This window comes from Coptis chinensis, chromosome 1 (assembly GCF_015680905.1).
Source record: "Coptis chinensis isolate HL-2020 chromosome 1, ASM1568090v1, whole genome shotgun sequence".
Taxonomy (NCBI): Eukaryota; Viridiplantae; Streptophyta; class Magnoliopsida; order Ranunculales; family Ranunculaceae; genus Coptis; species Coptis chinensis.
The window spans coordinates 86,271,544-86,343,228 of record NC_141456.1 but is presented as its reverse complement, the minus strand read 5'-3'; the positions used below and the strand labels follow the sequence as shown (position 1 = coordinate 86,343,228).

Below are 71,685 nucleotides of genomic sequence, written 5' to 3'. Positions count from 1 at the left end.
ATTAAAAGATATAGTTTCTTTTAACAAAGGACTTGTAAGCAACTGCCAAAAAGAGGAGGGGCTACAAACTTAGTACATTTATATAAATTATATAATTACAAAATTGATTCTATATTTCCATAATCCCTTAAAACTGGGATGAAGGCTAAAAGTAAAGGAGGCAGAGGGTTGGGAGCCTAATCATTTGTATTACTTATGGTACAAAAACCATTTGGGACTTCTGCAGATGCACATCATCCCCCTCGCTCGATCGTGACCTCGAATTGCGGTTCATGAGATTGTTGCTATTGATACTGTATAGAGACAACATGTATTCCTCAATCCCAACGGTGTCAATGATCAGCCTCCCATTATTTATTGACTCATCTTAGACGACCATAAATATGGTGTCGAATAACAATATCCTCCTTGCTATTCTTTCTATGGCTTGTATAGTCTACTCTTTGACTTGTTACAAACTTCAGTACTTTGAGTTCGATAGGTTTCAATGTTTTATATAAGACTAAATTGAGGAAAAGAAATGATTTTCTTACTCTAACTTTGTATTGTTCTAGTTTACTTGAATATCTCATTACCTTAACCAACCTTATAAGGAATGAAGAATGAGAAATCTAAATTGCCAAAACGGTCCATTTAACCTCATTTTTATATATGTTAAAAATCTTCCAGTGATTAATTGAAGTCTTTTCTAACTTTTTCTCCTTTCCTCGTCTCTAGATCTGCCAAGTCTTGGGATTGGTCGGTATCGATCTCTCTCCCCCGTCGGATGTTGTTGAGAAACGATACTGCTGAAGAGTTTGTTTGTGTATTCGTTACCTCTCAAAGAAAGCCAGATCTAAAGATTTAAATGTAAGAACCTTTACAAAAAGTTCAGTGTGAAGTGGTAATTATGTATTCGATGATTAATTATGTATTCGATATGATTTCTGTTACCACTTTTACATGAAAACGCTCTAAGTTAAGGGAAATCTATTCTTTTGGTAGGTTCCAGATTTTGATGTTGTTACCTATACGGTAGTGATGCCCAAAGATATGGTTAAAGGCATTTGTAATAGCTCGGAGCAATCACAATGTAGATCTTCAAGAAAATTACCGGGCGTGTAGTACATACATTCTTTCAATACCAAAATATGGACAGGTTAGCTCTAAGTTGCACTCACTGGTTCAAGGAAAAAAGGAAGTAGGATACTTGCATAGATACATTGTGAAAATTTTATATCCAATATGCATTACTCGCTTTTAACTGTTCCTCCATATTTTTTTTATACTTTTATTTTGCTTTCTAACTGTGTAATTTGCACTTCTATTGCAGAGATACTGGGCTTTTGACAATGGAAGACATTATGATTCTTCCTCTGAAGAATCTGATAGCACAGATAGCAATTATCAGGTATTTGGATATTACATCCCAGCTTCAACTATTTCTTGTGGTGGTGCATCCCTGTATTCAGACGCAGAGAGTTCACCTCGAGGAAGTACCCTGGACACCGGACTGACACAGACCTTGAAATAGCTTATTTGGTTATTCTAGTCAAAACCAATCAGGTTTACCTTAAAACTTTCCAGGACAATATAAATAAGGTGTGTTTAAGTTAGAACTGCTCGTGCTCATAGAAGGATAGACGGGAGTATGATAGAGCAGAGAATAGTTGAGTACCCACTAATAACTGCAGAAGCAACAAAAAGAAAATTAGAGAATATGTCAACTCAATCTACTACATATATATATGAAAAGTAAAACTACAACCATTTTACAAAAAAAGAATGTTCTAATTAGTTACTTCAAGGCAAATATAAGACAATGCCACAGGGAAAGAATTAGAAGAAAAATCTTATAACCTCACAATTTGAAATTCTAACTAACGACATTTGAAAGGGAAAATTGTTTTCATTAGGAGCCACAATCTATGCAAGCTAGGAAGCTGACCTGATCAAAAGTGGCATAAGACCCATAATGAACCTCTTTGTGTGACAATGCTTTCAACGCAGTGAAAAAGGATTGGACCTGCCATGACAAATCAAACCTACTAAATTAGTATTTGGCTTTACCATAAAGTCCTACATGGGTCTTCAAAACAAAATAAATAATTGTACCTTTTGAACAACTGACGTAAGTTTGAAAGTGAGGTACAACCTTGTGGTTAGTGATGAAAAAAGGCTTATGTATTCTTTTTTAAGAAGAACCGATACCGCGGGGAGTTGGAAAAAATGCACGATCTGAAGCACCTTATATTCAACTAATGTTAGCATTTGACCCCGCAAAATGGAAGGAAGGAAGAACCGTGAGATCCATGAAACTTTACATGTCATTTTAATTTCACCAAGCATTACAAAAATATTTCTAGTGGGTAAATCGAGAAACACTCGACAATCATGCTGGTGAATACCAAAACTTATCTTGCAATGACTTGTCTCCCTTTCATTTGTTTAAATTTTAACTTGGTCAACGTACAGCTGTAAATGGCGTAGTTTACCTTAGGCTGGCGATAGCCTTCAAGTATGCGTCTGTATTGTTGGCGAGCATCAAGAGACTCAACCATATTGACTTTTAAAAAAGAAAATTTCATAAATTAGTATACAAAAGAAACAACACTTACACTGCATCTGAAAAATGAACAATGATATATACAACTCATATTAGCATATTCTTCCTAATAAACAACAGTTGTGCCTATCCAAAAGAATCTTGGATAGGGGAGGGGGGAATTTACTTCCTCTTTCAATTCTTTACTGATCTATAGAGTAACTTCAAAAAAAATAAACTTACCTGTATCTAATATGTAAAGATCATTGTAATAAACTTCATTTGAATTATCTGGAGATTTTCCGCAGCCACCAAATATAAATAGGTGTTTCCCAATAAGTGCAGCACTATGTGCTTCCCGTGCATCTGGTCCCTCACCACCCAAACTTGGAGATATCCATGTATTTGAAGCTAAAATCATGCCATGAACTGTTAGCATCTATTGCTTGCACTGGAGTTGATTAGCAAAACATAACATAATTTGGAAAGCAAATATCAGATAAAAGAAAAAGAGAATCAACATAGAGTACTCCTATCTTGTAATTGGCAAGGAAGTTCAAAGCAAAATCAATCATCTTCTTGATTAACAGCTCAATCAGTTCAAAGTTTTATAGATATATACATTTTGTTCTAATTCTTAGGTGGCAGGCCCTCTGCTGCAGTATTAAGTTGTTCTTTTTTTCTACTTATAACAGTAAAGTGAAAGATTTTCGTTAGAAAATGAAGAAGTAGGTCGAGAAAAGAAGTAGTGAAGGGATTTACAGGTACAAACTGTATTCCAAACATCCAACTATATATGTGCATATATGATATTCACGCATATATGCATGTATATATTTGTAAAGGATATAATTTAAATTGCACCGAATGTAACACAGCGGAAGAGTTAATGCAAGATAGAGCTTAGTGTCTACTTTTTGTTTCCTGGAAATCCCGGTGATGTCCTCATCTTCGTTTTCTTCAATGCATTCTGACTCTGGACGGTATCCTCGTAAACCCACTACTCTACGGCGCCATCACAATACAACCTTATCTAGAACACCAACAACCCATATAATTACCTTGTACTTTTTCCTAAACTGATAACCACGCACATCAGCCTGCAGCAACAGAGATGGATCTCAATGAGACGAAGAAGTACACAATCATGCTGGTCAATAGCAAAACTTATCTTGCAATGACTTGTCTCCCTTTCATTTGTTTATTTATTGTTTTGTTTATTTATTTTTTCTATCCAGGAAAAAGAAAATTGAACCGTATATATGACACATATCTTGGTTAAGTCGGAAATACCTCATCAGCTTACGTATTTCTATTTTCACATGATACATCAGTCTTCCTTTGTGCGGGTCGACTACTTCAAAAGTTTTTCATTGACAACCATGGTGCCAAATCTGTTGTAACAAAGTGATGCATTTTTTCGAGCATCAATCAATTGAATTAAGTGTCACCGCTAGCTAATAGCATAGGCGCTTATTGAAAAAAAAAAACTTGGTATGAGTAGAATTATACCTGAAGAATATATAAGTAGAATGACCAAGACAATTTCTTTTTATCCCAAAATTAGGAGTGGATACTGCATCAGGAACAAATTATAAAATTTCAAGTAGGACTGGATACTGTGACTTGAGATTGGAATTATAAGCAGATTCTCTTTAATCAAAAGTCTGCAATTGTACAAATCTTCTTGCATTGATGGGAGAAAAAAGGGGTTTTTGAGAACAACCCGGTAAAAGGAGCATCAAATAACTATTCTCACTTTGATATACGATTGACATTAATTAATAGATGGCGATTTAGGTTGGGTGGGAGAGAAGAGAGAGTGGGAGAGAGAGATCAGTTCATATGAGAGTCGTGGGTTTTGTTGGGTTTCCATTTTAAGTTTGAGTTGGAGCAGTTTTTCTATCGGCAAATTTTACTCCGGATTTATCGTAATTAGTCTGGACACGTGGACACTCTAGCTATGCTTCCTCAATTGAGGAGGGGAGAGCTATAATATATATATAGAGATTTATCAAAAATCTTTATAATCAGTTTCATCGAAAAGAAAAAAAAAAACAAAGTAATCACAAACTTAACGAAAATCCCAACTATAGCAGCTGTCCCTTGAGGCATGTTCAATTTATGGAAGCTAAAGGGCAGAATGATCCACCAAGTCTAGTAGGCTAGCATGGATTTCAAACTCATGATCATGGTAGGAATCTTCAAAAAGAAATTTCATTAAAAAGTTTCTAACTAATGAGCCCAAAACACGTAGAAGGTAAAAACAACATACTTGTTCACGAAACACAGCATCTTGAGCAGCCTTCTCAATATCAATTTATTTTGCTCCATGCAACCTCGAGTAGCCAGCTCTTCCTTTGCCTTTGACGTCGCTTCATGGGCTAATAAAGCCGATGACTTGATTTGTTCAGTCTCCTGAGCTGCATGCTGTAGTTGATTTGGCGCCTCCACCATCTTCTCTTTCCCTTCTTTCTCTCCTTTCCCCCCTTTCTCCATCTGAATTAGTGCTATTTCTGACAACACATTGTTAAGATCGGCTTCAAGAGATGCAACTGTTACTGATGCTATAGTTCCTTCTCAGTGTTTCAGGGTGGATATTGCGGATTTTTCTCTTTCAAGTTCTGAGTTGAGTGAACTCGTACCAAGCAACCAGATAAAAAAAGGCCTCGTAAGTTTCTAACTCTAGAAAGTGCAACATAAACCATACCATAACCGAAGGCTTTTGAAAGATCAGTACGAAGGTAATCAAGAGTCATTCCTTGGCACTTGTGAACCCTAATAGCCCATGCCAGTATAAGAGGAATCTGCTTTCGAGTTGCAAACACTTTTTCTCCCTCCATAACATGCCATTCTTCAGGCCCAATCATACGCACCAACCCTGAGTCAAATCGAACCTTGGGCAACAGACATTTAGCACATGCTCTCCGAGACTTGTTTCCAGTTTGCTCAACGAAATCCACAATGGTACCAGTCGCACCTTGATTTTGGTCGAGATGCTGGAGAATTGGATAATCAACAAACAGCCAAAGTTCAAGGTTATCGAGTTTGGGGTTTTTGGAGTGGAGGACGTGAAATTGAATCGTGGGTTTTTCCAGATATCTATCGCCCAGTTTTTTTAGAGTTTGGGCAGCCAAAGTTCAAGGTTATAGAGTTTGGGGTTTTCGGAGTGGATGGCGTGAAATTGAATCGTGGGTTTTAGCTCTCCCTATTTTATCGTAATTAGTTTTGCCCACGTGGACACTCTCAAAACTCTCCCTCAATTGATGAGGGGAGAGCTATAATATATATATATAGAGACAAATTAGGGAAGTGTCTCCATCCATCCTACGGTCGCAAACACCTTCTCACAGTTTCACCCTGCTTATGACATGGCGGGATATAAGGCTATTAAGTGGTATGTCTCTTTACTTGCCGCAGACCGGCCCATAGTATCGCAATTTTCTCCAAACAAACCCACGCCTCCCCCTTTTCTTTTCTCCAAACAAACCCCTCATCACTCCAATTCTGTTTTTTGTGTTTGTGGAACACTCCAAATTACTGAGATTGAAAGCAAAGTGCGCCTTCACTGAGATCAAATTACTGAGATTGAAAGCAACAACGACATTCAGCACTAAAGGTAAGAAAAAAATTCGGCCTTTCGACTACACTACAACTACGTTTGGTATATCCACATAAACATAACTCTTATTTCAATATACTTTGCTTAATTTGGGCGTTCAATATGTTCTTACTGATCTATATTGTCGTGTTTTATGATATGGGTTCGAGTAGTACTTACGCTTATAATACTAAGGAGTTTGGAAAGACGGTGTCTGCGAGGAATCAGTTTCAGGTATGTTTTTTATTTTATGTGGATTAGTATTTACTTGATTTGATGGTAATGAGTTTCACGTTTATAACACTTGCCTATGCAAATGTTATTGTTAGAAGCATAATAGTTTAATACCCAACCAATCCTATATTTCTGTTAAGGATGATTTTGTTGCATTGTCTGATATATATGAATTTGATTGATATTGTATATTGTAGTATAAACGTTGTTCCCAATTTTTTTTTCAAAGTATGTTCCATACATTGGTGAAAGACTCACGAGCTTAATATGTTCTTATTGATCTATGTATTACGTTTAAGGACTCAAGGTAGACTTTCTGTAAATTGTTAATACGAATCTTTTTTATGCAGCGTTATGTCTTTAGGATTGTTATCATATTTCTGATTAGTTTTGGTTTGGTACAAACCAAGCTCGTGAGAAGCATAGAGTTATGTTCCGAAAGGATTATAGGCTTATAGCTAGGGTTTTTCTCTCCCCAAGCTCCATTGTATGATTGTTGCATGGCAGTTTGCCTTCCATATAGGTTTGAAATATTTCAAAATTGTTAGAACATTGTTCCTGGGTTTCATCGTAGAGGTTGATCTATGAGTTTAAGGATACGGTGACAATGGTGTCTTATCAGTTAAATCTATCTATAGATTGTCTTCTCAAATGGATTATAGCTTATCAAATCTTGCATTCTCCATCTAGCATATAGAAGTCAAAATTCCCTGAATGTATATTTTATATGTGTGTCTGTGGTGTGTATGTGTGCTAACTTTGAGCGTCATTACTACGATAGCTAACCTTTGCAAGCGCAAGGGTACCATTTTAGATATGCATTCTGTTTTGGCACCGAAAAATTTGGGCTTTTATTTTTTTATGTGCTCACATTTATTTGCAGTTAATACCCTCTGAAATTTGCCTTGGAGCAAAAAATGCCTTTTACTCAAGCTAGACCGTCCTATGAGTCCATTATCTCAACTTAGAGGGTAAAAGTTTGGATATACTATTTTATTAGTAAATAAAAATCCTACTACTGCTAGCTCTTTTATATTTATAGCCACAAAAGCTTTGTTTAGGCTTTACTTAACAAAGCTGTGTGTGCAAATCTCCCTGATAATCTTGACGGAATCCCATTGTCTCCTATAAATTTTTTGGGTTTTTATAACAGTCCAGGGTCAGTCCATCACTTCTTGATTGCAAATGGTGGAAAAGACCTATCCGACACTGATGTTTACTCTATTCCTCCTCTTGCAATTGACTTTGAAGATGCTCCATATATTCGCGTAAGGCCTGTATGCTCCATATAAGTGGAAAAGACCTACCCGACACTGATGTTTACTCTATTCCTCCTCTTGCAATTGACTCTGAAGATGCTCCATATATTCACGTAAGACCTGTATGCTCCATATAAAAGTATAGATGGTTCTCTGGTTTTTCGCGGTTAGGATTATCAGTCATGCTCCTATAACTTCCCTTTTCATAATCGGCAACGACCCCTTTTCTCCTTTCTTTCTACCGATGGACCCTTTTTCTCTTTTATATAATGCCTTATTCCCTAGGCAACGTGTATTTGTAGTTTCTATAGTAAATAACATAAGAACGTTCTATGTTGAGGGCTTTAGGCAACGTGTATTTGTAGTTTCTATAGTAGATAACATAAGAACGTTCTATGTTGAGGGCGAACGTTCTAGATAACAGTAAAACCTTTCATTTTTTTTCGAGTTTTTAAAGGAGTGAATTAGATTTCCACCCCCAGCAACTTTGCCAATTAGATTTCCACCCCAGTTCTTTCAATATTAGACTTCCACCCCTAACTTCACACCAAAATACATTCCGTTTGTTTGCTGCATGTGCAAGTACACATCTACCTCACCAGGTAAAATGACAAATAAACCCTTTGACTCCCCCAAGACCAAAACTCATCCAATTGCCACGTGGCATCATCACACCCATCTAATCCAATGAACCTAAATTTTTTCCCTAAATGACGTCCACTACCCCTGCCCACCTAATATTCCCAAAATAACCTCACTCAAGTTTTCTCAATGGCCACGTGTCATCATCCTAACCAAATCTATTACCACCACGTGGCATCATCCTAACTAACTTGATCAGTCCGCACGTGGCAAAAATAGCCGTTTGGTTCTAAACCACCTTTGTTCACTTAGAACTGAACAATGGTTCTGAACTAGAAGAAACTCAAAGGGGAAGAAGAACTGGAAGAAAGAAAAACTGAAAAAATAGGAGGTGGTGGAGAATCAGTCGCATCAAAAGCAACGTTGGAGAAGGTATTTCCACTTTGTACCTATTACTTCTTGTTACTTAAAGTACTCTGTTACTTATTAGTTCTTGTTACTTAAATTTTATTAAGAGTACTCTTTTGTTAATTTTAGGATCGTGGTTGCTTTTCATGTGGAAAGCTTGATCATTGGATTCAGAATTGTCCCTGGAACGGCTCTCCTTGCAAGAGATGCGATGTTGGTCGTGTTGTGAGAACTTCACAACAACCTCATTCATTTGGTGAAAAGTTTTTGAGTTGCCCAAACCCAAAGTGCCGAGGCTTTCAATGGATGAAGGATGCTCTGAAGGAGTCAATCGAGCAACAAACTCAGCAACAACCTAGTAAGTTGTTATCTGTAGATGGGGGGAGCTCTTCTGTAGGGAGTTATAATGGGAAGTGGAGAGTTTCAATTGAAATAGAAATGGATAATTTGTGTGATGGGTTCGAGGCAAATGTGACTGTGAAAGGGAAAGAGAAGGGTTAAGTTTGTAGTTTGTTGAGTACTCTAGTTTGTTAGAGTACTCTTAGTTTTATCAGTATTGTTGTTTTGTTTTGGATGTTTCGTTATAATCTTGTAAGAGTCATCTTGTAATCCTGCCAAGTTTAAGGTTTTAGTTTTAGAGTTTGTTTTAAATGTTGAAGTGTAGTTTTAGTTTGGTAATGAAGTACTCATGAAGCTTTAGTTTGTTAATGAAGTTTGGTAATTAAGTTTTGGAGTTTTGAGTACTCTGAAGTTTTACTCAAGTTTTAGTTATGTTGTAAATGTTCATTCAATTTCAATCAAGAGTACTCTTCAATCAATCAGTTTTCTCAAATATGTTGAACTGTATGCAAAACAGTATTGCAGAGGAGAGTATGTTTGTCAGTCTTCAATCAATTAGTGTATGCTTGAAAACAGAGGAAAGTAGTAACAAAAAGAGTAAAACAGTATTGTAGAGAAAAGAGACTCGAGAAAACCGGAGAAAACTACTTAACCGACTCTAAACATTGAAACTAGAGTACTCTTGACTCTTGAAACTAACATAGCAACACTAAACATTGAAAATAATAGGACAAAACATTGGAACTACCATAGGAGAGTACTCACCATAGGACACTTGACACTGACTTGAACTCCTAACTTGACTCTAAACATAGATCTTCAAACATAGAATGCTTGAACTTCAACCATAGAGCACACCATGAAACAGGGACAAACTTGAGATTACTTCTTCTTGTATTTGGACTTCTTCTTGCTCATGCAGACTCTACTGCTTCTAGTGCCAAGACAATTTCTTTAGCTTGACGTGCAGGTGATTGTGATGGACCAGGTGATTGTGATGGTCCTAGACCACCTACTCTTGATGATCGCCTGAGAAAAAGAGGATGTGCTTTTGTTGGTGGTGGTGTTGGTTGTGGTGGTTCTGGTTGTGATGCAAATTTCAAATCAAAGCCCTTGGCTGGTGGTGGAGGAGCAAACCCTGGTTTTGGAGCAAAGCCAGGTGGAGGATATGATCCTAATTCATCTTCACATCGACCAAAATAAGAGTCCAACTGTAAATAGCACATGCAATTGCAGTGCTTACAGACTTTGAGACTTAACCTACCATCGTTCTCCATCATCTCCAAGAACACCCTCTGATCTTTCTTGTCTTTGAGCATTGACTTGATTTGCTCAAAAGATTGTTCAATTTGTTTACTATCTAACTCAAATTTATTCATTGTTCCTGCTTTCACCATTGTTTGTTGAGTTTGTTTTGTTTGCATTTTTTGTGTGAGGAGATGAGAGATGTGATTGGTGATGTGAGTTATGCTTGGGGGGTGGCTATGCCTTTATAGAACAGAGATGAACAATGTTTATTCACGAGGCATTGACTAGCCAGCCTAGAAAACAGATGTAAAATTATCACAATAACTCATCACAATATTTCTATTTCTATAGAGTACTCATTTCTATATAAGTCTCTTCCTATATAAGCAAACACAATATCACAACTTTCTTTCTTAATATGCTAACTTGCTAACTTAAGAGTATAAATCCATAACTGCCAATTTTAAAAGAGTTTTAAAACCCAAGATACGCCATTAATCCATCAGTCTGTAACCAAAATAAGTTATACATTGACACATACCAAAATGAGTTTTAAAACCCAAGATACACCATGTTTCTGTCCAAAATGAGTAAAAAACAACCAAAACAAATGCAAACATACTAACTTGCAAAAGTATCATTCATCCAACTATACATTGACTACATTGTTCCAAAAGTATCCCAAAAGTAACTCCAAAAGTAACAAGTCTAAACTGACCACCTTGAACTTTGGTCTAGGTTATACAGGCTTCACAGATAGCTTCTCCACTGGCTTAACAGGTGGTGCCTTGAAAGGATCCCTAACACTAGCAGCTACTCACAACTGTTGGTGCCTTGAAAGGAGCCCTAACACTAGCAGCTAACACTAGCAATATTCATTTTCTTTATGATCAGCATGTAAAACACTTGCACTATTCTTTTTCTTCTTTTTCCCCTCTCCTTGCTTCATGATCAAGTCACCCATAGCAGCATGTAAAACACTTACACTATTCCTTTGCCCCTCTCCTTGCTTCATGATCAAGTCACCCATAGTATGTCTGTGCTCTGGTGCTTTGAAAAAGGTATGTCCATTACTTTGGCTCTTCCTTGGGTATTCATGTCTTGGTGGTGCCACTCTAACTGGTGCATTGCTTGGTGGTTCTGCTATGGGGTCACTTGCAGGAGCATCACTTGCAGGAGCATCACTGCCATTTCTTAATGCCTTGTATTTTGACTTTTTAATACCACTCTGAGTCTTCCGCACAATTTTTCTACAAAACAAGACAAAAACAATTTAGATTTGGTATCATTTTAGTAACAATGACTAATCTAGTACAATCACAACTTACTTTTCCCTGTCCATGACGGTGGACTCTCCTCATCCTGATTCTAGACCTTGTCCAAGGTTTAGGTTTGATCTTGATGTTGTTTTCTTTGCATTGCTTCCATTACTTCCATTGCTTGATACGCCGATGCAGGGACCCTTTACATGACCTTGCATTATGCCCTTCTCCTTTACATTTGCTGCAAGTCATTTTCTTCTTTTTATAGACATGCCCATTTTCATTTTCATCCTTAGCCCTCATTCTCTCCTTTCTAGGCCTTCCAATACCCCTCACCAAAGGAGGTGGTTTCACATGTTTGGTTGGATCCTAAGAAAATAAAACACTTTACAAATTTGTTTAAAGAACATAAATTTGTTTGAAGAACATTAAACTTGGCAAATATATAAAACTCATATATAAATAAATACTTACAGGTTTAGGCCAATCTTTGACATCTTTCATGGGTTTGACATTACTTGTGTAAGCTAGCTTATACTCTGAGACCCAAAAGTAAGAGATGCAGTACTCAACCCACTCAACTCTCCTTGGTAAGAGCACTCTCACCGCATGAACACACACAATCCCAGTCATCTGCCATGCCCTACATTCACAAGTGTGGCCCACAATATTGACAGCCCACCTATCACCATGGTAATTTTTCACTACAAAAAGATGATCATCTGAACCTTCAAATGTGTAGTGGGGACATACTTCAATCATCTTGGATATATGTTTATTCACTCTAGGGACCAATCCATTTTGATCCCATTCTTTACAAGCCTGTTTTCTCTTGTACCTTAAACTCATCAACAAAATGTGATATTTGTCAAGTAAATAGGTAATTGGAAGGTCTCTCAGTTCCAAGATCCAACTATTGAAAGACTCTGAGAAATTACTACTTACTTGTTCAGCTTTAAGTTCCTCAGCAAAATGAGACCTAGCCCATGTTTCATATTCCTCCTTTTGCAACCACTTATGTACTTCAATGTTTTCTTTTTTTTATCACTTCCATCCACCTCTCAAAGTCTTCCTTTGTATATGCCTTTGAGGCAGCCCATACAAGTTGTTCCATCTACTCACCCTTGAACAACTTTTTGAAGTTCTTATACATGTGTTTGAAACTGAACATATGTTGTGCTCTAGGAAATATGCACTTAACAGCTTGAATCAAACCCTTTTGCCTGTCAGAAATAAAGGTAACAGACCAAGGGTGTAGTTCTAGCTTCTCAGCCATGATACTCAAAAACTCACTCCATGACTGCTTACACTCAGATCTACAAATGTATATAGCCAATGGAAATAAACCATTATTTCCATCTAAAGCAACCATGCTAAGCACCTTGCCTCCATATTTCCCTTTAAGTAAACAACCATCCAACCCCACTAATGGCCTACAACCAACTGAAAAACCCTGAATATAAGCATCAAATGAAATACACACTCCTTCAAACTGAAGTGTGTCAACATCTCTTGAGTATTTTGCAATAGTTAATAGACCATTACTCTCATGAATCTACAAGCAAGCAACAAACATGCAATTATTCAGTACAATCAATTTGACAGTTGAAATCACAAAGTGTAAACATTTATAAAGTGTATACCATGTTACATAGCACTGGGATCATGTTGTAGCTTTCCTCATAATCACCATAAATCTGTTGTAAAGACTTGAATCTTGCATTCCAAGCTGTCCAATAACTTATATTGACATGAAAAACCCTCATGACTTCTTCTTTTATGAAAACAGGAGTCATGGTTTTGAAATGAACCTTGGACAAAACAATAGAAGAGTTACTACATTAGTACAATGTAAAAAGACAAATATGAGATAATCAAACTCCACACACTTATAATTAACTAACCTTCATTTGATCTTGAATTTTTTTGACTACCCAATTTGCATTGGCCATTCTGTTCAACATATCACAATCAGCCTGACAAGTATGTATTGGCTTCAATGTATTCAGTCTCATTGTGAATCCATCTTCATCTCTCCTGAAATAAGCTACCCATGGACATTGTACCTTATTTTTGTCTTCCCCTAAACAAACCACTCTAATTCTTAATGGGTCATTCTTGATTAAGTCACTGATAAAAGTGAAATTGAATAGTCTACCTACGAAATGAACGATGAAAGTCAAAACGTAAGTAAACTAAAACTAAATTATGTGTCTTATATTTATCAAAGTTTCTCTACTCTCAATCCTATGAGATATAGTGGAGTAGGAAGTTCGTTCCACTCCTAGTGCTCTAGCATGAAATGTTTTCTAATCTAATTAGTCGGTCTTAAGTCAATGAGAGCTTTACGAAGGGGAATTATACTACGATGCAATATGAAAAGCAATATGTTGAATGTCACTACGAAATATATGGAAATACTAATGTTCTTGAATCTAGATAAAGAATTAGAGGGGAATTGAATCCACCTCGAATCCAACTTAATCACCTAGAATAGACTGTTGTAATCCAATTCTTACGTTCTTACGATAAGAATTGCTCGTTCTAATCCCTAATTAACATGGCATTTCTACCAATTATAACTAGCATGTGAGGTCGTCCACCCATTCTCATGGCGAAACACGACCTTCTAGAATGGAATAGACTCTACAACGCTTCTATACTATACAACTAAGTTTTCATCAAGGCTTCATCAACCCCTCTAATAGAGGTTTTAGCCTTGATTCATCAAACCATCATTTCCCATTGAAATTGAATACAACATATTACAAAGATTCTAACTTTATGAAATTTAACTAAACAATAATCGAAATCTAATTAATAACTAAGAATTGAATGATAACAAGAATTGAAATTAGATCTAATAAATTGTAAATGACAAAAATCGAAATTGACAAGAATAACTATTTTATTTATCTAATCAATAAAGAACAATGATTTAAAGTTTTAATCTAAAATAGGGAATGAAATTCTAAAACTAAGATCTAAAACTAATTAATGGAGGCTACTAATCTAATTTCTAATCTAGGTCTAACTATCTACCCTTAACAAAGAGTGAAGCTTTGGTTTTTATACATTCAGATCTAAAAATCGTGCATGGGCTTGGAGCCATGTTTTGGGCCGGAAAATTGGGTCCAAAACCCAATTTCTTTAGTCCAAAATGGCCTCTTCAGCTACAGTTGGCTTCAACAGACTTTTCGTTCACTTCTGCTCCTCTGATTGGGTTAAGGCTTGAACCATTGGAAAGCTCTTTCCGAGCCGGTCGTTTTGATATAAGGTAGGCCCCATTCCGAGGTCTGAGTTCAAAGATACAGCCTTTGGAAGTTCTGCTGACTTGTGTGCTGTTTCTGCCCGCGTCGACTTTTCAGCTTTTGACCGGGCTTTAGAAAGGCTTTATCTTCTTGAATCTTGGCCTTTAATCACGGAACTCCTTAGTAACCGACCTTTGCTCATTTATCTCGCTAAAGTGGCACATTTCTGCACATAATGGACTTTGAAGCTGAAATGCATAAAACACGTCGGTGTTAACTCTTAATTATTACTCACATAATTGGTCTAAAAGTATGACTGTTACAGGTTAAAACTACAGTTTTGGGCTCTTATCAAACCACCCTCAAACAGCATTTTGCTTGTCCTCAAGCAAAGATGAGAAATTAGAATAAGTGACCAAAATGGAGTTCTATCTACTGCGTTTATTTGAGTCGCGATTGCATTGACCATATGCAACAAGGCCTTAAACCACTAGGAATTCCCTAGTGGACGAAGTTATAGCCTCGTGAGAGTTTTCCAGTGAAGGTACTCACAAACTTCATCTATACTACAACGACTAAGAAATAAAACTATTGTTTCCTTATTCATGCTCTAAATTAACTATACCTCTCACTAGCAATGCATATAGAGTAATCAAGTCTAAAACCTAAGCTAATATATGCATAATAATCAATCATCTACAATAAACATATATACAATGAGTAATACTAGGAAATGCAATAGCAGGTCCGTTTTTGAAACTCGGAATAGCGTCCTTAAGTAGGTTCTCACAATAATAGTCAAGATACAACACTCGATTTTTCCACTCAAGTTTTCATACTCTACAGTCTTAGTGTGGGCACACTTTACCTTACAATCTCAATGACACACAAGGAAGCTGGAGTCGATCAAACACATCTGCCACTTACTATCACACTAACCTATTCCTAATTGAGCTAGAGGTCTTTATTAGGTGTTTCGGGGATTAGGAGATGGTTTAAGAAGGAAGAAAATGGATATTCAAAAAGGACAAGTCTGAGATAAAAGAGTCTTCATATTATGTAACTAGAGAAAACCTTGTTATTTACTTTTGCTTCTACACTTTGTTTCCATCCTTAGCCATATTTTTTTCTTTTTCTTTGGCTTTTGACTCATTTTATTCTATTTTTTTGGAGTTTTTATTTTATTTCTATTTTTATTTTTCTTTTCTTTGGATAGAAACTTCTTTTCTTTATTTTCTGAAGCAACTAACTAATTTTTGTTTACACATGTTTTTCTCTTCTTCTTTCTTCCTCATTCTATTCTCAGACTTATTCTAAATAGGGTAGGTTGTTGTTGTTGTTTTTTTAATTTTGTTTTGTTTTTGTAATAGGGTAAATGATTTGTGGTTTATGAAAGGCTAAAGAAAGGCTTAGAGGGGCTTAATTAGCGGAAAATAATTCATAGGTTTGAATTTCGGCTATATCGATCCAAAAGAGGGCCTAAATTCTCGCTTAGGATATGGTTTAGTGATCAAGCAAGTGGACGTGTGATTTCTCTATCCGGATTTTACTTCTCTCTTGTGTCATTTCTCAAATGTTTCACTCTTACAAGGCTTTAGGCTATATTCTCACAGGATTTGTAGAATAAGTACTTTAGCCTAGATTTCAGAAACTTACTGCTAACAATCATAGATACTCATGTAATATATTTATAGATAGATGCAAAGATTATTACCTACATATTAACCTAAGTTTCTAAAAATTATTCTAATGCAAAAGCTACGTGAGACTTCTAGATTGTTAAGAGCATAGAGAAAGAAAATAATACCAATATTCCTAAGTGTATAGCATAACTTATTTATTTATATTTTTGAATTTTTGAAATTTTAACTAGAAAACAAATGCATATTATACATATCTATATCCTAACAGATGCCTTAATTACACGTGTTTCTATGCCCCCCCCCCAAACAAGAATCATGCTTTGTCCTCAAAGCATTTAAATAAAGAGGGTAGGAAAAATAACATTGAAGCTGCGTGGAAATTCGTGAACATCCGCAAAAACAAGGTTAGAACGTACTAATATAGAAAATTAAAAACTGACGCAACTCTATAAGAGTTCCACCCATTATGGGGTTAACAAGAATCAAATTGCTTGGGACATAAGCAGACACTAACTAGAATTAAAACTTACCTTATCTCCCGGACATGCATTTTATCTACCCAATAGCATCATGGGTCTTGTATTTCAGCAGGCATGGGAAGTCCAAGAACAATTGCTAGCAAGAACCATAAGCGGTTCCCGGCCTACGTGTGTGATCACCTCGTGAAACCAAGCACCATAAGTAGTGCTTTGAAACAAATCTTTGAAAGACTGTTCCGGTATTAATGTAGGAGATGTCATCTCAAAATACGCTCTGGAACAAATTTGCAAATCACCCGAACAACCCAGAAAATTGGAATTTTTCGTGTTCATTAGGCGCAGAGCGCTGGTGCGCCAACTGGGCGCTGGTCGCGCCTCGATGATTTTGGGATTCCAGTGTTTGAGCGCGAGTCGCGCTCACCTTAGGCGCGAGTGCGCTCCTCTGGGTTTGTATTTTTTTTTTTTATTTTTTTTTTTTCAAGGGAGCGAGGTGGGGGTAAGAATAGGAAGTTTAGTGATCAAGCATGGAAAAACCAAACACCCCACCCCCAAACAAATTTTTGAAAACAGGTTTGTAAAAATTTGTTTTAAAATGTGGGTCTTTTAAAATCAGATTCCCGAGACTTGCTAGATTACTATTTTGATAGCTTTGAACTTTTTTTTTTTTTTTTTTTTTTTTACTTTTGAATTAGGTTTAATATAAAGGAAAACAATAAGCAGTAAAGACATAATTCACACTATAGAGAAACATGACTCAAAACCAAGAAAACATGCAAGAGTGGAAAACGTGAATTATGTGAACCGTGGACTTAGGATCCGTACTTACAAACCACACATTCCATAAGGAGGGCGGTTACTGAATGGTGCATTCACCAATATATGGAAATGAAAGGAAATGCACCAAACACAAAAATTGAGTCGTTTATAGTCGACTCGAGACTTTATCTAAATATATGTATGAATATGCAGTTTATCATATATCAACAACCGAAATAGTTGTGGATCGTTCCATAAATAAATATCACAGAAAGCATATCCAAACACAATCAAGCACCAAGATTTCCTACGACGCAGCCTAGTGGAATGAAAGCAAAGTCGGATAGACCTATAACATAACCGAGCATGCACCTTATGTTTCATCTTTGAACAAGAGGGTGTCCTAGTGAATAAGTGTGGAAAAGTTAATGGTTGTGGAAGATATGGTGGATTGGAGAAAAAACATGGAAAAAATGAGGATGTGAGTTTAGCACAAAACTCATTCATGGTGTAGTTAGGGACTGTCTCAAGTCTGAAAATGACGGTGTTAAGTGGTTTATCCTTGGGAAGTATTTGTTTACTAGGTGGATTTAAAAAATCATGAAGCACAGGAGAAACTAAAGGATCGAGTGCAAACTCGAGGTTCCTTTGAAAAGGTGGAGGGTGGGGAATATTGGTGATGGAAGGTGAATGATTCTCGCCTAGAGCTCTCAAGTCCATATCATCGAAATCTTGATATATGCAAGACATTCCTCAATAGGTGGGTCAAAAGGATCACTGGGATAGAGATTGAAAAATTCATCTTCCGGCCATAAATAGCAAGGGATGAATGGTTGTTGGCAAGGGGACTCGAAGTGGTAAAGAAGCGGTGCAAAAGAGTTGCAGGAATTCTTCTTCGATTTCGTCTACTACCAGGGAGTCATTGTTAAAGTCGGAATTTCCGAAGGAAAGGAATTTGTTAATCTGTTTCTCCGGAAACATGTTTTTGAAGTAATCTTGAGCTAAGCTCTCGATCATGCTAACCTCACCATTTGTAGATGAATCGGGATACTGTGTCCTCATTTTGAAAACATTTACCTCAACAGAAAGATGGCCAAAGGACAAGGACATCGAACCATCGCGGCAGTTTATGAGCGCGTTGGCAGTAGCCAAGAAGGGACGCCCTAAAATGATAGGTACAGAGTCGTTAGTGACTTCCTGGTCGAGGATAAACGAAGTCGGCTGGGTAATAAAAATTTTGGACTTTAACCAGCACGTTTTCAACCACACCCTTAGGATACTTAATAGACCGATCAGCTAATTGCAATGTCATTTTAGTAGGTTGCATCTCCTCTAGACCTATTTGTTTATACAAATAAAACGGGAGTAAGTTAACACTAGCCCCCAGGTCTAGTAAATGGTCGTCGTGTGAGAATCTCCTAAGGTGCATCAGACAAAGAGATCGACCGTGGTCCTTGTACTTAACAATTCCATTATTTTTGGATAAAGTTGGGGAACTGCTCAGTTAGAAAGGCGCCTTTAGGTATGTTGGTCTTACGCCTAGTAGTGCACAACTCCTTAAGAAACTTAGCGTGGTTAGGTAGTTTTTTTATAGCTTTGAGAAAAGGAAGGTTTATCGTTAGATTCTTGAAAACATTCCTAATCTCCTCAAAGTTTGTATCCCTGGTTAGCATGGCTAACTTCTGAGGGAATGGTGGTTTCGCTCTATATTTAGCGTATGGCTCGACTTGATGTGTAACCTTGGCTTTTTGTTTCTTAAGTTGTGGTTTAACTGGTACCTCTACAGTGGTAGGTTCTTCAGTTTCTATTTCGGTATCTAGTTCGATATCCGGTGTAGGGAGTACTGATGGGGTAACTATAGGCATAGTTACTTTGTTATCAATCACTCTTCTAGAACGGAGAGTGGTGATGGCATTTAGCTCACCTACGGTTGTAGTTTCCGAAATAGTATTACCGTTTACTTCAAAGGTCGCGGTTTGTGTTCTTTGGTCAGGGTTGGGTATCGCTTGGCCTGGAAACACGCCTTTTGGTTGGGCTTTCTCTTGGGCTAACTGTTGGTTTAAATTATTAACGGATTGTAGAATGTGTTGGTTAGATTGAGCCATGGTTTGGAAAAGTTGTTGGCTCACTTGTATGAAGGTGTCAAGACGATCCGGTTGTGTGGGTGTAGTAGTCACGGGTGGTGTGACTGGAACTATCTCGCGTTGATTATTTATGGGCGGATTGTGATAATTATTATTTACCGGAACGATACCTCTATTAGCATTATAATTATTATAACTACATTGACCTTGTGCTTGACCTTGTTGAGGTTGCGCTTGGTTGTTATAATTATTATAATTACCCTGACCCTGTCCTTGTTGTGGTGGAGCTTGGTTATAACTGTGCGTTGGCCTAACATATTGATTATTGTACCCGGTAGGTGTGACTTGTTGGTTATTTCTCCAACCGAAGTTGGGATTTTGTCTCCAAGGGGCGTTAGGTTCACTATTAATGGAACAAGAATGTTCATAGGCTATAGGACAGTGGGAGTCGGGATGCTCAGGACTCCAACATAAACTACATGAATTTGAATTTACATTCATGACGGGGATAGGCTTTTGTTGAATAGAAATAACCTCTACCTTTTTAGTTAGAGATTCGATTAAATTTTTAAGTTCTGGATCGGGTTTCATCTCAAACATACCGGCCTTTAACCGTTGAAGAAGAACTAGCAGCGAGGGGGGATATCATCACTTCCAATTATTATTGCGTTTAGTTTGTTCTTCTAAAAATTTGTAAGCCTCAGGCTCCTTTACTTAGGAAACTACCCCATTCATTATGTCAAGGACTTATTTATGGTGATGTTGAAGTCCTTTGAAAAAGGCACGCACTAACGTGTCTTTTTGCTAGATTATGGTGTGGACACTCTATAAGCAGATCGGTGAAACGATTCCAAGCCTCGAAAATGATTCATGAGGATTACGTTAAAGAAGTGAATCTTGGAAAGCATTTCATCCGTCTTTAGGGGTGGGTAAAAATGTTCCATAAACAATTTGAACAAGTTTGGCCCATGAGTCCGAGAAATAGGCGCTTGGGCGTTAACCAAGAGCTTTATCACTAAGGTGAAAGGGAATACCCTCAATTTAATTTGTTCCCACCAACCGTAGGATGGTGGAATGTTGTAAGGACTTGTTCAATCCTACGCATGTGCCGATAAGGTTTTTCATGGTCTAAACCATGAAAAACGGGTAACAAATTAAATATATTTGGGGGGATGCAGAATTCCCTGGCAGCGGCGCCATTTGATAAAAGTGAAATTGAATAGTCTACCTACGAAATGAACGATGAAAGTCAAAACGTAAGTAAACTAAAACTAAATTATGTGTCTTATATTTATCAAAGTTTCTCTACTCTCAATCCTATAAGATATAGTGGAGTAGGAAGTTCGTTCCACTCCTAGTGCTCTAGCATGGAATGTTTTCTAATCTAATTAGTCGGTCTTAAGTCAATGAGAGCTTTACGAAGGGGAATTATACTACGATGCAATATGAAAAGCAATATGTTGAATGTCACTACGAAATATATGGAAATACTAATGTTCTTGAATCTAGATAAAGAATTAGAGGGAAATTGAATCCACCTCGAATCCAACTTAATCACCTAGAATAGATTGTTGTAATCCAATTCTTACGTTCTTATGGTAAGAATTGCTCGTTCTAATCCCTAATTAACATGGCATTTCTACCAATTATAACTAGCATGTGAGGTCGTCCACCCATTCTCATGGTGAAACACGACCTTCTAGAATGGAATAGACTCTACAACGCTTCTACACTATACAACTAAGTTTTCATCAACGCTTCATCAACCCCTCTAATGGAGGTTTTAGCCTTGATTCATCAAACCATCATTTCCCATTGAAATTGAATACAACATATTACAAAGATTCTAACTTTATGAAATTTAACTAAACAATAATCGAAATCTAATTAATAACTAAGAATTGAATGATAACAAGAATTGAAATTAGATCTAATAAATTGTAAATGACAAAAATCGAAATTGACAAGAATAACTATTTTATTTATCTAATCAATAAAGAACAATGATTTAAAGTTTTAATCTAAAATAGGGAATGAAATTCTAAAACTAAGATCTAAAACTAATTAATGGAGGCTACTAATCTAATTTCTAATCTAGGTATAACTATCTACCCTTAACAAAGAGTGAAGCTTTGGTTTTTATACATTTAGATCCAAAAATCGTGCGTGGGCTTGGAGCCATGTTTTGGGCCGGAAAATCGGGCCCAAAACCCAATTTCTTTAGTCCAAAATGGCCTCTTCAGCTGCAGTTGGCTTCAACAGACTTTTCGTCCACTTCTACTCCTCTGATTGGGTCAAGTCTTGGACCATTGGAAAGCTCTTTCCGAGCCGGTCGTTTTGACATAAGGTAGGCCCCATTCCGAGGTCTGAGTCCAAAGATACGGCCTTCGGAAGTTTCTGCTGACTTGTGTGCTATTTCTGCCCGCGTCGACTTTTCAGCTTTTGACCGGGCTTTAGAAAGGCTTTATCTTCTTGAATCTTGGCCTTTAATCACGGAACTCCTTAGTAACTGACCTTTGCTCATTTATCTCGCTAAAGTGGCACATTTCTGCACATAATGGACTTTGAAGCCTGAAATGCATAAAAACACGTAATCAGTGTTAACTCTTAATTATTACTCACATAATTGGTCTAAAAGTATGACTGTTACAGGGTTAAAACTACAGTTTTGGGCTCTTATCAGTCACCAGCAAACTTATTTCCTATACAAAACTCTTTTATATCATCTCAAAACATCAATGTTAGGCCACTCCATTCTTACCTCCCAAATTAATGGTTTGTTCACAGACTGCTCACTTCCCTCATCTATATCAATAATACTGTCAGTCCCTGCAATGAAGTCAACAAAGTCTACTTTGTTTGCAATGACATGGTCCTCCTCATCCTCAGAAGAATGTGTACTCTTATACCCCTCATCATCCTTAATCTCATCTATGGGTCTTGGTGGTGGTGGTGGTGGTGGTGGTGGAGGTGAAAAAGGTGTTGGTGCATGTGAAATGGGTGTTGTAGAATCTGAAATAAATGATGGACCTGAAATATGTGGAGTAGATGCATTGGTTGTATGTGGTGGTGGAGGTAATATATCAGCTTGTCGAGCTAATATATCAACTTGTGGACCTGAACTTAGAGGTGCTATTGGTGGTAAATCCTCATTCCAGCCATCCTCTCCATCAGAATCATCTAATGCACCAATACACTTCTTTGAGTAAAAATCATCATTATCTTTAATGCTAGACTTATTCTTAGTGATACTTCTTCTCCTTGTACTCATTTTCTTTACATTTTTGGTAGGCTTCCTACACTTTGGAGTTGTAACTTGTGGAGTTTGCACAATCATAGTTTCAACTAGCTCTATAAGTTCTCCTTCAAGTTCAACAAATACATGACTCCACCCCCTTATATCTTCCTCCATTTTAGCCCACATTTGCATCAAATCATTGTATAACACCCCGTATTTTATTTAATATTTTCTTAATACAATAAATAAAATAAAATAAAAAGGATAATGATTAGAAAGAGATAGGGTAAAGAGGATAAACCCCTTTTTTCCTATTTTTCAGGGGTTTTCAAAAAAAAAAAGGGAAAAACAGGTAGAGTAGTTTACACGGAGAAGGGTAACACAGGGGGAGGAAAAACTTACTTTGAGGTTCGGGAATGAACCAGGGAATAGCACCACCGAGAGTTACATCATATCTCTCATCAAACAATGGTAGAGACATCTGCGTTATGTTTCTCAAATTTTTCTCCTTTCCTAAACAGTTCTCGCTCCTTCAAACAATTTAATAATAACAAAAAGAATCCATTCATTCCTTCTCTCTCTTTCACAAAACTAAAACTTGTTTTAACAAGTCGTTTCGTTTGGTCAAACGTGATGCTAAAGAATTTAATTACGATGGGTACCCATTTGGTGATGATGATTCTTCTTTTGGTTTTTAAGATAGAAGTTGTATATGAATATAGACTTTAGTATATGTGGATATGTTTTGGACATTTGTGTGTGTGGACTTGAATTTGGACTAATGAACTATTTGTTTACGATATTGTATATATGAGTGTGGTTATGTAAATTGTATTTGTTTGATTATAAGTCTATTTACATTTAATAATATTTAAGTGTTTGATTTGCCTTGTCGCGCGAAAATGACTCTCTGTATGTGTGGTCTATTTTGACACGAGTAATGTTAGTATAATTATAAGTGATAATAATGTTTTAATGTGTAAGCCCACATCTTTAGAACTCTCCGCCTCTCGATTTGGTAATGAAAAGAAATGTTTATGACTTGTGATGTCATGTGATAGATGGGTATTCATTGAATGTGCCATGAATGACCCAATCGTTTGGACTGCCCTAGAGAGGAACTAAGGTATTCGCCTTGCGGGTTGGTCGTATTCCTTGAATGTACGGGAATGTAGGTTTGGGTATTCCTTGAATGTGGCGGGAATGACTCAGGGCATTCATTGAATGTGCCATGAATGGCCCGTTAGTGTTATGATGGGTATTCCTTGAATGTGGCGGGAATGACCCAAGGTATTCATTGAATGTGCCATGAATGACCTGATGTTTTGTTATGCCCAAAGGAGGCTTTGTGATTTTGTGTATGGAAAGCCCAGAGATGGCTGTGACTCACAAGTTACGAGTTTACAAGATGAAAGTATGTTTCCTGGAGGCGATATCCCGCTTGGGACATATGTCTTGTAGTGGTACTCGGTGTGAGTGAGGCACACGGATATGTGTGATTTGGCAAATGTGTGTAGTGCAAATCGTGGAGTAGGAACTAAAGGTTGGGCTGTGTCTTTGAATAAATGAGTCAACGAGATAATTAATAAACAAAGTAAAATATTGATTTTTCGTGTGATGGAGTTATTGCATATGATGTATATGATTTCTTATGATAAATGCTTACGTGGTTTGTATGAGTTGATACTCACAAGGGATGAATGTACTCCTTGGGTGTGATATTTCCCCGTTCTCATAATTAGACGAGTGGTTTTTAAGTAAAAGTATATGAATTGTGTGATGTTATGGATGTGAAGTGTGACTGTGAATAGTATTAGTAAATGGTTGTGATTTCTATGTGACTATGAATTGACTATAACTTGATATGTTATTACGAAAATATTAATAACTTGTGATAGTCTGAGATCTATGGTTATGTATGCAGAAACTTTATGACGTAATGATGTCATATGAATGACTACCCTTGATGAAGGTATTATGATAAGTGGTATTTCCCGAATATGCGGGACGAACCAGGTTATATCAATTAGACTTAAATGTCTTAAATGAGGTTTGGTCATGAATGGAATTTTGACTGGCTGAGATAAATCAATTTATTGTGATGTCTAACTCTGTTTTGCAGGAGGGTAGGATCTATTAATCTTTTCTGCAGGGACGTAAATATCCTACCCTAAGACGACGTGTTGGCTTAAAGGTAAGGTATACCAAACTTATATTTAATTAGGTTATCATATGTGCATTTAATAAATGAAATGTAAGTGGTATTTATGTTGTGAGTTATTTTGGAAAGTGGGAATGGTGAGTACTGTTATATGAGATTCTTGGAATTTGTATATTTGGGGTGAAATCTTACTTGGGAAGAAACTACACGCCGTTTTGGAAAACGGAACTATATTGTCTTCCAAGTTGAAATGGTTAATTAGTTTCTTTGTAGTTTAATAATGTGATTTAAGGATTGTTCCTCTTAGTTTTCTTTGGAGTTCAGTTTTGTATATACCGTGGTTGATAACAGGGTTTAGGGTTTTGTTTCATCCCGGGGTTCCAGATAATTGAATATAATTGAATTAAATATTGTCTGGAAATTTGGGGTGTGACACATTGTCATTCTTAACATACACCTTCTCACCATTCAAAGTGTACAATATTTCAAATCCTACACTAATATCAAACAAATAGTTCTCCTTTATATCATCTACTAAATCCATAAAATTTATCCTATCCCTGTCCACATTCCTCATTTTCTCCATAACACCACCTCGATAATTATCTTGGGAATATAGTGAACCATCAGGTGCCTCTTGAAATGTCCCATGATAATGAAGGATCAAGTTTCTTTTAGCCAAACAGTCCCTTTCCATCTGATTATTATAACAACCAAACAAACAAAATATCCAACTTACAATACAAGCATGAATCAAACATATTTATAAAACAAAACATGCCACCATTATACACGTTTTCAACTATATAAACAATAACTCATGTTACAATGACAAAAACTTAAATAGATTGTACTCAAACATAGGTTTTTAACAATAACATTATCATGAAAGTTAAACATTGGACTAAAAGTTTTACATTTCTCACTTGACACACTTTAAACCACCTAAAAACATGTTAAAACTGATTAAAGGTGCGAAATTTAAGCAACTTACCTTGAAGTTTTTGTAAGATCACGTGTAAGTAAACCAGCTACCACCTACTTACTTGCTTCAGTGTACTTGCTTTGAGTTCTTGTTCATATGGATTTGTCTAGTAAACTAGATAAAGTTGGGTTTGTCAAGATGGAGTTTTACATCATGTTGGAGTTCACAATGAAAAAGATAACTTAGGATGATTCAACGATTTTTTTCTTTAGCTTAGCTTAGCTAAGAAGAGTAACATGTGCCACTGAAAATGTTCTCTGATGAGACGTGTTGTGCATGTTTTGTTCTCCACCGTTGATAGATTTGGTTAGGATGATGACACGTGGCCATTGAGAAAACTTGAGTGAGGTTATTTTGGGAATTTTAGGTGGGCAGGGGTAGTGGACGTCATTTAGGGAAAAAATTTAGGTTCATTGGATTAGATGGGTGTGATGATGCCACGTGGCAATTGGATGAGTTTTGGTCTTGGGGGAGTCAAAGGGTTTATTTGTCATTTTACCTGGTGAGGGGTAGATATGTACTTGCACATGCAGCAAACAGACGGAATGTATTTTGGTGTGAAGTTAGGGGTGGAAGTCTAATATTGAAAGAACTGGAGGTGGAAATCTAATTGGCAAAGTTGCTGGGGGTGGAAATCTAATTCACTCGTTTTTAAAGTGATAAATGTCTTTGGAACACTGGATTATGGCAATTATTTTTTATGTTGTTTTCATTTTGCTACTTTTTTTTTTTTGTTTACAAAAACTTGTTTAATACCAAAATCTGTTTTAGGAAAACCTTTATTATTTTATTTTCCATAAGTATCCAATGTCTCTGGGAACGCTGGATTATGACATTTGATTTATGTCCTTTTTACTTTGTTTTTACAATTACAAAACATTTTACTAACCAAGGCCCAAAATATCGATATCGATCAATATATCGGTGTACCTAAAAACCGATATATATCGGATATATCCATTATTTTGGTGACCATTCCAAACTATTTAAAATATCGGAAATATCGAATATATCAGACATATAATATCGGAAATATATCAGAAATATATTGGAAATATCGGATTTATATTAAAAAATGGTCAAAAAGTCAACCGATATATATCGTAAATATCGGATATATCGATTATATCGGTGATCTAAAGTTTTATATCGGAAATTCCGATATATATCGGGAAAAAAGGGTTCTATATTCGGTGGATATATATCGGAAATATCGATGTCAGTGTACTAAAATACCGATATATATCGGCGATATCGGCGATATTTTGGTCCATGTTACTAACTATATGATGAATGTCTATATGGGACTGCTAGATTATGACATTCCGTTTATGATATCTTCTTTATAGCAGCATTCCGTTTGCCCCCCTCAAAACTTGTTTTATTTGCAAGGTCTTTGTCTTAAAAAAACTCGAAATATTTTTGAAAACAGAGCCAACATCTTTTCAGGATTATTTCTCAGCATACAAATGGTGGCCAAGGTTTGCAGTTAAGAATATACTCACCATTTAGAATACACATAGGCAAAGGAACAAAAGATAAATGAGACTTTACATTGTTATGAAGACCATTTTCTAATTTCACTTGGTTCACGCAAAAACACAATATATCGCTTTATGGTTTGTATTTTACTGTACAGTATTTATAGTTTTTACTTTATAACAATTCTTTGGATCGTAAATAGAATTTTATAATTTTTTTTTTCGGTGGGCTGACAAATAAAATGCTATAGTCACATAGAATTATTTTCCGGTGGTTCGGCTACTATATATTATTAGGATGTGGTTCAAGTGTTTGATTGTTGTGATGTCTCTTGAATGGCGGTATGCTTGTTTCTCTCCCAAGTTTAACGCCTTTGATCGAGATTGAAAGCAAAGACTACAAGGATATTCAAAGATCGCACAAGAAGGATATTCAAACAAATTCGGCAAAGACTACAAGGTCAGACAAAATTCGACTACTATATTGCAAGTTGATTGTATCTAAATACAGCGGCATAATGTAAAGTGTTAGTTCCTTTGGATTTTTTGGTATTTTTTAAACTTGGAGTACTTTAATACATGCATTTGTTAAACTTCGTTTGGTTTTTATTAATGGGGAAAGATTTGGAGTTATGTAGTTTGAGTAGGAGAGTAGGGTTTCAATTGTTTTAGGGTGAAATGGACTTGCAAAGTGTTTGAGCAAATGGGGTTGTTGCCATATTATTTTTAAAAGTTGGTTGGGTTCATCATTTTGGCGGATGACAAGTAACACTTTTGGCAGTTGCATGGTTAATTTGTTTTTGCCGTATATTGCTTTGTGCAGCAAACACAAGGTATTCTTTATTAAAAGGCGAAGGAATAGTTCCCTCTGTGTTCATTGGGCAGTTGCATGGTTTATTTGCTTTGGTTTTTATAAGTCCCCATTTCAGGAAAGACAAAGACGATAGTAAGAGTGCTGAATTGGATAATGTTTTCACCCTATATTCTCAGGTATGAAATAGGATACCATGTTGGTGTTTATGCTGAAAATAGTATTGAGTATGAGGAGGAGCCAAAAAGTTTGCTAGGCTACTCGCCAGATACTTACTTTTCAATCCATGTTGGTAATGAATATGGAACACCACATGTTAGAAGCTCCTTGCACTTTGAGAACATCACTGATTCGATATGCTGATATGCTGATCTTTTCAATTCTCCTACAAAGGTTATTTTTCTTTCAGTTTTCGTTTTCATGCTACCTTTTTCATATTTATTTCTAAAAGTTTTATTGTAGAGATTCTTTACTTGTAATAACAATCTTTTTTTGTTCAGTCCGCTCTCTTGGCTCTAGCTACCCATGCATCCGATTCAAGTGAAGCTTATCGATTAAGAAATCTTGCATCTCCTGCTGGGAAGGTTTGCATTTTGATACTTGACAACCAATTGGTGAGATAGTTTACTTTTACACATTGAAGCTAACTTACCGTTCTTTGTGCGGGATGAATATGTACATTGGATAGTTGCAAGTCAGAGAAGTCTCCTTGAGGTCATGGATGAGTTTCCATCAAAGAAAGTCTCCTCTTGGAGTTTTCTTTTCTGTTATAGCTCCTCGGTTGCAACCAAGATACTATTCGATCTCATCATCATCAAGGTGAATAAGCTACTCCTTATATCTTCTGTGCCAATAATTAATAGTGTGATGACGGAAAAAAATCCAGCAGAATGAAATGTAATGTTTTCCGAAGGTCTTCGGCATCATTATAACTGCATAAGATGGTGTCGTCAATATTGAATCTCTATGACACCTATAACTAACACACCTATAACCTGATAAAGATGTTTTGATGCCTAGGGGAAAGTTTTATCATGAGAACTTGGGAAAGAGTGGGTGGAATATATGGAAGCAAAAGGTGAGAACCATGTGTTCTTTCTCTCAAATCCTACTGGTGATAACGTTGTCTATTTTCATAAATGCATAAGAATGGGCGAGTATTCAATCTCCTCTTCAATATAATGTAATTTCTATCAAGTGAAAAGTTGCACTTGATTGCCTAGCTAGAAATAAATACATTATATTGTTCTGTTCCAATTGTTTTTCGACTGTCAACATTAGGTTTATGTTAACATGTAAGGTTAACATTAAGGTTAATGTAAGGTTAATGTTAGCATGTGTATGTGATTGTTGGTTCTTTGCATGAGAAACTCTCTACAGTCAAGTCTTTGTTATAAGTTTAGGGATCTTAGTAGCTTTTATTAACACGTTCCATCATTTTGAAGTTATGAAGAAGTCTTGTATCACATGGGATTTAAAGCAGTATGTGTAAAAGATAATGAACTACCCGTTGGTGGGCGCAAGGTTTACTCGGTATTTATTTGCGCCTGTTTCATATTATAGCGTACTGCTTACGCATATAGTATGACACACTCAAAGCTGAAACAAATGGTTCTAAATTGCAAATCAAGAGGAGTAATTTGTTAGATGAACATAATTTATTAATTCTCGTATGTATGACCAATATTCTCTGGTAGCCCCTTTGAGAGCTATACTTTTCCATTAGTGATGGTCACCAAGTTCTAAACACTTATCAAGCTTCTTAATCTTTTGGGGGAATAGAGCCGCTTGGAAAATGGAAAATGTCTTTGGGACAATCTCAATTGTGATGAAGATCTTTCCATTTGTTTCATTGTAAATCAATGTTGTTATTTTCGTGTCGAATAATGTACTATTGTTTGAAAGTTTGGTACATCGAAGTTTTCTATGTGACGGGAATGTTTTGTTTTTTTTAGAAAAAATGTTGCTGCAATTTTTTTTTTCATTAATTGTGGCTTAACTTTGCCTGCTACTATTTAACTCTTTTCATGGCAACACACATATTATGAATGAGACCTTCATGGTCTCTTTTTGTGTTTTTTAATGTCTCTATTTCATTTTTCTTTTTCTTGTGCGTATTTTTGGAGTTCTGCAGGTTTACGACAGGAGTCAATATTCAAGAAACACAGGTAGGCTATGCCCAAATACAAAAACCAAAAACATACATTTAGCCTTATTTAGCTTTAGCTCCTCTTATATTTTTGTCAACGTCAAACTCTATATGATTTTTTCTTCGTGATCTAACCGCAGCTAAAAATAATTTCATTGTTTTTGAATGTTGACTTTAGCTTGGTGTTGATATGTTTTGTTGCTTAAAAAGGTACCTTTGCGCCAAAGGCGCTCATATCTGTGCCGTACGGCACGGGCAAACCCTAGTAACAAACAAAGAACCCTCTAGAATTACTAAAAACATTGATTCAACAAATGGGCGAATCAAGTAATCTAGGGTTTGATAATAATGAGATGTTAAGAGATAGTTAAATCCGAAACACAGTTAAACATTATATTAAACAGAGAGAAATACTGCAAATAATAATTTTCTTGATCACAGAGAGAGAGACGTAGCAGTTGTGTTTACAGTGAACAAATACACTTGTTTCTGTATGTTCAAGCTGAAGAAATTCGCTCGTGTAAATTTGTGATTAGTTTTTCATAATTGAAATAAGCTAGATAAAAGTTAAATCGACAGTAAACTAAGCCTTCAAAATCGACAACATAAAAGGACGAGTCGCCAGTCTTTATGTTTCCTCAAATGCGCACCCTTTGTTCTAGGCATTTTAATAGGACTGCCACTCCAAACTCTGTTCAATCTGCATATATAGTTGCATTTGCAAACTCATTAGAACAAATTTTCCATTGCTCCTCAATTTTAAGGAAAATAATAGATTGAGATAAAATGATTTAATCTAACTTACGCAGGAAAGGCAAATGAGCCTGCGCTGGATTCATGTGATATTGCTTGATAATCTTCATTCTCGTCATATTGATAATCTTCATTTTCTTCATATGGTTCTTCTTCTTCACCACCCTAGAAAAGACACAATAATAAAGTTCCTAGTTCCTTAATCTGTTTGTTATCATATTCTGTTTGAACTAATTAAATTGTGATTGATCTCACTATTGCCCAACGAAAATAGAACCAAACCTTTCCATGATAAGATTCCCTCTTACTTGTTGCTTCAAGATCAATTCCATCTTCTTTGAAGTTGTCTAGGTTCTCTTCATCATATCGAACCTGTTTGAACAAATAATAAAAATAATTCTATTACTCAATTGCTACAAAATAGGATGCTAGTGTAACTTATGAAAATGAGTCCACGCTAACTTTCTGCATTGTCCGTGTGCCGAGGGAATCAGATAATATTTGCGACTTCCTATCTTTGACAACGTAAAAGGAATCGTTACTTTCGAAACAGAAGCTAATGTAGCCCTCACTGGTCATGGAAGATCGATGAGAACCTGATTTATTTTGAGGTGGTTCACTGTCTACAGAAAGAGTTATTTGATGCTTTTTCGACATTGTTTGAGGGTTGTATGTAAAAACATTGTTATAAAAGAGTTTTTGAATTTAAAAAGGAAAAGAGACATAAAATGAGTTACAAATTTAGCCTGGATTATATTTTCCCAGTATCGTAGCTAGAAATTTTGAACGTTTGAAAAGATTTTGGTGATTCCCCAAAATCCGCCGATTACCAAAACCGAAAAAAATTGATTGATCTCGATTACTAAAAAACAGAAAGGATGATTTGATATAATATATCTCGCCTCTGTCACGTGCGCTCTCTCTCTCTCTAAAACCTCTTTAAAACCCCACCTTTCTTCTCATCTTCCCTACTTCAAAGCCACAAAATAATGCCTCGCACGAAAACCCTGAATGTTCCATTTCCTTCTTCTCCTGAAGAACAGCAACAAAATGATGTTGTTGATGATGGCTCTGAAGAAGAAGAAGAACAAGTACTTGAGACAGAGGAGGAGGAAGAAGGAGATGGTACAAACGTAGAAAACGAACAAGCACAGGAAGAAGAAGTTGATGAGAATAGAGAAGGAGAAGTAGGAGATTATGAAAGTGCAGAAGAAGGAGATGAGGACGATGAGACCATGAAGAACTCACCCTCAAAACCCCAATCAGCAGAAGAAGAGTCGGGAGACGAGGATGAAAGTGAAGAAAATAAACAGGAAGGAGATGCAAATGATACAAGGTCTGAACCAGAACATCATTATGCTAATGTCGCCAATAATAAGCCGTCGTGTGTCCTTGCCATTGCAGCGCCTCCAACCGAGTCTGCTATGGATGTTACTGCCAAGAAACGCCCCTTAGAGACCACTGATGACGACTTTGAGATGCAAATGAATCAGAAGACTAAGAAAAAGGAAGAAGAAAACACTGGGAAGAAAAATGGAAATGATGGTCAGGTTAGTAAGTTTCAGAAAAAGTTTAGTGATGAAGATGAGATTGTAATTTTAAAAGGTTTGATTGCCAAGGGACATAATTGGTCTACAAATCTAACTGGGTTTACTGATTTCATTAAGGATTCACTTGGTATGGTTAATGTTAGTAAGGACCAGATGTGCAGTAAGGTTCGAAGGTTGAAGGACAAGTACCGGAATAATGCAAAAAGAGTCAGGCCCGGCAAAGATCTGCTTTTCTCGAATACCCATGATCGGGATTTGTATCAGCTCTCAAAACAAATATGGGGTAAAGATGTTGGTGTTGCCATCAACAATGTTGGGAGAAATTTAGCTTCTGGAAATGTTGCTACAAAGAGTAAGAGTCAGAGAAATGGAAATAGTGTTGCTCCTGCAACGGTGGAACCAAAATCAGAAGATGATCGGACTAACTCAATGTACACTTACTTGAATGTATCTCTGCAGTCTCAAGATAATTTAACTATGCTTCCCCAGGTTCTTAGAGAGACGGTTTCGAAGAATGGATGGGATTTTATTGGAAGTTCAAATGCTAAGAAGTTGGATCAGAGGTGGAAAAATATGGTGATTGCGGAATCTAAGAATTATTTAGAGCGCCTCGAGTTGGTTCGTGACCAGGCAAAGTTGATGTTAGAGGTGCTCAAGTCATCTAATCTTTAGGTTCTTGACTAGGTTTTTGACATCTAGAATCCTGCTCACCATGCTATTCGGCAAAGGAGGTTTGCCAATTTTGTATCTTCATTGTCCGTAGTTTTTGTTGGATTTTTCACTTATGCATTATGAAAAATTAGCTTTTGCGATGTTGATCTATGTAGTCATGTTATATTTGGGATCTCTTGATTGTTTGGTGTTGGGATATCTTGCTTGCTGTTTGCGTGACTATTGATGCAATTATTTCTAGTTTTGTGATCCTATAGCTTTTATTAGGCATCTCATCTCGTGACAAGATTGATATTTTTCCTCATGTTCATATATTGATGTACTGTGGATATCTTTTTACTTATTGGTTGTTTTCATTGAGTTTTAGTCTTTATATGGTTCTTGACGCCCATATTTCTTATGACCAACATTGACAATACCAATATCAGCTTGATGTATTAGGCATATAAGGGATAACAAAAACTTTAAACAGAAACCTAAACTAAAGAGGGATGTTCTAGTTCACTTTTAATTATGAAAACCTTCATCCCCTGGGGTAAAACGCAAGTTACATGATCATTCTGTGTCTGAAATTTGACAAAATCAACAATTGGATTTCTCTCTCAACTGAGGCAATATCGAGCTCTGATACTATTTAAAGACAGCTGTGGCAGTTATTCCATATTCATGATTCAGAAGAAGCTAAATTAAGATTGCTTCTGAGTGTCTAGCCATGTTTTTCACACTAATTGTATAGCCAGATGGTTTCTTCCAAACCTTTAGCGGATTTCATATTGGATATTGGCCAGTTAGGCTTCAAGGTCTTGGGATCAATTCTCACATTCAGCTTCAACTGGATTTGTGTGTGTGTGTGTGTGTGTGTGGGGGTGGGTGGGGAGGAGGTTAATAATTTGCTAAAAGTAGGATGAGTTCAATTAACATGAGTTCTTCATGGTAATATGCGATACATATGGTTCAGCTTCTTATCAGTAAGGACATTTTCATCAATTATTTTTTGTTGGTGAACCATTGAAACTGAAAGGTAGCTAGTTTTTATATATCTGTGTACATTCATTTTCATGTTTCTGTCTGTCCCAATGGAGGCATTAGCTGGTAATAAGTTGGTTTGAAACTTTGAATGTAATTTCTCAGTACCTTAGAGACTCATACTGATGAAAGGTATGCCAGAATTTGCTGCCCCATGTGTTGATAAATTAGAATGATACTACTTAGTAGGATCATAGTTCTCTAATTAAGTTGGAGTTACTTTAATCGTATTTCTGCAGTTAATCTCAGTTTAGGGGCTGGGTGGACTATCTTCTGATATAAACCATGTTAAGACTTGTTAGATCCTTCAATTCCATATTTTTAACACCGTTGCCTTCCTCTTTAAGACCAGATGATAGTTCTCAAATTCAAAGTAGGATATCTCTTCTGCAGGTTGTTTTAACCCTGATTTACTCTTGACTTTCTCTAAATAAAACTAGGATATCGTTTAGGTTGTTTTATCCCTGACTTACTCTGTAATGATGTATGCACGCTATATGCACCATGGTGTGGTGTGGTGGTGCCTATATGATTTGTGAGTGTTGTTGTTGATTTAAAGAAAGATTCTGCAGCTTATTGAGGGTAAACTTTGTCTAAGATATATTACAGGTGCTCTTCTCTTATCTTAATATCTGGAATGAAGTTTCAAACTTAAAGATCCTTCGAGCAACCATGTTTCAGATTTAAACTCTTCTGAACATAACCACTGCTCGTGTTATTTGTTTCAAGATGTTAATTATGTGCTTTTAAATGGCCAAATGCAACTGAGTAATATGTATTCCTCTACAATGCACAAAGTGCAACAACAAACATGTGATTATCTAGCTGAGTTTTGGTAATCTATGTACTATACATAGAAAGCCAAAAGATGCAGTGATACCAAGCATAAACACGAAGCTTGCAAGGGTTTGGGCGTGAACTGATTTATTTATCTTGCTCGCTCTCACATATTAACACAGCACCTCTGCCTTCTTTGACATACGGCTAAGAGCAACTGCATGAAGAGATCGTATGTATGCAGCTTTCCCAATCTTAATTTTCTTGCTCACTCAACATCTTGGAAACTCAATCAAGTGTAAATGATAGTGGATAGAATTCTTAAATCAGGTGAAGTGGAAAGCTCTCCCTCTCTCTTTGACTACTCGCACTTATGCCTTTTCTTTTAAAGTTTTCTACTTGAATTTTTTAGATTTTGTTGTTTGTTTATTTATTTAATTTTAAATTACTTATTTACTTATTATTATTATTTTCCGTTCCACAGTCAGATCTTTGTGTAGTACATAAAAACTGATGAAGCCTTGATTCAAAATAGTCGGCCTGTTTATTCAATGGAGTGAAGAAATAGTTTCTTTTTCACTTGTTTGGCCGGATGTCAATAGTGGTGAGCTGATATGCCATTCTGTACATCATGGTACTACCTATTCATTAATTCTATTTCAGAATTTGAAATGATTATTTGCATGTTCTGAGCCATTGTAATATACATCCGTAAATTATTGCCACTTAAATGTTTCCTGAAGTGGATTTGATTGGTTTAGTGGGAGTTCTGTTCTGATCACACTGAAAATTCTCACAATGGGAGTTCTGTTCTGATCAGATTTAGGACATGGTCGACTTGAGGATTTGATAAGAATGATGAAAAAAAGAAACAATTCTTCTCTGTTTTGCTACTAGAGGGTTTTTCAAGTTTGTCTTGTTACTGAAGTTTCTTTTCTCTCTCTGGGAAATTAATGTATATATCTTCTTGCGATTTTTTTAGATATACATATTGGCAATTTGGGATGAATATATATAGATTTAGCGAGTTAAGATTGCGATATGAAGTGAGAGATCTGATCGAGCTGTGAGTCAAGGGAAAGAATTAAGCATATAAGGCTGATTTTGCGAATGATCTATAGTCTGGGTAAATCTTCTAGATATTCTAAAAAGGTAAGAATATTCACTTCTAGATCTATGCTATTGTTTGGTCGATTTTGATTGCTAGGAGCTGTTACCATATTCTACATGTTCGAAAGAAATTTTGATTATGTATTTGTTGTGAAATTACATGTCTGATTTGTGTGAACTAACACAGTGATTGGTTCAGTAACCAATAGTTAAATAGAAAATTATGAGCTCATTGTTTGGATCAGTAGCCAAATAGAATATATGAAATTTGAGAGTGGAGTAAACAGTTTTTTTTTAAAACATAGGCACAACAACCAGACATCTGGAAGATATGCCTCGAGTTGCTTTGATCCTGTATCAATTTGCATAACTAAGGAATCAAATACAGGCATACTTTGCTGTCAGAAGTGCTTTCAAATACTAAACATATTGATTAATTGATGTATCTAAGAAACACGTAGATTATCGGCTCTAATCACTTGGAACTGAACACCACATGTTAGAGACCAGAAATTTTTAGATTGGGACACAGCTAAAATTGAAGTTGCAACTTGCAACCACATATGGCGTAAGGACTAAGGAATGATTTTGTTTGTGCATGAAAGCTTTCAAGAATCACCTTAGCAAATAAGCTTCATTCCAGTTGAGTACAAGGGCGTGAAGGAGGTAGCTTCTTGTCTCACTTGACGTAGAATACCAGCACCAAAGACGTTGGTCAACTGTTATCATCTTATTTTGATCTGGAAATGTGATTGTTTCTAGCATTCTGTAAACCCAAATCACTGGATAAGTGGATATGGCATTGACTCCCGAAGCTTGGAACCATCACTCCTTCCTCTGAGTTTTGGCCATACCTGTTGTTTTTTTGGTCGGCACCATACCTATTGTCAAATACACTCACATTGTGATCGGCTTTTATCTGTTAGGATATTATTTTCTGGAGTTATCTTTCGATTAATTACCTATTGAATATTTGAATCCTGTGTTTGAAACAGATTTGGATTTCGTTTAAGATTTTTAAACTACTTTTTTGTTTTTTTAAATATATCAATGATGGTTCGAGGACAATGTTTCTGAATTCTTGCCTGATGGTTAACCATTGAATGCAACTACGGCCATTCTTTGCCCGCTATGAGAGAAGCTTTGTTGAGCCAAACCGATAGTGTTGCATCAAATGCAAGGTACTTTTTCCTATTATTCTATTTTCACTTTGAGGTACATTTATCACTGTAAGCTGCTTAATGTTTAGAGCTGATAGCATTTACTAAACCAACATTGTGCCATACTTGGATGCCGTTTCAGCATCTGGAGTTGCTAAAGAAGCTCGACAAGTTAATTTTCACAGTAAAAGAATAGATAAGGTGCATATGGAAGTGCATACCACTATATAGAGAAAACATCTTTAAGAATCTTCTAAATCTATTGCAACTGCACTATCCCTTCATTTCTTCTAGCCCCCAGCCTTTCTAATAGTTAAAGTTATGCTGTAATCACTGCTTAAAATAGGTATTATGCTATCATCTAACTCTTAATTGTTATTTGGGTGTTCTAGGTTCAGCATCCTCACAGTGTCCATCTAATTTGTGTGAACTATGAAACAGCAGATATCCATGCTCTATTTGGCTTCCGAAATGTAATTAGTGCATGGTTTGTCTCGCACTACCTTTCGGTTTTCGAATAGCAACCTTGGCGTTTAGTTTGTTGTTTGCCTACAGCGTCAATTCGAAGGTTGGGGATGTGGGCTTGGCATCAAATAATTCAATTGTTTATCTAGCTTCCGCTAGCAACCATTTCTAAAAATAGAACTAAAAACAATTATACGTATGCGTGTCAGTATCAACTAATAATCATGTTGAAGAGATTGAGAGCCCTCAAGGACCTAAAGCAATAATGCTAGGTTGTTACTATGGATTTGTTATGTTTAGTAGATTGCTGCATCCTTTTCTTTTCGCGCCTGCATTAGCGCTAAGGTTTTGCATATGATCTATTGGTCATAATGTTGTTGCAATTTTCTTTTTGCAGGTCAGACCCTACAGAAATGATAGTGTTGAAGGAATGACGGCAATAGCTAGAAGTGTCATAACATTTGGCATTAATTTTGGTTCCACTGATTACTGCTTTGCTGATTTTGAGTGATTGGCTTTCCAGTCCTTTTGACAGGCAATTGAGTACAAGTAGATAGAATGGGTTGAGCATTATGTAAAGAAGCAACTGGTATTTAGCCAAGAGGGTTGTTATTAGAATGCAGTATAAGATGATAATACGTGTTTTGTGCTCATTGAAAGCCCAGATTGTTCAACAGTATAAATCAGAATTGATGAAATTGCTCAGGTTTCTTGATGGACACGCACTGTGTTGTTTGACAGCTCATTGCACTAACTAGTCAGTGTTGAGAATCGGGCTGATAGCCATAAGCGAAGGATTGCACTAACTAGTCAGCGTTGAGAATCGGGCTGATATCATAAGGGCATCTCCAATGGGGGGTGTAAAATTACATCTCCACCTAGGCTCCACGTAGGTGCCATTAGGATTTTACACCTCTAATTGTATAGTATTGTATAGTTTATAAATATCCACACTTTATACTCTCCAATGGAAAAGTGTAAAAAAAACTAGATTTTAAACTCGGACGTCACTCCAAGTGACGTCCCTCTTTAATTTGAAGTGACGTCCGAGTTAAAAAATTACTTTAGAATTAGAAAGGGACGTTATTCCAAGTGACGTTCGAAAATTATTTCACTCAGACGTCAGTTCGAGTGTTGCCCGAGTTTTTTATTAACTAATAGCGAGAGAGGGAATTCTCCACCCTCTTTATTAGCTAATACACTATTACCTACGGTATAGCACTCCCATTGGAGGGAGTTTTTTGATATTTGGAGTGTAAAATTTCCACTCTATACGGTTTACACCCCCCATTAGAGATGCCCTAAGCGAAGGACTTAAATCTGGCGTGGCACTGGGAGAAGAATGCAGTTGATATTACATTACAAAGGGCTGCAGATTAAGCATATTTATAGGGAGGCAAAATACCAGCTCCACTATTTTGAACTTTTTTAGTAGTTAGTTAGTTTTTTTTTTTTTTTTTTTTTTTTTTTTTTTTAAATGATTGACAAGCCTGTTTTAAATGAGATCAGTAACTCTTTGATGCTGACTGGTTCGAGTCCCAGACTTCTGGTATCATCACCCAAAGGTTTTACCGCCTTTGTGAGAGGGAGCGAATCCTTCTTTGAAATTCACTTAACAACGTCGTGTAAATGAGGATACTGGAAATGTAATATTTACTTTTGTTAGGCTATATGCATGTGTTTGTTATGTGTACATCTTCCATGGTCTTGATGTTAGGAGAGGATTGGTCAGTTTGAAACTTATCCAGGTGCTTCGCCAATCAAAGTGTTCTCAAATCATCAATAATCCACGTTTTGTAGAACGTGCATGGAAAAACTTATGTGTTGACATTCATAGTCCTTTTTAAGGCAATAATGAACTTACATTAAAATTGCTTTACTCCTATATCTTACTATCTGCATAAAAATTTACATTAAAACAAAAAATTCCCATATTGATTGTTTAATAAAATTTAAAACGATTAAGTGGTAAAAAAGGCAAGTCATGCACTCATGCGGTTTTTGTTAGGTTCTCACAGACTTTCTTTATATGTATTTTTATCTTATATTCAAAATTTTACATACTTCCTAGAACTCTGCAAGGCATAACAACATTCCACCATAATATTTGAGAGTTTAGGATTTAGTATAGATACAGAATCACACCCTCCACAATATTTGATATTTTGAGTAGGTATGGTTTTCCCGGTTTTTAATTTTTAGTACATTTGCACCGAATTGAGGCCCAATCCCAAAAAATTTAGTATGGCTAAGTGGCTAACTGTAGCACTAAATTGCTAAAGTTACATCCCCCCTAAGAGTGTGATCACTGAAGTCCCTTGATTGTTAGCTTAAAGGAAATTAAAATAACAGACTTTCTTTCACTTTAGACCCAATAAAACGAATCGTGGAAGTAAGATAAACATAGCTCCCATGCGATGAGTTGTAGAAAACAGTTAATTTACAAGTATACAACCCTACATATTTACATCAGTAGATTTACAATTATATTACATCTTTTATCGTAAGTTTACACTTCCATGGTCATACGAACATCAAACCCCAATACACCCCCTCCAAGAAAAGTCTACAGACTCTTGCCCACTGGCCGCATCCCTTTTCTGTTAAGAGCAAAGAAAAATACAAAAATACATACAACACAGTAGGAACAAGTATGGTACAGTGGTACGCCTAACCACAAAAAGATGAAAGGCCAAACCAGTAAACCATTTTGTCAGCTAGGCTGAGAACCAGGGGCACAAAAACACGAGCAACTTTTGGTAGGGTTGGATAGGTCAAAGTGCCAAGGACGAACCAGTTGACGCTCAGTAGCGCAACTGTATCAGATGCAGGCCTGTTCTCTATGGTGTAAAAGAACTGAACCACGCTTCTCAAAGACATGCCGACGACAATGAAGAGTGCTACCACAAGTGGCATGCAAGCATCTTGAGCCTGCCAGATGATAATACCTACCAAAAGAGAAAGAGTTGTGCTGAAAAAGCTTTGTGAGAGAGCTACACCCCAGCGTTTGTCGAGCGCCTCATCCCTTGGTAAACTTCTAGGGATGATCCCTGGGGAAATTGGGTGGAGAACTCCACTTCCTGTTTTCAACAGACCATGAGGTTGTGAATTACTTTCCCCTTCCTTTCTATGCATAAGGAGGTCTTGGAAGACGTCCTCACTTCTCAATGATGAAGTATCATATTCAGTTACAAAGAGATCATTCTTGTTATCGTCAATGACATTTTCACAGATATACTCATCCTTCAGATGCTGCAACTGCACATGAATGCACCATTTAAAAAGCATTCAAATTTGAAAGCATGATAAACAAAAGATCTACAATGAATACTGAAAGAGTCATAGGCCGTTTCTAACATTTCCCAAAGTGATGTATGTGTCATTCTCAAAATTACAACTTACAAGAGAATTAGAGTGAAGATATATAAAGATTAATGACGGTCTAACCGGCCACCGACATGATTAGGCACTGAAAAATAAAGTATAAAAGGCATCCCCTGGTGACTTGGTTGATCAATACAGCTCCCATGTATTTAATGTACACTTGTGCATACAACTAATGCATTTGTTAATCACCATAAAAAAAAAATGCATTTGTTAATAATCAGAAAGTAAGCAGTAGTTTGATCTATCCAAGCTGTAATATTTTGGGTCAGTCAAATTATATATTAGTTATCGTCTAGAAGAAGAGAGGCCTTAATTGGCCTTGTTTCGCACATCCATATATAAGAACAAAACTAACATCCTAAAAGCACTAGATTTGTCGCAGTCCTTAAATTCCCTTTGAACTCTAACAAGGCCAATTTGGAAAAAACCTATAAGCACTTGATATCACCCGCATGATGTCAACTGTGCATAAAAGCCATGGCCCTCAAACCATTAGACCCATAGGCAATTTGAAGGAACGCTTGTGGAAGAGAGACAGATAGAGTTCAATATTTTATTACTTACTTAAAGATTACAAATAATGTTGCTTCCTATAAACTTTCTTACATAAACATCATCATCATCATTGCGGCCACATGAATTCTCATTTTCCTGTCTTTTCTATTGCAAACCATATGACTTGTTATTTATTTTTAAAAGAAAGTCATGGCTAATCACCTCATCCCACTTTAATTTAAATCTACCTCTTTGTCACTACCTTTATTCACTGGTGCATCAAAAGGTCTCTGTTGTACATGTCGATACCATCTAAGTCTGCACCTCTAACTTTCTCACAAATAGACGCCACCCTAACTTTTCTCATGCACTTTCATTAGTACCTCGATCTTTTCTAGTTATTCCGATATCCATCTTAGCATTCTCATGTCGGCAACATGTAAGCGTTATTCTTGTTTCTTCTTTATCCCGCAACACTCGGCACCATACAATGTATCAACTATCAAGTCTAACAACCGTTCTCTAAAATTTGCCTTTTAGCTTATTTTTTATTCTCTTAATGCATAATTCACCACTCGCTTGTCTCCATTTCGACTCTTGTTCCAAATCCACTAACTATATCAATATCCCTCCATTCTCTTGAATTACCGATCCCAAATAGCGAAGAGGTTCATTTGAGTAATCCTCTGGTTTTGGAGTGAGATCATCACATTATTATCCGTAGTTGTCTCTTTACTAAAATTACATTTCATATACTCAGGTTTGGTCCAACTGATTTCTAAACATTTTGCTTATAGTGTGTTTCTCCAAATTTCTAGTTTTAGTTGTATGTTTTCTTCATACGTGTTCACTGAAATAATATCATCAGTGAACAACATGCAACATGGGATTTCTCCTTGAAGCTCTTTTGTTATTTCATCCATAACAACCGCAAAAAGGTAAGGGCTTAGAGCATCCCAAATTGTTAGGTTATATATGACTTTCCACCTAGGCAAGTCATAACAAATTATAATCCAATAAATCACCATAAAAAACCACAGCCCAAGCAGTAAAAGTTGGGTTTTGGTCACTTTTACCAATTATGTGGCAAGTCACGTGGGTAAGTCACATGCCATACAGCTGGTCTTTACCGCATGGTGTCCTAGAACCTACCAACAGTCATATTTTAAACGTCTATATTTCTTTCAAGAGCCATAAAATTATATCATAAAAGGTCACCATGCGGCAAAGCTATGATGCACGGATACGGGTAAAGATATGGCGACACCGACACGGAGTACGATACGGCGGTACAGCATATGAGTATGGCTAATTAATATGAATATTTTAAAATGTGTATTCTACAAAATTATGTGTTATGTGCTAATTGAATAAGTCTGGGTTTAGTTGCTAATAAGTAGGAAAGAACTAGTCTTCTCCTGGATAGTAGGAGATAGTAGCAAGTAGGTTGAGTAAGTAGTTGTAACTCTTTCCTATTTTCTTGGTAGAGTCTGTTGTAATCAAACACCTATATAAGGTGTAGTGAATATGGAATAAGACATGACTTATCACGTATCTTAATTGTTCAACTCTTGAGTTGTACTGAGGTAAAAGGTTCCTCTATAAGCCTTCTATCATTTTTCTACCATCCTATCTCTTAATTCATCATAGGTTCTAGCAAACAAAAGAGGAACACTCCTCAGTATATACCAGCTTGGTATCAGAGCCTTGGAATGGAGACAAGAGTGGAGAGCATGGAAACGCAAATGAAGTCTATCACTGATTTGTTAGAGAAACTCCACACTCAAGTACAACAAATAGCACTAGCTCACTCCAACACCGATGATGCTGAAACTTCCGCTAACAAAATTCAAAATGGTGGAGATAAAATGTTGGAACGTGGTTCACAACACACCACTTCAAGCAGTTCCATTGTGCCAAAACAAGTGAAGATTGATTTTCCTCGCTTCAATGGAGAAGGAGATCCAATAGTTTGGTTGTGCAGGGTGGGAAAATTCTTTGAACTTCATCATACGCCACTTGCTGATCGTGTTCCCTTAGCCTCATTCCATCTTGAGGGTGATGCCCAAGTATGGTCCCAGTTGTTGCAAGAAGAGATGGGTAATGTCTCTTGGGAAGACTTTAAGGAAGGAATCGGTTCTCGATATTCTCCGAACAAGTTTATGGATTTCTTTGGACAACTTACCAAGTTGCAGCAAATAGGAACCGTACAAGAGTATCAAGCAAGTTTTGAGAGACTACTAGCCAAGGCAGGCTCTTTACCACAAGAACGACAGGTGAGTTGTTTTGTTAGTGGTTTACGGGATTCTATTCGAACTGATGTACAAGCCAACAGACCCTCCACTCTCTTTATAGCTATTGGGTTGGCTCGCCTTTATGAAGCCAGAGATATCTCTCACCAAAAGCCGCCTCCAGCAACTTCAAAAGTCAGCTCTGAAGTTCGCAGTGCTGTCACCACTAATTCATCCGCAACACCAATTAAAAGGTTGACTGTTGAGGAAATGAATGACAGGAGAAGAAAGGGGCTTTGCTTTCGCTGTAACGAGAAATTTGTTCCCGGTCACCGCTGCAAGAAATTGTTCTCAATTCAGGTCAGCCAAGACGATAGCGATGATGATGTGGAAATGGAAATGGATGGGGGTACCGATGATCCACCTCCAGAAATATCATTACATGCGATTGCGGGAACTCGTGCACCTGATACAATGCGAGTTAGGGGAAGGTTGGGACACAAACCAGTCACGGTTCTCATCGATTCAGGAAGTACACACAATTTTGTGTGTGCACGAATGGCAAAGAAAGCGGCATTGCAACCAACTTCATCTACCAAACTCGAAGTGATGGTAGCTTCAGGTGAAAGGTTAAGTAGTTCGGGTAAGTGTGCTCACACTCAACTGAATCTACAGGGTGTTCTGATATTTGTTGATTTTTATATGATTCCACTGGAAAGTTATGATGTTGTCTTAGGTACTCAGTGGTTAAGTACTCTAGGACCTATTGAATGGGATTTCTCTAAACTTAGAATGAAGTTTAAGGTAGAAGGTAAGGAAGTGGCACTACAGGGCTTATCTGTTCCAGAAAACAAAGTTGTTGGTAACCTTCAATTTATACAAGCTGTGAGGAAGAGCAGGGGAGGCATGCTACACTTGTATTCCTTAAGGGTGTCTCAAACAAATGCTATTAATTCTTGTGTACCCTCACAAGTGGAGAAGCTTCTACATCGATATAAAGGGGTGTTGGTAGCACCTACTAGCCTTCCTCCTCGACGTCTGCAGGATCACAAAATTCCATTGTTGCCCAGTCAAGGACCAGTCTCGGTGAAGCCATATCGCTATCCTCATTTTCAGAAAACTGAAATCGAAAAGATGGTGGCAGAACTGTTATCTTCTGGTGTGATTCGACCAAGCAATAGTCCTTATTCTTCTCCTGTTATCTTAGTGAAGAAACATGACGGTTCATGGCGACTGTGTGTTGATTACCGAGCTTTGAATAGTATTACAATCAAGGACAAGTTTCCAATTCCAGTGATCGATGAGCTGTTGGACGAACTGAATGGCGCAAAATTCTTTACAAAGTTAGATCTTCGTTCCGGTTATTATCAAATTCGTGTCCATCCTCACGACATAGAGAAAACGGCTTTCCGAACACATCATGGTCACTATGAATTCTTGGTCATGCCTTTCGGTCTCACCAATGCACCTTCATCTTTTCAGGCGCTTATGAACGAGGTATTCAAGGATTATCTAAGAAAGTTTGTTCTGGTTTTCTTTGATGACATTCTCATTTACAGCAAAACATGGGCTGAACATATGCATCATTTAGAAATTGTCTTTTCTATTTTAGAATCTAATCAATTGTATCTTAAGCAAGAAAAATGTCAGTTTGGCCAAAACAAGGTGCAATACCTTGGCCATGTAATTTCAGACACAGGTGTTGCTGTTGATCCCGACAAAATTGAAGTGATGATAAGCTGGCCCAAACCGAAAACATTGAAAGCATTGAGAGGTTTCTTGGGGTTGACAGGCTATTACCGAAAGTTTATCCAAAGCTTCGGCAAGATAGCTGCTCCACTCACTAAAATGTTGAAGAAGGATTCATTTGTTTGGACACATGAAGCTGAAAGATCATTTGAGCAGTTGAAAGAAGCTATGACGAAAGCTTCCGTATTAGCTTTACCTGATTTCTCAAAGCAATTTACCGTTGAATGTGATGCTAGTGGCTCGGGTGTGGGAGCTGTCCTAATGCAAGAAAGGCCTATCGCTTTTTACAGTCATGCATTACGGGGAAGGAACTTGTTGTTGTCCACTTATGAAAAGGAGATGCTAGCCTTAGTGTTGGCCGTGCAAAAATGGCGTCCGTACTTACTAGGACGGCAATTCTTGGTGCGGACTGATCATCACAGTTTGAAGTACTTGTGGAATCAAAAAATTACTACTACAGCACAACAAAGGTGGCTCTATAAGTTGATGGGATTTGACTTTGTTATTGAGTACAAAAAGGGTAAGGAGAACATTGTCGCTGACGTTCTTTCAAGGAAAGAATCCATCCAGCCTGTTGAACATGAAAAGGGGGAGCTTGCAATCATTAGCCAGCCGATTCCTGATTGGGTGGAGGCTATCAAGGAAGAGGTGCAACACAATCTAGACTTGCAACGTGTGATTCAGCGTATAAATGATGGTGAAGCAGTAGGACCATGGTCGTTCAAAGACAGTAATTTTTTTCAAGGAAAGAATTTATCTAGCAGAAGGTTCTTCTCTAATCAAAGCTATTATGGGCCAATTTCACAATAGCACTCATGAAGGCTATCAGAAAACTCTTCAAAGAATCAGAGAAAACTTCTATTGGACAAGAATGCGAAGACGAATTCGCGAATTTGTTGCTGCTTGTGATGTGTGTCAAAGGCATAAATCCGAACATCTGGCGCCTTCGGGTTTGTTACAGCCACTTCCAATTCCTAACAAGGTATGGGAAGATATTTCTATGGACTTTATTGATGGTCTTCCTATATCCAAGGGCAAAACTACAATTTTTGTGATTGTCGATAGGCTCTCTAAATATGCACATTTCATTCCATTATCACACCCTTATACAGACATCGGAGTAGCGAAAATCTTCTTTGATAATATCTTCCGATTGCATAGCATGCCAAGGACAATTGTCTGTGATCGAGATCCGACTTTCGCAAGCATTTTTTGGTCAGAGTTATTCAAAGTGAACAGTACCAACTTCAACTACAGCTCAGCTTACCATCCTCAAACCGACGGTCAAAGTGAAGTTGTAAATCGCACTGTGGAGATGTATTTGCGTTGTTTCACCAGTTCGCAGCCTAAGGACTGGTTTAAATGGTTAGCATGGGCTGAATATTGCTACAACACCAGTTGGCATTCAGCTATTAAAACAACTCCTTTTCAAGTTGTTTATGGTCGGCCACCTCCTACCTTGCTGTCCTATATTCCAGGTTTAGCTAAAGTTGAAGCTGTGGAAAAAGAATTGATGGACCGTGATCAGATTCTTAAAGACTTAACGACCAATATTAAGGACGCAATCAAGAATGAAGAAGATATATGATCGCCACCATACAGAGAGAGAATTCACAGAAGGAGATTGGGTTTATTTGAGGCTTCAACCTTATCGTCAAATATCTCTTTCGATGAGAAAAAACTTTAAGTTATCTCCTAAGTTTTATGAGCCATTTCAAGTTCTTAAGAAAATAGGTGTCGTAGCCTATAAATTGGCCTTGCCAAAGGATTCTCGCATTCATCCAGTATTTCATGTCTCTTTGTTGAAGAAACAGGTTGGTGACAAGATTCAAGTTCAGACTGAGTTGCCCATTACAAGAGATGACGATGAATCGCTGTATCCTAGGCCTCAAGCCATTCTTGATCGTCGACTACGAAAAAGGAAAGAGCAAGTTCTTATTCATTGGCAAGGGTTATCACCAGCAGAAGCAACATGGGAGGATCTGGAATTGATGAAGGTCCAATTTCCAGAACATGGCCTTGGAGACAAGGCCCTTTTTTAAGGGGGGAGGAATTGTTACGTGCTAATTGAATAAGTCTGGGTTTAGTTGCTAATAAGTAGGAAAGAACTAGTCTTCTCCTGGATAGTAGGAGATAGTAGCAAGTAGGTTGAGTAAGTAGTTGTAACTCTTTCCTATTTTCTTGGTAGAGTCCATTGTAATCAAACACCTATATAAGGTGTAGTGAATATGGAATAAGACATGACTTATCACGTATCTTAATTGTTCAACTCTTGAGTTGCACTGAGGTAAAAGGTTCCTCTATAAGCCTTCTATCATTTTTCTACCATCCTATCTCTTAATTCATCATAGGTTCTAGCAAACAAAAGAGGAACACTCCTCAGTATATACCATTATGTTAGTAGTTCTTCGAATAAAGTTAGTCAGGAACATGTGAAAAACTAGTATAACACGTGTCAAAGTCAATACAGCTTAAAGCCTCAAGAACAATTTACATTTCAATGGAGAGTAGAACTATCGGATCAGGTCTATTTAGGGGATTCCAGTACCCTAGAAGTATCAAGTACCCGTATCGGTATCGTACCCGACCGATACGGGTGCAATGACATTTTAGGAGTATCTGTGCATCACAGCGGCAAAGGACTTGCCTCATGGTTGCTAAAACTAAAACGAAGTCATCGGTTATTTTTCTGGCCAAATTTAGCCATATATCAAAATGACAAATAACATAGATTTTCAGCATTAGACACAACCATTGGGGCACACCTATAAAATGGTTGTGTTAATGACATTTGACACAACCATTAGGGATGCTCTTAGCATTCGCATACATATCGGAGATAACTTTTATTATCAGCAAGGTGTTTGTTTTCTTTGTAATGCCACCAAATTATATATCTAGGCACTTTATCATAAATTTTTTCTAATTCTATTAATATCATGTGCATATTACACGATAAAGATTACATATAATGTTATAACCTAAGTTACATTGACACAGATACAAAGTGTCTAACACGGCGAAATATCAAAAATTGAAATATATCACATTCAATGTGACACATAAATACGCATCAGACACGGAGTATTTTTAAATACAATATGGCATGTCCATGTAACATAGGTTACAAAACAGTCATGTTGCTGCCTTGAAGCACATAAGCGTTCTTGTCAATAGGTTTCTATGTTCTAATTACGCAATAATACTTTTAAATGAAGGGGTCCCCATGACCTGAATTTTTTATGTTTTATGATGTAAACCCTAATATTTTCCTATATAAAGATGTGTGACTGTGTGAGAGAAGGCTGAAATATATCAAAGTCATACTCTCTTTTCTCCCCAAACTTTCTTCTTCATTAGTAATATATACTGGAGTCAATTTTAAATTTCAAATAAGAATAAGTTTTGAAAAATAGGTGGAAACCATACACAACAGAGCCATCAACACAAAAACACTCCAAGAACGTGGAAGACTAGTTACAACACTAGGATGTAGCAAGAAATGTTAAATGATCAACACATTTTCCCTATCCCACTCCCAGTCAAACTCAATCGTAGAGAAGATGTTAGAATGGTTGAATGCCTCCAACACATTTTTACGTGCTTTAAACACATGAGTCCAGTGCAACATGGTAGATCGATTAACATGAACACATGTATTAAATCGGTCATTTAGTATCTAAGTTGGGTAAAGCTAGAATAAAAGCAGTTTGGCAATCCAATGCAAGAACTAATGTGTTAAAATAGTATCTGAAGGGCTACATAATTGTCTATCCTTGTTTTAAGCAATGTAGAGACAACACAAATTTTGTCCTTCGTTACCCTAAGTACACAAAACAACCAATAGGAAGGAGTCCACATCAATTCAAACAAAAAGGTGAACCCATAGGAAAGAAACCTTAACAAGCCCAACCAATAGTAATATTCGTTGTTTGTCGTAAAATAAAAATTACATAACACGTTACAAAACTTGAATGGTGATGAATAGAAGGCTGATTTTTGTGAGGCTGATCTACTCATTCAGGCATTTATAAACTAGATAGATGGCTTATGTTAAGATGTATGCTTACTCCCACATGGGATAATTGGAGCCTTGCATTACAGTATACAGTTCCTGACAATGACAGATGATATAAGCCTACAACTCTATGCAAACATCATATCACGAAAATAGTCTGAATCCTATACTCCAACAATGAACAAACATTGGTACACATGAGAGTTGATCAAGTGGGTACATTTTGGGTGTCTAGAAAGGGTTACAAAATAAGCAATATACAGGTAAGCATACATACAATATATATGTAGTGCAAACGTGCTTTTTGTTTTACCTCATTTTCAAGATGATCAATTTTGGCCATGGCTTCGTCATGCTCCTCCTCAAGCTCCGAAATTATTGATCCCAGGATCTTACAATCTTTAGTAGCTCTCTCCAGCTGTTCACCCAATTGTTTCTTATCCCATGCAAGATCCTCCAACTCTACTTGCATCTCATGTAGATGCATTACTAGCTGCATAATGTCGACACAAAGTTTGTATCAATAATGTGACAGGACTCAGGAGTGAATGGCATAGCAAATGCTAATTGAGTATACTACAAGCTTAATTACAACTTCTAATTATTCTTCCTCGCCCATTTTCCCAATTCTAAATCCTATCTTTGTTTAATAGATTTGCTAACGGGGGGAGCCAAGTGGAACTTATTTCTTTAGGGTGCACAGTTTCCCATCCTCAACTTTCAACATTGTATAGTAGATACCGCAGGAAAATCGTCCACGAGTTTGCTTTTTCTTCTCTTTCCTACCATTCTTTCTCTACTTAACCAGGCCGGACCCAAATTTGATAAAGATGTCGAGTTCAAAGTTTTCAACTACACTAGCCGGAGTCAATTTTGAGGTCTAGCTCAGCCCTTTCAAGTTCAGGTTGTCCAGTAAAAGTTTAGCACAGAAAAAAAGAGGAAATTATATAATTTTTATAGGAAGTGAGCTGGCGGATTTCTCTTCTCTTTAAATGTACCTAATTGATCCACAGTATGGCTAACTCACCTTACTGAAAATCTCTACAAGAAGAAAGGAGTTTTAACTGCCTAAGAACGGCACATAATTACAAATATGAAAAATAGCAAATCAAAATTATATTCTTCACTAATATATCCCCTACATCGAAAAGCCAAAAGGGAGAAATTTACTTTGAAGTGTGTGTACTGCAGTTTCAGCTGCCTATCAAACGCTAAGGCTCCCTGTCTCCTCTGTGTATTTATACCCCACTTACAACCATGATGTTAAAATAGAAGTAAATAAATAGTAGTAAATAGTAGACTGTTCTTTATTTCGCAATTACCCATGTGAATCTGTTGTAGATTCGAGTCCTTCTTTCTCTATTCTCCGAAGAGTTCTGAAACTTGTAAAGCAGTCAATAATAAAAAATTTGTTAGCCATTAGAAGAAGTCTACGCTTCAATTTTTCACCTCTCAGTTTTTGGTACCTTTTTTTTTTTTTTCTTTCTTTCTATCTCCTTTGATCGGATAGTCTGTGCCTTTTCATAATTTCAGTGTTTAGGAAAATGACGTATGTCAGGCAATGTCAATGGTTATCTAAACCTTTCTCTTCAGGACATAGTATGAAAGAGTGGTTTGCGTTGAATAGATAACTTCAAGAAGCTGGGGAATAAACTGCATAGCTGTATAATAATTAAATTGAAGTAGATTATCTCAGAGAAGTTTGTAGATTAACAAAATGAAGTGGTCACGTTTGAAAATTTGATGTTAGATAAAGAATGAGTTGCATCCTCCTCAACCTCAAGTAGCGTGTTGAGGAACAATCAAACATTTATATAATACATAACAATCAAGATTTGATGGCACATATATTAAAACAGTAAAAGAGAAGTGATGCAAATTGACACGAGTAGAAAGCAATAAAGCAATGGAGGGGAAGAGAAACTGACCAGCCTCTCTCTTTGTAGTGCAGTCAAAATTCGCATGGGTAGAGTTACAAAAGCAAGTATCCAAACCATAACCTTCCAGCATATATCCAAATTAAAGTTGATGATTGCTCCCACAAGGTGCAGCCAAATATGAGTAACGAGACAAATGGTTCTCACACCATACATGGAAGCAACTCTCAAGAGTGAGAAAGGTTGTATAACCAAGAACAAGGTGTTGGTCATTATCTCTAGAAACAAGCCCATCAGGTCCATCACAACACAATAGTATGGTATCTTTCCTCCCAAGCTCCGGGTTCAGCTACTAGATTAAATATCTACGAATTTGCATACTAGAGTTCAAGCTAAAACCTCCCAGCTTTCCATATCCTATATACACAAAAGTTAAAAGTGATATCCTAAGTTGGGTATATATAGTTATGATATAACGCAGGTATGTAAGTGTAACTTCAACGACAAATAAGGGTGCTCTGAAAATTGTATATATAGCGGGAAGTAATACGCTACATAAACCAAGATTCTTTTTTCAAGTGTTGGAGAAGTTAAAATCATTGGAAGAGCAAAGGTGGCAGAATATCTTTTATGGAAAAAAAATTAGGCTGCTGTACTTTATTTTTATTTTTCTAAAAAAAATAATTGGGAGAGCTGACATGGCACATAAACCCTAGATAAATAGCAGTAAAAATAGGCAAACAGGTCACATCAGAGAGAGAGAGAGAGACCTGAAATGGATTGAGAAATGGACTTTCAGCTTTCTTGTCCCTCTCTAGTCTTTTTCTTCTTATCCCTACGAGACAGTAGTCGAAATCCGGGATATTATATGTTTATCTGCCGATATTTTAGTCATGATTACCTTTGAAATCTCATAACTCGGGCAGAGGTCTTACCAAGCCCAACCCGACTTTCACTACTCGGGCATTTCCAAACCCAATGAGGCAACTCTGACAATTTCATACTTTGGTTGGTGAGAAACTACCAACACTATTCAATGCAAAAGTGAGTTTAAAAACCGGGCCGAATCTAAAATCCTGAAAACGCAAAATATCAACGATAGATAATTTTATTTTAAAAAAATGGGACGGAATACTCTGTACAGTTATTAGAAAGTCGCAAATGTCGAAAATGCATGAAATATAGACGATAACTCAAAAACTTGCCGGCCAAATCCGCAACTCAGAGTCACTTGCATTGAGAATGCCTTAAGAGCATGCTTTCTACTGTCTAGGATCCATAGTATTTCTCATTTTTTTTATTGAGTTTTTTATTGCCAAAATAGGTGTAGCAAACTGGCAATGACAACTAGCACAGTAGCGACCCCATTGCTGAGGCTGCAATCCATAATACTAAACTTATCAATTAGACCATAATCAGTGCCGCCTTTTTCGTGCTGTAAAAAGGCACGAAATCATGGCAATAAGGAAATTCTGAATTTGGTATTGATGCTGACGTGTAAAATAAAAAACAGTTTCCCAATGTTCATTCCACAGTTCACACGAAGTGAAGAAGAATATAATAATCGGAGGTGAGCTGAGTGTTTGGTACATATGGAAAGCAGTAGAATTGGTTATAAGCTAATTTTGTCATTATTTTAAAGTGTTTGACTATATAGGTGTTTACAGCTGTCATCACTTTCTACGTCTTTACTTCCTTGTCTCCATTCTCTGCTGCTGTGTGTCTGTCTCACTTTCATCGCATTGGTGGAAGCCTTTTTTTTTCTTCTCTCTCACACTTTTGAAGCAATCAATCGACCGGGGCTACTCAATTTGAGGTTAAGGTTGCTGTCCTTTATAAACAACAGCAGCAAAAAAGATTGTTTTCTGGTGGGACTTGGGACTTGGGAGTGTTCCAGGGTGCCTTCTTCACAAAGCTATCTGTCTACCTTCAACTAATAAAGGTGACCACCCTTCCACTGCTCTTCTCTTCTCTTCTTCTGCTGCTGTTTTTTCAGTCGTTGACTAATTTTGACTTTCATTAGTTTGACTAAAAACTACTCAAACATTTTAGCGTTATTATAAAATATATATCTTGTTGGTTTCAATTTGCTTTTTAAAAAAACTGTCTTATACATAAAGAAACAAATGCTTAACAAACAAATTTATATATTATACAAAAAAGAAAAAGAAAATCAGTTGGACTTAGAGCTGCACCGAGAATGAACGCTGGTACCATTGGTCAAGAAGTTAAGTTGGCACGACAAATGACTCCAAAACTTAACGGACCCAATGGTTGCACCAACCCTCCATCGCGTCCTAACTTTCCCACTAAGTTGGAACGATATAACCCCGTGTTTTAAGGACGCGTCCATTTCTTCCATCGCGTATGGTTCTAACGGAATGGACGATGATTGCACCAGGTAGTGTAGGTCCACAGACGTGTTCTTCAGCACGTCGAATGAGCCTGCTGTCAATTTTGCTATTTGTATATTTTCAAAGTATAGGTAGAAACTGAGATCGGAAAATGTTGCGTGCGCTTTGCCATTGTCGTTCTCTGCCTTGATTAGGAGTGTCATTTGAGCATCCATGTGTCCCGCCCTGTCGTATTGTAGGTTGTCTAGATTTGCGTAGGCGACGCTGATGAAGGGGACTGTCGGCCGGATGATCATGTAGCCTATGAATATAACTAGCCCTGCTATTATCACTGCAACGGATATTATGGTACAGATGATGGCAGTGATCCAGACTAAGGGATGGGTGCGTTTCGGGTCGAGGTTTATTTTTTGCATTGAACCTACCACTGGTTAGAACTCTGAAGAACATAACATTTGAGGGGAAGCAAACCCAAGTGGTGGTTCAATTTTATGTTGGGGCTTTTGATGATGAATTTTGGATGTTGGGGGGTGTTGGCAAGATTAAGAGATATCTTCATTCATTTCTAAATTCTAAATGTTGAGGGAGGTTTGGTATCTTCTTTACCTGGTGCTAAAGCAATTGTTTCCTTGTATCCTAAAAGTGTCTGTCTATTTAGGAATTTCAGTCACTTTATACTTAGGTAAAGGAAAGTGCCAAACTTGAACCCAAGCAAATCCTGTTTCTTTCCTTTCCCTTCTGCCTACTTTAATATAATTCGAAATTATTTAATAGATCTTCTCTGAAGTTTGGTAACTACCATTGTCTTTTCATGACAACTCTAAGTTACCCCTCCCCCAACACACACACACAGAGTAAAGTTACATAGACCGATTAGGGCTCAGAATGGGAATTTCTTCAAACGGATTTATTATCCTAGGTTGGGTACATGTTTTTTTTATGACTTGCATGAATCAATGTGTGGCAACCTCTTGGCAGTAACTGCTTCAACAAATCTGAAACCATAATAAACTTTAATGAACGGTGGAATGAGTCGATGACTAGAAAACTAACCCACCCACTCATCATTCAGTGTTCAGCTGACTTGCACTGGTAGACCCCTATTGTATTGGGCTTGGGTGCCCTTTGACTGTTGTCAACTAATCTCTTCGATGCTTGATTCAACTCTATGTTAGAGTATTTTTTTTTATTTTTATTATTATTTTTTTTGTGGGAATGTACAACATGCTAGTACGCCTCATGTGAGTGAGTAAACTCTAATTATATTAATACAAATAATTTCTCTGTTCATATTGGCACTTCTGTTCCACTAAACTTCTCTAAATTTGGTACATAATCAACTTTGCAAGTTAAAAAGTTATCTTTCTGTTAATCAAAGGAGTGGTCTTTGCATAAGTAGTATTTTTTGTGTTAGTGATAAATATAAAACTTGTGTATAGTGATATGTGATGGGAAACTCCCCCCAGATTGATGATGAAACTTGTTGGCGGAAGCTTCAACAATTGTTAAACCTAAAAATAGGGTTTAAACCTTCAAATTGAAGAACAATTCTCTTAGAGTTGACTTTCACGCACCCAAGAGCCGATATGACAATGTTGCAACTGGAATTGAAGAGGTGGAGGCGGTGGGCTGGGCTTTGTCTTCTTCCCTATCTCATGCTGCTCAATTTCTTGTAATTGTTGTGACACAACGAATACTTTATGCAAAGAGGACTACCTGTTCACCATAGCAATTTGTAGCATTTGGGGTTCCAAAAGATTTTCTTTAATCAATTCAATGATCTGAACTGGAATTCCATCAAAGTCATCCTTACACCCATGCTATGTATCTTGCTCTTTACTCTCAATCTCTTGACTGGACGTCAATGAGTGAGATGCAATAAGTTGGTTTTCTTCTTCCCAATCTTGCTGATGTTGCTCATCATGACTACGATTGTCTATTTGAAGACTTTGAGACTTTGGAATAGAGAAACGAAAGGAGTTTGCAAATTTTTGGTCAATTTACAATTCCCTTATTCGAATTAATTGAACTTTAGATTTCTCTACTGATCTCGCTGACTCACACATTGGTGTGTTGGTAAGCAACACCTTTTTCTGCATAATCACACCATTATCGCCAGAAAGTTGTAAGGGACTTGTATGCTACTCGTGCACTGCATGCGGTTTTCTTGTATTTTGATGGACAAGCTGTTGTGGTATAGGGATATCTCAAGCAGGTTCATCATCTCTTTTTTTCCAGCTAGTAGAAAATTGATAGGACTTACAATAATGTTGTCGTTAGTCTGTCGGAGAAAAAATTTCATCACGTTGGTTTGTTGAATGGCTGTGGTGGATTTCTCGACTTTGTCGATAATCTCCATGGTGTGGGCTGCGTTTTTGGGGGCGGTAATAACCATCAACCTGTCGGTTGGAATCGGTATAAATATTCGATTCATAGGAGTGATGATCCTAACATTGTGGACTCTCATACTCTTTACCACTATCTTTGACAACAACCTGTTTCGATGCTTGAGCCAAAGCATCTTCTTCATCTCGGTCACGATTTTTTCAAGCGATTCTTCTAATTGATCAAGTCTAGTGTTCAATGATGGTGGCCAATCTCTTCTTCTAGTCTCCATGAAAAATTAGCCAAGATTTTAATGGCTCCGATACAAAATTTAATTTTATATAACTTGTTGGTGGAATCTTCAACAATGGTTAAACATCAATTAGTTTTAATGAAAGAAACACCTAAAACTAGGTTTAAACCTTCAAATTGAAGAACAATTCTCTCAGAAATAATATTCAATAGAAACCAATCTAACGTTGAAGCCCTAGATGCCTTTTTATAATAAACCATATTCCTAATTCCACTTGGACTCCAATATAGAAACCTTACTAATTAATCTAGTTCTATTACAAATATGACACTGTAAATGATGATGCTAGGAAAGTTGTAACAATTTTATAATAGGGAAAACCAATAAGAAAAGGTGAAAGAGAAGAAGAATGGAATAATGAAGCTTGTAGTAGGTTTGGAAAGAATGGTTAGATAACTCTCTACAATACATCAATTTATATTTTATAGTACTAGTACTTGGGCATCAAGAAACCCAAGATGGTAACAAAATAATACTCCTACCACATTTATAGAACATGTGGAGATACAATAAATTTTTTCCTCAAACACAAAATACAAATCATATCTTTCCTAATACCAATATTTCTTAACATAAACCAACGATATTAGTTTGTTGCTAATTTAATAAACTAAGCAATATGCTAATATAGTATCCATGCTCATGCATCAATTGGTGTCGTCCAACATCTCTAATAAGCCTGTCTAGTGCATTGTCACCAAGTACGGGATGGGATTTTAACGAGAAGTTTAATAAAAGTTTATTACGGGTTTAAAACGAAAAGCTTGGAAAAAAGACGGAAAAAAGGCGTAAAAGGATGTTCGCAAAATAAACAGGTATAAAACGGAAAACGGGTTTAAAACGTAAAAAACACAATAAAAACGGAAAAGAAATAACGATAGACATGAGAATTTTGTTTGTCTATGATTGAAAGAAATCACTAATGAAAATGTAGCAAACTTTAAACTAAAAGTTTTAAAAACCGTCATTTTACAAGTGATATTTAAAAAATTCTTGCTTCAACACTACAAGACAAATTGAAACAATTTTAGAGGTTGCAATTTCGTAAAGAAGGTAGAGAATAAGAATATGGAAGTTTTAGATAATAAATTATGTAAATTTTCAAAATAGAAGTATAAAAGTTTAAAACGGGATATTTTGAAAATATTGTAGTAAACACATTTAAAACGTTTAAAACGTTTCATTGTTAAATACGGGTTTTAAACATATATAAAACTCCTCTTCATCTTCTCGAGTTTTAAACAAGTCTTTTTTAAGAAAAACAGAGTACTTGGTGACAATGGTCTAGCGACGCTTGGATCTGGTTATCGGTGGGAGCTGTCCTAGACCCAAGAGCTATTATTTGGGTCTACATTTAAGAGTAATTCTACACTGACACAGAAAAACTGATACAGTGATGTGGCACTGCAACATCAATGTTGCACTATGAAAAACTACCACTGCAACATCAATATTGCACCGAGAAATAACACTGCAATATCAATGTTACACTATGAAAACCACTGCAACATTAATGCTGCACCGACAAATACAACTGCAACGTCAATGTTGCATCACGAAAACCACTGCAACATCAATGTTGCGTCATGAAAAATCAATGGAATGAATGGTTTGTTAAGAAGAAAATATGAGAATGGGAAGATGATATTGGAAATAGAATAAGTGTTTTTGAGAGAGAAAATATTTTTGGCTTATATTTTCATCACTGCAACATCGATGTTGCAACATGCCACGTCACTGTGTATTGACTGTGTCATTTTTTATGTGTCAATGTAGTACAGTACAATAGAATTATATTGATGATGTGGCAAAGAAAATCAAATCATGAGAGAGATGGTCTATATGCCTCCACCTCTTGCTTCCTTAGCAAGACACTGAGGAGAACAAAGGGCATATTATCGAAAAAAAGAAGAGAACAAAGGGCCATAAATACAAGTCAAGATTACAACAGAATGGAGTCCTACTCAAAAACAGATTATGAAATTCCGTTCATCTCAATAAGGATTTCCTGAAGCCCAATCATATAAAATCTCCTTGGTCTCAATGATGATCCAGATATCCTTGTCCTCTTGATAAGAATAATAGTATTAATGAATAATAGAGAAGAAAACCTTCTCCTATTTCTTTATTTCCACTGTATCTTGTACCCATGATTAGATGTTCTGTCTACTGCTTATCCTTCGGGGAAGATATATGAATGAATTTTGATCAAGCATATCTCTTCATTTTAATGAAAGTGTTCTCCCTAGGCTGCTGATTTTTTTGGGTTTATCTATTTTTTTGTTATTCAAACAAAAAATCCAATTCAAGGTATGGACTCAAAACATTTTATTTTTGACTGTTTTTCCCCTGTAAACCTCAAAATGCTTAGGTTAGTTTGATTCTTTATTTTTTTTATGGTCTAGTACAACTCTTCCTCATTGATTGTTTCTTACTTTCAGGTTAACAGGGTTACTTACTGAGATGGTCAAAATTTGAGATTAATGGGGAGATTCTTGTGACCTCAATGGACCCGCAAGCTTTTGTTAAATTGTCAATAGGATCACTTGGTCTAAGAATCCCAGTAGTAGCCTTGAAAGATGTTCGTAATGGAATTCAGGCGTCCACTTCTCCATTCCTCTGTGAGATCCGTCTCAGAGGCTTCCCTGTTTATACAACACCAATCCCTTTTATCTCCTCTCTTGAAGCTGCACCAGAACCGCATAGTAGCACAACGAGCTTCTATCTTGAAGAATCTGATGTAAAAACATTGTTGACTCCAGGATTCTTTCATGGTTCTCATGCTTATCTGGAGATCACTGTTTTTACTGTAAGGAAGGGGTTCCATTGTGGTGTTGGTAGCAAAAAGCAGCAAATAGGGACATTCAGGTTACAGGTGGGTCCTGAATGGGGAGAAGGGAAACCCGTGTTACTTCACAATGGTTGGATTCAATTTGGGAAAACCAAGCAGGATAGCGGTAAACCTGGAGCAGAACTGCATCTAAGAGTTAAGCTGGATCCTGATCCTAGATATGTTTTCCAGTTCGAAGATGAGACCACACTGAACCCACAAATAGTCCAACTTCACGGCAACATCAGGCAACCTATTTTCAGCTGCAAGTTCAGCCGTGATAGGCGGTAAGAACTGTATGAACACTTCTTTCGTCAGCAGTTTAAAACCTTAAAACCTAGTTATTGAACTCCTATAGAAAAGAAAGAACGAAAGAAATGAAAGCCATCAAAATGAATTTAATTGTTTTAAAGTTTTTATATTTTTTCTTATTTGCTCTTTAAACTCCACTTTGTTTATTCTGGGCAAACTCGTTAATAAGTATCATAATAACTGCCATATAATCTGGGGAATGTACAAAACTAGCTATGATACTATAATCTTTTAAGTATAAATGAATGGGTAGTTGATTCATTTGACTATGGTCTGTGGCTGATCCGAAATGAAGAATACTGGTTGGACATTCTAATTGATACATCAAGGCAAATGTGCAATGTATGCCAAGCCGTTATCCACTCCTTAGATGCTATGACAACTTAACTAACTCTCAGTATTCTTGCTATAGAGCATTGGTCATAAATATACTGCTTTGGTTTTGAATAGAGTTACTCTTGGAGTTTAGTCTAGTCTTTAGCTGCTCTAGTAACCTATCATATATACTGGTGTGTAATGATGCTTCTTGTTAACACAACAGGGTATCTCAAATGGACGCTATGAGCAATTATTGGTCAAGCTCTGCTGAAAGTGACCAGGAAACTGAGAGGAGAGAGAGGAAGGGCTGGAAGATGATGATACATGACCTCTCTGGGTCGGCAGTTGCCGCTGCTTTCATGGCTACCCCTTTTGTGCCGTCTACAGGATGTGACCGTGTTGCACGCTCCAACCCAGGAGCATGGTTGATTGTCCGTCCTGATAATTTTGGGCCTGACAGCTGGCAACCATGGGGTAAGCTTGAGGCATGGCGAGAGCATGGCTCTAATGATTCAGTATGCTGCAGATTTCACCTTCTCTCTGAAGGTCAAGAAGGTGGTGGTTTTGTAGTGTCAGAGATCTCTATCAGTGCCGACAAGGGTGGGGAATTCTTCATAGACACTGAGAGGCAGACCCTATCAGGGACACCTGTGCCAAGCCCGAAAAGCAGTGGAGACGTTGCATCAGTGGTGCCCATACAGGGTGGTTTTGTTATGAACTGTAGGGTACAAGGGGAAGGGAAGAGAAGCAAGCCATTGGTACAACTCGCCATGCGGCATGTGACTTGTGTCGAGGATGCTGCTATCTTCATGGCACTTGCTGCAGCTGTTGATCTAAGCATCGAGGCATGCAGGCCATTCTGTAGGAAAGCAAAGAAGGGAACCCGCACTTCTTTATGAAGGTGACTGAAAAACTATCATAAAAAGCTTCAGTTTCCCCTTTCATCTTGTTCATTGCAATCCTGTTAAGTTGTGGTATGCCTTGTATAATCATCTAACTTGAGCTCTGTGCTACTAGCTACAAATACACCAGTCACCATTTGTGTGTTCGATTCTGCTTCTGGAGTACATTTGCGTGCGCTGCTCGACTAAGCTATTACTCTTATTCACTTGCTTAAACCTGTTTTATTTTTTATTTTTAAAATAAGATGGAGTTGTTTCATGTAGGGGTTACTAGGAAACAGCCTTGTTTTAGCTACAGTTAAGTATGAAAGAATTGACAATCAAATGGATCAGAGGCTAATTAGAGCCGTCCTAAGACACATAGATGGATAATCACTGAAGAGTTTCTGTCGGATTACACCTAACAATCACGTTAATTTGGACAAGTGCGCTTCTCACTTCTTTATCTGTTCAAAATATCAAAATATCCTCCTTGTGTCTTTTGTCATTCGTTAGAGATATGATTCCTGTCTCTTTTACGAAGTGGTGGATTATTAGAGTTTTAGTTTGGCACTTCCACAAAATATATTTATATATGAGGGATGTCCATTTTCCCGAAACCGAACAAAATACCCGCACCGAACCCTGTCCGAACTCAACAAAATCCAAACCCGAACCCAAACCAAAATACATAGGATAGGGTTTGGTCACACTCTCTAAACCCGAACCGACCCAAGTCTGACTCAATAATTTAGCCCTAAACCTATTAAAAGGGCTAAAAAACCCGAAATCGAACTCTAAATCCGGTTTCAATTGTATACTACTAATCTCATATAAAAAAATGAGTTAGATAAATATTTTGATTATAATCTCATTTATGTTTACAATGATGAATTATTTAATATATTGGATTATGAAAAAATTTATGTTGGGATTTCCAATTTTTTCAATAATTGCACGTGATCATGTGTCTATAGTTCATTCCGAGTCCATCTATTTTTAAATCACATCAAATAATTATGTCCGAGTATAAGTGATAATTACTTTCAAATTTATTAGAAGTTTTATTTTGTTTGAATGATTGATGGATAACCGAAGAACGAATAAAATATAGATATATATTTCAAATAAAGTTTTTTATTGTTTTCTTTCTTCATTTATATTGGGTTTTATCCTACCCGAAATCCGAACCCGAGCCCGATAGGTATCCGAAATATAAGATTAGAATAGAGTTTGGTCACGCTTCTCAACAAAATACCCTGACTCTGAAAACAGGTCCGGGTTCGGATAACCCGATACCCATTCAAAACCCAAAAAGTCGGATTCGGGCCAGGTCAGGTACCGTTTGGACATCCCTTATTGAGGGATAGAGTTGGGGGGCATGTCTAATTTTACTATAGTTGTTGGGGATGTATGCGAAAGGTTGTAAAAAGCCCTGTGATAAATAGATGTGTGGAGCAAATGGTGGCTCTGTGCATAACTGCATATGTTTACCCGCACGCGTGCACATTTCGGGCCACCACCAGCCTGAAGATGAGTACTTAAATCCTTTTTGTCAGTTTCCTCTTACCATAAAATAGTTCAGTTACACAGTGGTGCTTTCAGCAGTGATACGATCTCTTAAAATATGAAAAAGCGGGAAAGGCGAACGTTTTGTGATTTTCTTCACCTCGTCAATGAGTGCCTAAGCCATGTTAGAAAAGAAAGTGGATACTCGTCAACAAGATATTTTTCAGTAAACAAATACTAGAAGGGGACAAAGGGCATACCAACAATTAATAACAAATGAAAGAGATAAAAGCCAGTATCAAGGTAGAACAAGTATCCATGTTAGTGTGACACTGTGACCAACCCCTCGGACGCAACAAACCCTAGATAGATTTTTCTTTAATTTCTCACTGAACTGCTATTGTTTATATTTCTTTTTCGTCAACTACTATTGTTTATATTGTTAGTCTATTCAGGCAGAGGAGAGCCATTACTTAAGATTTGGTGGGCTATATTTCATCATGGCCTTGAGATCCTGGGGAATTCTTGATATTCAATTTGGCCCCTCACTGGGTAAGAAAAGAATATAGTTCAACAGAGAAAGTATAGTAGTTTTGAGTTTTCTTTGAATGGACCACACTAACTGTCGGCACTACACTAAGAACATAATAATCTACTGAAAGCGTTTCAGGTGGATCACTGCCCATTCCCCATCTAAGCTGCAGAGAGCTGCACATCCAATTTCACTGTGTCCATGTTTAAGTAAGTTGTTTCTAGCTCACACTGGATTTTATTAGAGGGAGGACACTTGGAAATGAAAATTCTTGAGGGTTAATCTTGATGCAAATCTTTCCCTTTTTCTTATACAGGTAGACACCATCGTGGTAATTGTAAATGTCTATTTTTATCCCGTGGGATTAATATGACATTACAATAAGTATTTATGGCTCAGCTCTAATTTAGATGAAGAAAAGGAATGGTTTTGGAGGATGGAAATTGCTACTCTTTATGAGTAAGAAGATGTCTACGTATCCAATACTTTGGAGTGAGACTGGAATAAGATATATATGTTAGAATCAAGTGTGCTGGACTGGAATCAAGCCAACGTAGTTCTGGGGGTGGTTTTTATAGAGGTTGTGAGCAAGTAGTTGGTAGGACACGTGTGGTGGTATGAACAGATGTATTGTTAGAATGAGTGATACGTCCTCACGGGCTGCACGTGTGCGGTAGCTCCAGGTATTATGTTGTTTGAGCTAACATAAAAAGAGTGTGGTTAAGGATGTAATGATAATGAGAGCGTGGCTAAAGACGTAATAATGGTAATGATTTGAGTGTTGCAGTGGGTAAAAGTCTGATGTTAATGATAGCAATGATGAGGGTGGTAGGTGATGATGTCACGAGATGAAGTCGAGTGACGAGTCGTTGATGTTGAACCGATCTTGACGAGTGAACGAGGGCTTGTGTTCTTGGAGTCGAGTCGAGCTGGTGGAGTCGTTGTGCGTGCATATCACATGCTTGGTAGGATGTCCCTTACATAGCCCTCTCTCGTTAGTACGCCGTTGAAAAGGGCGTGCTGACGAGAAATCCGGAACCCGCAATCACATGATGGGACAGTTACGTGGAGTAGTGGTGAACGGCTGGAACAATAATTGCTACAATTATGATTGTTTTTTTGTTTGAATAGACGGTTGTGGAGCTCAAGGGGGGTACGTGGCGGTCAACGTGCTGGTTGAGTTCTGCATGGGCGGTATTGATGTTGGACCACCGTTGGATGAATTTATCTAGAGTCGTTGATATGGATTTTTGAGATTGAAACTTGGCACTCAAAACAGTTATGCGAAAGATCGTGGCTGTGGGCCGTATATGAGGGAAATGACGGTTTTCCATCTGACAGCTAGGCTTCATATGGTAGGAGTATATAATTCGAATGAGTTGGCCAAAAAAATTTATTTCTGAAGTGCCAGAAGTTTGGTTATTGCTGTGAGAGGCCACACTGTTAATAGTCATTTATCGCCTGTGGTGAAGCTTGCGAGGAGTGGATTCTGCGTTAGTAAGAAAGGTGCGTTTCTTGATCTTTTATCATCAGTTTTTGTTTTGAATTATGTCTGTTTTGTTTTTAGCTAGAGAAGGTTTGGTTTAGGTTTGTGTTAGAACAAGAGTCTTTTCGTGTATGTGGTTATGAGGTATGGTTGGATATTTGGTTGTGATATGAATAGTAATAGTGATAGTTCTGATGACACTTATATAGGAGAGGAAGAGTCTGTTAGTGAAAAAGGAAGTGTTTGTTCATAGGAGGTAGTATTTGTGGTGAATTTCTGTGGAAGAGGTCGTGTTTGTAAAGAGATTATGGATATGGACGAATCGTCGTTGAATCGGGAGGAAGGTAGCAGCAGTAGTGATCATGGGTTAGGTGATGAGGTCAATGAGGTTGATGGACGATCGAGTAGGGGTAGTGGGCCAGTGGGTGATCCGACCTGTGGCTGGGAGGGTGCACTGTGGTTCGGATAGTGTTGAGCGGCTTGAGAAAATATTTAAGGAGATCCTAGGGGTGAAAAAGTTGAAGTTTAAGGTGATTGCTGATTTGCAGCCGGACTCGCATGTGGTAAGGACACTTGACTACGAGTTGCCGCTGCAGACCATTGTTTTAAGTACTGGTCAAGTGCGTGTGCTGGGTTAAGGATTCCATTTTCTAAGTTGACTATGGAGTTTCTAAATCATTATAAGAAGAGTCCTTACCAGTTTTCTGGTAATAGCTGGAGGTATCTTAAGGTTTTTGACTTGTTGAATGAGAAACAAGGATATGACATTGGTGTGAAAGATGTTTTGGAATACATGTCTGTAAAATCGACTTGGTCGAAGTGTAGGAATATCATGACGTGTGCGTTGAGTTTGAGGACGAGAATGGATGACATTTTGGAGTTGAACAATCGGGAGTCATTGTGGGAACATCCTGTGTTGATTACATTTTTATATTGTGAATCGAGTTGTGCTTTGAACTCTAGGCAGTGCAATAATGAAGGTAAGAAAGGGTATGTTGTCTGGTTGTATATTTTTGTTTGGGTTCGAATTTTCTGATATTTCTTGCTTGTGGTTTTGCAGAGATTCTGAAGTATACGGTGTTGTTTTCTGAGCGGCCAGCATGGGAAGATTCAAGGGTTTGCTGCTTTGGGGAGGGCCATAAGAAGTCGTTGTTGAGTTCGGTTTCTCACTATTTTGAAGAATGCGGATCGGTTGCATCTCGTGAAAGGAGGGAGTTGTAGAAGGATCGAGCTAGAACTCGTCGAACGGCTGGTTTGTTGAGGGATTCTTCAAACGATATGGAAAAAAGAGGTTCAAAGAGGAAATGTGGTAATTGGGAGAAGGGGGTAGAGTCGCCTAAGGCTAGGGGGTCGAGTTTGAAGAGGCCGAAGACGGGTGCTGTTGTGATTGATTTTGCAAAGCTGGCTGGGAAGAAAACTGTGGAATCGGTTGTGGATCTAACTATAGAGGAAGTTGTTGTTGCAAAGGATGGAGTCGTTGCGGAGAATGTTGTTGGTGCGGTTGGGGGAGTTTAGGTTAGCGGGGCTAATAGAGTTGTTTCAGAGTTAGCTCTTCAACAGGTTGATCATTTGGCGATGTAGGAGTGATTGTTGGGGCTGATGCACAAGCTATTGTGCCATTGAAGAAACAAGATGGTGGAAGGGGTGGTCAGACATCGAAGGGTGGTAAGGTGATTAACTATCGGGTGACGATGTCAAAAATGGAGAAGCTGAGGGAGGACAGTTATGTGGGGAAGGCTGTGTATCTAGACTGCCGAACCGAGTGTCATGTTCGTTGTATTGATGAAGCTTATAACCATGCTTCGATGGCAAAGGGTTTGCTAGATTCAGTGTTGTTAGATGCTAATCGGAAGCGAGTGGAGTCTGTTTGGGTATGAATTCACCCAGACACACTATTGAATCTGCAAGGGGAGATGTTGTATAAAGAATGAGACTGTGCCTTAATGGCTGCCTCATTATCCGAATATGTATCCGAATCAAGTCTCCAAAACGTAGTTCTTTGTTAAGTGAAGAGTCCTATTTATAGAAATAGAAAATAAGAGTCCCGACAAAGACAATGACTCTTACTAGATAGGGCCGGTTAGCGAACATGTGACCGGCTCAGGATCGACGGGCCGCCCCGATGTCTACTTCATACGTGAGCCAGCCCAAGTGGCTAACTAGAACGTGAGCCGCCCGGTGGCTAAGTGGACATGTGAGCCGTCCAGGTAGCCGAGGATCGGTCACTTAGACTTAATATAAAGACTAAGTCCCTAATGAGTTCGTTAGCCAGGGTACGAATATGGAGGTACGTACATTGCCCCCTCTTTGTCATATGGAATTGATTGGGTGTGGCAAAGAAAAAATGGGGAAAAGAAACGGAACCATAATAACTGGTATAGTGTTTAGACCATGTACAATATATGGCATGATTAAGATAAAAAGGATGAAATCAATTACTTTTAAGCAAAATTAGGAATATTTGATATAGAATTAGAGGCCTAAGCCTAAGGATTATAACTTAATCTCCAAAGAATGTAACTTTAAACTTAACTTGCACGCAGTTTCATATATCCATTTAGGAAAAATACTAATTAGCACCAGTTCTGTTCCATGCATTGGGATACTTGCGTGCAATTCTTTTTTTTTTTTTTTTTTTTTTTTGAGAAAATCAGTTTTAACTTGGGATCATGCAGTCCTATTGTGACTCTTGAACATGTCCTACTTTATACCCTTCTATAAAAACAGTTATAATTAATCTGCTTTAACCAGTGTAAAGTTCATTCTTTCACCTTATCTGGCATTCTGGCGTGGAGTCGTGGACTACAAAGTGCACTCTGCATAAATATGCGTGATGAGGGTATGAGACGCAACCAGGCACATCTAAGTCAAACATTGCAAAGTAAGATAAGTTCGGAGAGGGTCCTAGTTCTTCATAAAACTAATCTTCTTCTTATCACAGGAGTATGCATAGCAAGAAGATGAAATTTGAATGATATCTCAGATCTCATATATATGTAGGGTAAAAAGAATCATTACATGAAGCATTTGCCGAGGGGCCTAGGAGAGCAATTTATGCAAGCGTATGTGCGCAGTGTTGCTCATGGTAGGAAACGAATGTATAAAGCAATGTGTGTTGGAATCTTGGTTAAGTGATTTCATACCATTTATAAGACTCCATTCACAACATGAATTAATGTACCTATCGCAAGGGGGAGCATGCGTTCCGCAATTATTATGTCCATGTACATTCGGCGTCTTGTTCCAAACCGAATAAATTTAAAATCTAGCTTGCCCCTTAAAATCAATATCAAATCTTATATTTTGATAATTAAATAGATAAGGATTAATTTAGATCAAAGTGAAATTGGTGTTTTGATTAATAGGGACTGTGAAAAACTAGATTACTTCAAGGCTTGAATTAAGAGCACTTATCCCATTTTACCAGGAGGCATCTTTATAAAAGGATTAATCCTTATCTATTTAATAAGGATTTATATAGTATTTTATAAAGGTTACGCACACTTTGGTTAAGTAAGAATACGTATCTCACTTGTGTTAAGGAACATATCGTTTCTAAGTGTAACATACATACCCGATCGGTATATATGGTAATTATGAGTGGAAATAAACATGACGTGAAAGTCCGAAGTAGCCATGAAGATGTGAGAATGACGATGGTAACATGTACTGGTGAAACTATTCGACGGCGATGGTTAGAGCGTTCACCTGTGCCAAGATCTATTATTCGCGTCACTGGTACGGAAGGAATTAAGGGTCTTTGCCAGCTGAAGAACTTTGATGTCAAGCAACTTGAAATTTTCAGCACAAATCATCCCATGGAAGAGGGAGAAATGGTCGTAACGTGTGCGCAAATGGACCAAGGTTTAACAATCCCGCTAGATTATGACGCTGCACGATTATTGTCTTTATGGCAGATTGCACCAATACAAATCGGGATGCCGCTATGGTTGGTATTTGCACGAGCTAAAGCTTTGGCAAAAAGCTACAAGCGTCCATTTGGTTTTGAAGAATTGTTTCTTTTGCTGCAACCGCAACGTCGCATTGAGGCAGATGGGTCGTCATATTTTACCGTGTGAATTTGGAAGACCGAGAAGAAGTTTAAAGGCTTACCGAAAGGTTACAAAGACTGGGATAAATATTGTTTTCTCCTCCGAGGACCATGGAATCCCCATGGAATACGTGTTCCAAATAAAATACGAGGTATGAAAAACATTAAATTCTCACATTGAATTTTACTGATTTGATTGTTGTATATTTGTATGTTTAAATGACGTTATTTTTTGTGATGCTCTATAGATGAAAGCCCTATTATTCCAAATATTGAGATTGGAAAACGAGCTGCAGAGAACTTACAATTTTATTTTAGTAGTGACCGTGAGGAACACATTCTTGATTTAACTTGGCCTAATGAGGTTGCTTATTGGGGTTGGCGTAGCAAGAGACAAAATGATCGTCAGAAAATTTCTGGGCCAAAAACGCATCAAGAGCAATATGTTGCATCCAAAGATCAATTGACAGATAACCGCCGAAGTAATGGAACGAATCTTAGAAGTGATTGCTTGCCAAGGAAATTATCCCTCAATTCTGGAGAGGGCTTAAATCAAAAGAAACGAAAACTAACCAATGAAGTGCAAGATGATGGTTGGGAAGATTGGAAAACGCCTGAAGTGTCAACTAAGGCATCCGAAGAGGAAGATAGAAAGAACAAACAAAAAGTTGACGAAAACTTTATTAGCGGTAGCGTTGAGTCCACAATCTCACAAAGCCGTTCTATTGATGTTGTGGAGCCCAAAGCATGTGAAGATAATGCTCCTCAAAGTGCTGCTAAAGCATTCCTCGTTGCAACTAACAAAGATGCAGCAACTACTATTTCACCTGTTATAGAAATTAGCTTAGAAACTGAAGATACCCAACTGAAGCCTTCAAGGAGTGGACCTTCCCCGGCCAATGAGGTTCATGCTATTGGTGATAGCTCTACGCAAGATGTTATTGCCTCTTCACAAGCTGAAACACCACAATAATGGAAGCTACTGCACCCACTTCAATTGGTTTTCTGGAAGAAGACATGATAGATGCGTTAAGAACTACTGAAGTTCTTGATTTTGATCTGCTCGATGATTATGTTAACAAACATTTTATGCAGCCCACTTCTGGAGAGAACCCTCTATCTGGTAATTTGATGTGTATAGGTGATACTTCAGATTTTTGCAATATGGGGATGCAAAAGTTGCAAGAGGTTAGTATTCCATTGCACTTTAAATTATAGAATTTATCATAGTATATTGTAGTAATAAATTTATTTTTGTAGGCTAAAGAGAGTTTTGCTAAAGCAATGATAATGCTTGGTAAAGAAAAAGAACGGGGTCTATCACCACCGATGATAGAGAAGCTTGAGCGATAAAGATGAGGCTACGGTGAGGTTGCCAAAGTCATTAATGAGTCGTCGGTTTTAAAAGAACGAGTGGCTGTTTTAGAGCATGAAAAAGGTTGTTTGGTGCAGCAAAAAATGGCTATGGAGAAAGCATTAAAAGTGAAAGAGACAGATTATAAGAAAATTGCGCGAGAATTGCGCGTTGAAAAAGGTACGCTAGCTGCATTGAATCCCAAGCTCTCCGCAGCGTTGCTTAAAAATGCTCAGCTAGAGTCTTCAGCCAAGAAGAATGTCGACTTGCTGAATGGAACGCGTGATGTGCTAAAAAACGCTCTGGAACATTATACTTTGCTATATGATTCTCGTTCATTAAAAGAAAATGATGGTATACTTCTTCCTAGTGCTATAGAAGACGCCATTGAAGATCTCGGCTTAGAAGATGATTTAGGAGGAGATTCTACCCCTGCTAAAGAAGAAGACGAACAGTCGACTTAAATTGTTATTTATTTGTCGTAGACTTAGTAGTTACGTTATAGTCATCTACTCATCTACTTGTTAGTAGCTGATTTCCTTCTCAATAATATATAATTATTTGCCACAATTTGATCGTATATGTTTGTATCGTTTTTGATTTATTTCCTTTTAGAGTAAGTTGACACTTTGACACCCTTGCAATGAGCTGAATAAGTATTTAAATTATGTTTGTGATTATGAGTGCTGCCCTATGATGATTTTGCAAACTAGTCGTCATTACTTGTTGGGAAATGCTAATTGACAATTGCCGAAAATTTCTGAGACAATATCAGTGGGATTCAATTTCTTTTCCTTTTTGTCAATGTACATTTGGAATGAACCTAAGACAAGAGAACAAGTTCATTTGATTTTTAACTGACCGATCTCAGTGGTTTTTTTATGGTGGTGCATGGATACTATTCTTTGTGTTAGAGGGATTTACTTTAGTGGCTAATCATGTGTAGTGGTATATTTGCTCAATTGCTTATGGACTTTACTTGGGCAAGGATCCCCAAGGTGTCATAGCTACTCTTTGCTTCTTTGGTTTGGATTTGGCATTGGTGGTGACTATTCCCTTTCAGCTACAATCATGTCTGAGCATGCCAACAAGAAAACTCCTGATTTTCCCCAAGGGGAACAACGTAAAATTTTTGTCGATTGTACCTAGATGGTGCGATTCAAACTAATCTACCTTATGGTTGGAGTAGATTTGCAGCAGAGTTCGATTTGTCGATGGTTAATCAAATGAATGGTCGAGACAACTGCGAAAATGTTTGTTATGAGTTAAGCCATTATCTTTTCTCAGATTGAAAAGTGCGTATATGTGTGTATAAGCTCCACTAGTATACTAGTTGTTTGTTATGATTTTTGAAGAATGTAAATAACTACAAGGGTTTGCACCCCAAACATTTTTTCATAACTTTGCACCCAAAAAAGTCGAAAACTTATTTGGTTCCATCGAAGAGTTGTAGATATGATTGTAAAACTCAAGAAGTAGATGATGACTCCAGCCCAACACATACCGGGCGAGATATTGGAGGTCTTTTAAATTGGTATTACACAAGATCTAGTCGGACACCTAAAATACATGATAACCAAAGCGGACCAACGACTATTAGGACATCTAGTTACAGTTGCCAGGTCGAGCAAGGGACCATGGCGTGTCCTGTGGCG

At 37.3% G+C, this 71,685-nt stretch overlaps 5 protein-coding genes and 1 long non-coding RNA gene across 12 annotated transcripts; 3 read left to right on the top strand and 3 right to left on the bottom strand.

Annotated features, from left to right (window-relative positions):
- Positions 1-8,214: 8,214 nt before the first annotated feature.
- Positions 8,215-9,250, top strand: LOC147525617 (uncharacterized). The gene is made up of 2 exons (XR_015198321.1): positions 8,215-8,632; positions 8,738-9,250. It is a non-coding gene; the product is annotated as an uncharacterized LOC147525617 (long non-coding RNA).
- A 21,708-nt stretch (positions 9,251-30,958) lies between these two features.
- LOC147525616 (protein BREAKING OF ASYMMETRY IN THE STOMATAL LINEAGE-like) lies at positions 30,959-31,905 on the bottom strand. Its single transcript, XM_086565457.1, has 4 exons — positions 31,711-31,905; positions 31,531-31,620; positions 31,301-31,413; positions 30,959-31,195 (listed from the first exon to the last, which is right to left on the bottom strand). Exons 1-4 carry the CDS (start codon positions 31,903-31,905, stop codon positions 31,087-31,089), a joined length of 507 nt encoding a protein of 168 aa, XP_086421583.1. The 3' UTR covers positions 30,959-31,086.
- Positions 31,906-32,237: 332 nt separating this feature from the next.
- LOC147525615 (putative transcription factor At1g61730) lies at positions 32,238-33,642 on the top strand. Its single transcript, XM_086565449.1, has one exon. It carries the CDS (start codon positions 32,238-32,240, stop codon positions 33,468-33,470), a length of 1,233 nt encoding a protein of 410 aa, XP_086421575.1. The 3' UTR covers positions 33,471-33,642.
- Positions 33,643-40,385: 6,743 nt separating this feature from the next.
- On the bottom strand, positions 40,386-52,683 carry LOC147525614 (coiled-coil protein). Of its 7 annotated transcripts, XM_086556944.1 has the most exons (6): positions 52,536-52,683; positions 51,817-52,182; positions 51,211-51,270; positions 51,059-51,118; positions 50,202-50,381; positions 40,386-41,266 (listed from the first exon to the last, which is right to left on the bottom strand). In XM_086556944.1, the coding sequence occupies exons 2-6, from the start codon at positions 52,066-52,068 to the stop codon at positions 40,679-40,681; spliced, it is 1,140 nt and encodes a 379-aa protein (XP_086413070.1). In that variant the 5' UTR covers positions 52,069-52,182; positions 52,536-52,683; the 3' UTR covers positions 40,386-40,678. The 7 variants fall into 7 exon arrangements, with proteins under 7 accessions (XP_086413070.1, XP_086413087.1, XP_086413061.1 ...); XM_086556961.1 differs by lacking the exon at positions 52,536-52,683 and having other exon boundaries at positions 51,211-51,264; positions 51,817-52,456; XM_086556935.1 differs by lacking the exon at positions 52,536-52,683 and having other exon boundaries at positions 51,817-52,455.
- Positions 52,684-53,437: 754 nt separating this feature from the next.
- Positions 53,438-61,271, top strand: LOC147525612 (nuclear factor 1 A-type protein (DUF1005)). The gene is made up of 3 exons (XM_086556924.1): positions 53,438-53,707; positions 59,199-59,874; positions 60,441-61,271. The coding sequence occupies exons 2-3, from the start codon at positions 59,264-59,266 to the stop codon at positions 61,114-61,116; spliced, it is 1,287 nt and encodes a 428-aa protein (XP_086413050.1). The 5' UTR covers positions 53,438-53,707; positions 59,199-59,263; the 3' UTR covers positions 61,117-61,271.
- LOC147525613 (late embryogenesis abundant protein) lies at positions 53,896-59,199 on the bottom strand. Its single transcript, XM_086556990.1, has one exon. It carries the CDS (start codon positions 54,533-54,535, stop codon positions 53,939-53,941), a length of 597 nt encoding a protein of 198 aa, XP_086413116.1. The 5' UTR covers positions 54,536-59,199; the 3' UTR covers positions 53,896-53,938.
- Positions 61,272-71,685: the final 10,414 nt, after the last annotated feature.

What these genes read in the sequence shown, in the direction of transcription:
- LOC147525616 (XM_086565457.1), bottom strand. Translation starts at nt 31,905, where the DNA reads ATGTCGAAAAAGCATCAAATAACTCTTTCTGTAGACAGTGAACCACCT. An exon ending in GCACACGGACAATGCAGAAA is followed by an intron (nt 31,621 to 31,710) that starts GTTAGCGTGGAC and finishes TTGTTCAAACAG; the next exon opens with GTTCGATATGATGAAGAGAA. An exon ending in GGGAATCTTATCATGGAAAG is followed by an intron (nt 31,414 to 31,530) that starts GTTTGGTTCTAT and finishes TGTCTTTTCTAG; the next exon opens with GGTGGTGAAGAAGAAGAACC.
- LOC147525615 (XM_086565449.1), top strand. Translation starts at nt 32,238, where the DNA reads ATGCCTCGCACGAAAACCCTGAATGTTCCATTTCCTTCTTCTCCTGAA.
- LOC147525614 (XM_086556944.1), bottom strand. Translation starts at nt 52,068, where the DNA reads ATGGACCTGATGGGCTTGTTTCTAGAGATAATGACCAACACCTTGTTC. An exon ending in CACTACAAAGAGAGAGGCTG is followed by an intron (nt 51,271 to 51,816) that starts GTCAGTTTCTCT and finishes CTGCTTTACAAG; the next exon opens with TTTCAGAACTCTTCGGAGAA. An exon ending in TCTACAACAGATTCACATGG is followed by an intron (nt 51,119 to 51,210) that starts GTAATTGCGAAA and finishes ATAAATACACAG; the next exon opens with AGGAGACAGGGAGCCTTAGC.
- LOC147525613 (XM_086556990.1), bottom strand. Translation starts at nt 54,535, where the DNA reads ATGCAAAAAATAAACCTCGACCCGAAACGCACCCATCCCTTAGTCTGG.
- LOC147525612 (XM_086556924.1), top strand. Translation starts at nt 59,264, where the DNA reads ATGGACCCGCAAGCTTTTGTTAAATTGTCAATAGGATCACTTGGTCTA. An exon ending in AAGTTCAGCCGTGATAGGCG is followed by an intron (nt 59,875 to 60,440) that starts GTAAGAACTGTA and finishes TTAACACAACAG; the next exon opens with GGTATCTCAAATGGACGCTA.